The sequence below is a fragment of the Marmota monax genome, unplaced genomic scaffold, assembly GCF_021218885.2.
Source record: "Marmota monax isolate L192 unplaced genomic scaffold, Marmota_monax_Labrador192_F-V1.1 WCK01_AAM20220418_F8-fsc00043, whole genome shotgun sequence".
NCBI lineage: Eukaryota > Metazoa > Chordata > Mammalia > Rodentia > Sciuridae > Marmota > Marmota monax.
The window spans coordinates 3,659,084-3,731,172 of NW_026691982.1; positions in this window are offsets into that span (position 1 = coordinate 3,659,084).

The window sequence follows — 72,089 nt, forward strand, 5'->3', positions numbered from 1 at the left end:
ATTTCATCCATTATAGAATATTTTAATTTTTAATATACTGAAGGAAAAAAAAAGAATTTTGTAATCATTATAATAGGAAATGAAGCAAAAAGTGATGAAGATCAAATATTCAGAAATTAAGAAACATGTTTCAAAACAAAGCATGCATCAAAGAACTAAAATCAAGGGAACTTAAAACAATTTTAAAGTAAATTCCCAAGAAAATACAATGGTGGGGGAAATAATAAAAAACAAAATCTCCTCCCAATCCAAAGAACCCTTACACAAGGACAAAAGAGAAAGAAAACAGTTTTATTATTGAGTAAGCATTAATCCAGAATGATATGTATAACAGGCAGTCTACTAAAAAGATTGCAAAGACAGAGAGGATCTCATACTTTTCCACAGCCAAGCAGACAGAACCCATTGCATGTATGTTCTCAAGCAAAAAACAGCAAAAAACAAAAAAACAAAAAAAAAAGGAAGAGGGTTTGACAGCATGATTTACATATTCATCTTAAATTCACCTGGTGATAGTGGCACTCATCTGTGAATTTACTTTATCCAATGGAAAATAAAATCAGATGAAAAAAGACAGCTTTGTAACTTAAAGCCAGGTATTCATTGAAGTTAGAAGATTGGGGATAGTTGTACCATCTTCCTTAATGTTACATTTGATAAAATGTTTCCCAAAGTTTTGAGAAAGGCACCCCTGGGAAATAAGCTGGCAAGGGGCTTATTCAGATTTTTTAAAGTTTTATGCACATTTCAAAGGGACAGAGGGAGAATATACTAAAGGGACAATCTCTGTCTCTTACTTTCAAATTAATGGATTATGATCTTTTTTGAATTTTTTTCTTCTCTCTCTCTCTCTCTCTCTCTCTCTCTCTCTCTCTCTCTCTCTCTCTCACACACACACACACACACACACACACACACACAAATCAAATTTATGGAAAGCAACTAAAACAAAAGCTTAGAAAAAATTGTAATTTTAAATTATTATGTTTGATACAAAAGTGTGATCTAAAACTTGCACTCTGGATCCTCCATCCTCTAGTAAGATCTTGTCCACTGCTGCATTTTCTGTGGCCACATCTGAATTGGAGCTGCGCAGCTTTCATGGCCTACTTCCTAGAAAATGTGTTTTAAGGTCAAACAGTCTGCTATATTTTCTCAGTGTTATTTCCTGAGTATCTTTAAATTTGAAAAATGCTACCAAAAAGGTCACTGTTCAGGGAGGGAACTGAGTTTATACTGTAAGCAGTATGAGGACAAAGATCTCTTACAGGTGCTTATTTCTCTATAAATCAACTTTTTCTTTTTTTGCTGGGCTGGTGTGCCAGGGAATGAACTCAGGGCACTCTACCACCACTGAGCCACATCCCCAGCCCCATTTCATATTTTATTTAGAAGCAGGGTCCTACTGAGTTGCTTAGCGCCTCACTGTTGCTGAAGCTGGCTTTGAACTCATGATCCTCCTGCCTCAGCCTCCCAAGCCTCTGGGATTACAGGCATGTGCCACCATACCTGGCTAGAAATCATCTTTGTATATAAAGGTTTCTTCTGTCAAGGCATTTGAATAAGACACTTATCCACTCTCACAAAACGTTTAATTTCTCTTTAATAGATCACAGGTTCCTCCATATGTGTATTTTAAATGTAAAATTTAAAAATATGAGATTTTTAACTATATTGGTCAATTCTATGTTTCTCCTTATATAAATAAATCTTTCCACATTATATATATATATATATATATATATATATATATATATATATATCCACAAATATCTAGAAAATGAAATATATTTGTAATATTAAACTATCTAATGGAAGAAAATTTCAGATTTGTGATAATGAGTTTTTTGTCACTGTGACAAGATACCTGAGGAAATCAACTTAGAGGAGGAGAAATTTTGGATAAATGTTTCCAAGGTTTTGCTCTAAGGTCAATCTGTTTTATTGTTTTGGGTTTAATGTGAGCGAAACATCTTGGCAGGAAGAGGGTAATAGACTAAATCTGCTTAACTTTTTGTGGCCAAGAAGCAGAGTGAAAGAGAGGGAGAGAATGAGAACCAGGACAGGATAGAGTCCCCAAGAGTGTGCTGACAAGGACTCACTCCCTTCAACTAGATCTTATATTCCACAATGTCTAACACCTCCCAGTGTGAGACAATACAAGAAAGCTTAGATGTAAATTGATTGGTTTATGAGAGGCTTGACCTATTCATTGCATTAATCCCCTGATAGGAATTAACTACACAGTAACTATAGGCACGTAGGGTGTGGCTGGAGGAGATGGTCCCTAGGGCTTGTTTTTGGAGCATATATTTTGTCTTTGTTGAGCAGAGCTCTCTCTTTGCTATCTGATGTGCTGTCTTAAGCAACTTCCCTCTGCCACACTCTTCCTTCATGATGTTCAGTATCATCTGGAGCCCTGAGGAATGGAGTCGGCTATCTATGGACTGAGACTTCTGAAACTTCAAGTTCCCAAATAAAGTTTTCCTCCTCTAAAATTGTTCTTGGCAGGTCTTTTATTTACAGCAGCAACAAAGCTGACTAAAACAGGGATGAAGCCTTAAGCACATGAACCTTTGCAGGACACTCTATATCTAAACCATAACATGATTCATATAAGCACTCATCTCTGAGCAACTGAATGCACAAATGGGTAGTAGCAGTGGTGAGACCATATATAAAAACAAGGGTCTGACCCACATAACTTTCTCCCACAATCTGTAGCCAAGAATCCAAATCACAACCTTGCAGCATTGTAGTACTTGGTGTCAAATGAGCACAACTTAATAACTGGCAGTTCTAACTTTTGATCCTATTCTCATGCCCACTTCCAATTTAGAACCAGAGAAAATAATATTTGCACTCCTGACCAATCATATAGGTCATACTGCCTAGAGCTTCCCCAAGCTAACAACCTCCAGTCAGAACATACCTAAAGATATTATATATATATATATATATATATATATATATATATATATATATATATAGAGAGAGAGAGAGAGAGAGAGAGAGAGAGAGAGAACTTACTTGCCTTCTTTTGACTCTCTTCCAAACACAATAGTATTTTGTCTCCCATGATAAGTTCTACATGCTAGACATTGCTTATTTTCATTTAGGTGGTTTTCATTTACCTCTACATCTCTAAACTGGAAGAAAATATCTTACCCATTCTAACCTGGCAAATGTATTTTTCAATGAATCATTTAAATTTATTTCTCATAAAAATCAAACACATTAGAAATGATGAAAATAAATTGATATCATTCAGAAATGTTTATGAGATTAGTGCAGGATAAGTAAAGTTATTTATAATGTGTAGATTTATACAAATTGACAGAAAATTTATGTCAACATTAATTATTCACTTACTTAACCATTATTTTATTTATATGGAAAGGAGTTTCATTTTAATATGTATTTCACTCATATTGCTTAAAATATATAATTCTAAAATTTGTTTTCTAGAAATAAGTTTTTAAGTAGCATAATGAGTTTTTAAATTTGTATTTTATTTAAAATGAAGAAACATTTTACTTCTTTATATTAAAAAGTTCTCCCTCACTGGGTCCCAAAGTACTTTTAATTTAGATACTTGTCTCATTATTTTCTATCTTAATATTCATATCAGTCTCGTTGACATTGGAAAGTGTTCTGAGGCTTAGAATATGAATGGAAATATCACTTGAGGAAGTTGATGGACCACAAATCAGAAACCCCATGATGGAGAAGCTGTCATCTGTACAGGGAAACTAAGGGAAGGAGCACACTGGAGGAGAAATTCAGATTCAGGTCAAGAGGGCATGACTTACAGAACAAACCTGAGATATTTTGGTGCTATGTCAGGCTTATGGCAAAATTTAATAGTGAAGCTAGAAATCATTCCTTAGATATGTTGCTTGAGATTCAAGATGTTTAGGCTTCCAGTTGTCTGTGAAATTGGTCCCATCACCAGTTTCCAAAAAGATCCTAAGTTCTGCAACTTCATCATATTTTTTTTAATCTGAATTTGTTTATGCTCTCCTTACAACTGTCTTGTAACAGCAATTCAGGGAGGTTACCTTTGCTAATAAAGGTAACTTTATTGCTGACTCTTCTCTTGGGCTTGCATATGCACAATGCATGAAATCAGGATAGAGCTTGACATCTACCTTCATTCCATCTGCCTATTCTGTTACCTTTTACTTGGGTCAGATTCCTGCTCAGCTCTGCACATAAGCATTCTGATACAAGTCTTAATAGCATTAGTTTAATTAATCCAAGACACAAAGATAAGAGTAACTAAGGGATTTTCAAGATTTACAGGGACAATCAACTGCCAGCTTTTACAACCTCCTACTGTAGACTCCCTTGAGTAATATTTAAAAATCATTGCTTGAATCCACAGTCACCTTGGATTCTGGGAACACCAAATTCCTGTAGAAAGATGACTCCATGATGAGATCACCCACCATTTGGGAGCAGTTACCCCGTGAACTGAACTGAGGCTTCCCCCACCCTAAACAGGAGCAATCATTTCATGGGAAACAGATTGTTCCCTCAGATAATGAGGACTTTTCCACAGACACTTTGCAGAAACAAAACTGAAATAATGATTCAATTAGACAAGTTTGGCCAAGACTTCTTAATTATGCATACCTCTAGCCTCCCTATACAATTCTTCCTCAAAAGTACTGCAGAAGACAGAGATGAGATTCTTGATCTCATTTGCCTTCCCAATATGGCCATATTGATAAAAGCACATACCCTACCTTTCACCATTTCTTTTTCTGTTTCTTCCTTTCTTTTTTTTTTTGGATGAGTGACCATACCTGATTTGTTGGGTCACACCTCTGGACTGGGAATCTGGTAACAGTGTGAGTTGATTTGAGATGCCTGATTTTGGAATTATGTCCTTATTCCAGTTTGCTAAACCATTCTTTTAAACATTTAAACTGTTCATAACTTTTAAATGTTAAAATATAATATTTCTCAAAATTCACATTTAGGAAATGGTATTCTTTATGTTCATTACAGAATAATATAGCACCTTTACATTAACATGAATTTGCACTTCTAGAAAATAACTCTTGCTTCTTATATAGGAAAGGAAAAAAAAACTTTTTTTTTCCTAAAGACTTCAGAGTGTTAATTTGATTTTAAATAAACAGCTACTTTTCCAAAATTAATAAGCTTTTCTGAAGTATAGTCAAAATAAGATGATTAAGAAACTTTGGGGGGATTCAGACTTCATGACTGAGTTCATTAAACAGCCAAAGGCCTTGTCAGGAAACATTGATAGTAGGCAAAAAATGTGTCTTCTAATGTGAATCTGCTTTATCCTGAGATGTGCAGATTTTCTCAAGGGCTCATTTAAGAGTACAGTCAGCTGACTAAATGAAAGTGAAGTTCAGGAACAAAGAAATAGAGTTTTTATAATAAATAATAACTCATTAATTTTTCCCAAATTATTGTCATTTTCCATATGATTTGATTGATACCTATTTATATATAAAAATATTTTGTTATCACACAGGGTGATCATAAAAGAGGATCACCAAAACAATCACAGAGGATATACATAGGATTCCACCTATGGTGTCATGTCCTCCTATTTCTTTGGAAAACTGTGTTGCAATAAAATTCCTGCCTTATTGCTTTTGGAGTGTTTGGGAACTTTTCTGGACCTTTCCTCTTGGTAGTGCATAACTGCAAAATAGCTATTTTTTTAATTGTTCAGGGTTGCTTGGGTAAATTATTGTGTTATTGTCAATGGAAAGAGGATAATGGGGGGGGGTTGTTTGAGAGTCAAGCAAATGGTCTTTATATAGGCTGCAGGTATCAGTACCACTGATGTTGGTGATCAAGCCTCATTCAGTTTGCATGGCTTTAAAAAAATGACCATTTTGGACATTTCCATGTCCTTTCTTTCTGGAGAACTTGCTTAATTTTAAATTGGGTTGTTTAATACTTTACTATTGATTTATAGTAATTCAGGCTACATTATGGATATAAACACCTCATCAGTTATATGTGTAGTAAATAGCTTCACTCCTCTTTATTTTGCTTTGTCATGCTCATGTTTCTGTTTTTAATTTAAAATAAGTTGTTGAGGATGGCTTTGAACTTGTGATCTTCCTGCCTCAGTCTTCTGAGTTTCTGGGATTACAGGTGTGCACCACTGCATCCAACAAACTGCTCCCTTTGATACAGTCTAACTATCAATGTTCTGTGAGTGTTTACAACTTTCTATATATTATTTAAGAATTTTTTCCACTCTAAATTTATGAAGATAATGAATGATCTGGAATATCTGATGGCTTATCTTCCACGTTTAGAAGTACAAGAAGATAAAGAGTTTATATGAATGGTGTGAAGTAGATGTAAATTTTTATATTTTGTTATATGCCTACTTCATTGACCCAACACCATTTACAGTGAGGTGATCTTTCCTCAGCACTATGCAATATTACCTTTGTATTTAAAAAAGTGTGTCTCTATCAGAACTCGAAATTCTGATTGATTGTCTCCTTGCCCCTCATTAAAAAGCTATAATACTTTACTAGTGTTATTTTATAATGATTATGTCTAGAAAGTTTGTATTCTTCTTTGTTCACTTTTAAGTCTCTTTAGTCTTATTGGTCATTTGAATTTTCATATACCTTTTAGAATTAATTTGTCAATTTACTCAGATTAGAAGAAAAAAAAACTTTTGTGATATTTTGATTGGGTTTTTAGATTAATGTATAAAATTGTATATTTTAATCATTCAATGTTCTCCAATTGAAGAAAAATTTTAAGCCTCCATTATTTAAAATTTTCTTCATTCAACAATATAGGTTCTTATGTATGTTTTCATATTCATACATATTTAACATCTTTAATTTTATTCTAAATATTTTATTTCTTTTTTGATTGCTTAACTCCATTTTTTATCAATAAAGTGGATTTTCACATTGCAAATTGTTTTGATTTTTACATATTGATATTAAATCCACACACATTGCTCAATTTACTTATTAATTCTGACAAGTTATTTACTGACTCTTGATATTGGTACATGAAAAATGATATCATCTGTGAATAATAAAAGCTGTTTAATTTTTGTATTGAATGTGAATAGTGATAATTGATTATCTCTTCTCATTTCTGATCTTAGAAAGAATTCAACATTTCAGGTTAAGCATAAGATTATAGATTTTCCATTCTAAATATGTATTTTCTAAAAATTTCAAAGAATTTGTATCCCTAATGAATGTTGAGTACACTATGCCCCTCCTCTTTGGAGGATACTTCCCCAGACTTCCAGTGCATTCCTGATTCTGCAGATAGTACTGAATAATATATACACTATTTTTCACCATCTACATACAAAATTGTAGTACTTTATCCATTTCAGTTAAGCATTTATTGTGCACTGTGACTATGACTTTAAGGTGCAACAGAAAACTGTCACAAATTTCTTTATCCCTCTTCACAATTTCATGGATAGAAGATTTGTTTTTACTGTAGATATTAGCAACCTCAGCATACAAATTTTTCTTTCCCATTAAGTTGATAACTTTGATCTATTCACTTAAAAAAACAAACTTCCAGCTTCTCTTTGACATATTCAAATTGCCAGTGTCACTGCTCTTCTCATTTGTGGCTATTATAAAGTTAAAAAAAAAATGTTGAGAACACACACCGAGCCCGGATCGGCTGAATTCAAGCTCCCGTTCGCCTGCTTCTCGCAGACAAACTGCTGTGACTCAGCACTAAACGATCCCGCTGAAACAACTGGTCGGCCCTTCTGAATCTACGGAGGTTAATGCCAACTGAGCCTTCATAGGCAGTGGCCACAGGATTGAAACGTGGCTTGGGAGAGTCAGTCAGGACCCACCCATTGCATTGGTCACCCAGCAAAGGGAACGAACTGTTGCCATTTGCATGGAATACCACCATGGCAGAGAACTGATGTCACCAGAATACAGTGGAGGAGATAACTCCATTGAAACCAGCAGCAACAGTGACTTCTTCCCTTCGCTTCTAATACCTTTCCTCCCAAGCATCAAATAAATTTATAGGAGTAAACAGTAACTCAGCGGTCAAACAGAACAAGAAGTAACATGAGCAGCATGAAAAAGCAAGGAAGAAAAGGAGTACAAACAATGCAGGACAGCCTAAATATTCAGGAGGACCTAGAGGCATCAGAAAAATGGTCAAATAAAGAACTCAAGGATTACCTTAGACAGATGGAATGGAACCTTAAAGAGGATATGAGACAGCAAATTCAAACAGTGAAAGAACACATTAAAAATGAATTACATAAACAGATAAAAGAAGAAATTAAGCATCTTTACCAGGAGATATAGATTATAAAAAAAATCAAACAATAATACTAGAAATGAAGGAAACTATAAACCAAATTAAAAACTCAAATGAGAGTATCACTAACAGAGTGGAGCAAGTAGAAGCCAGAACGTCAGATAATGAAGACAAAATATATCATCTTGAAAAGAGTCTAGCCAACTCAGAAAGGCTTGTAAAAAATCACAAGAAAAAGATCCAAGAGATATGGGATAACATAAAAAAAACAAACTTAAGAGTCATAGGGATAGAGGAAGGTAAAGAGGTTCAAACCAAGGGAATGAGAAACCTGCTGAATGAGATAATTATAGAAAACTTTCCAGAAATAAAAAAGGAAACAGATATACAAATTGTAGATGCATACAGGACACCTAGCATACAGAATCACAGTAGACCAACGCCAAGACACATTGTTATGAAGATATCCAATATACAGAACAAAGAGAAAATATTAAAAGTTACAAGAGAAAGGAGGCAGATTACATTCAGGGGTAAACCAATAAGGTTAACAACAGATTTTTCATCACAGACTCTGAAAGCTAGAAGATCCTGGAACAATGCATTTCAAACACTGAAAGACAATGGATGCCAACCAAGACTTTTGTATCCAGCAAAATTAAGCTTCAGGTATGACAACAAAATAAAAATTGTTGGTGATAAACAAAAGTTAAAAGAATTTGCAGCCAGAAAACCAGCATTGCAAAGCATCTTGAGCAAAACACTACACGAGGAAGAAATGAAAAACAATAACCAAAACCATCAGTGGGAAGTGCCTCAGTAAAGACAGAGGGCAGGGGGAAAGCTAATCATGGAGAAACAAACTAAATTAAAAAAAAAAGATAAATAATCAAACATGGCTGGAAGTAAAAACCATCTATCAATAGTAACTCTAAATGTTAATGGCCTAAACTCTTTAATAAAGCGACATAGCCTGGTAACATGGATTAAAAAAACAAATCCAACAATATGCTGCCTCCAGGAGACACATCTGATTGGAAAAGACATACACAGGCTGAAGGTGAAAGGTTGGGAAAAAATATACCACGCACACTGTCCTCGTAAGCAAGCAGGGGTGGCCATTCTCATATCAAATAAAATCGACTTCAAGACAAGTTAATCAAAAGGGATAAGGAAGGACATTGTATACTGTTAAAAGGAAACATTCACCAACAAGACATAACAATTATCAATATTTATGCACCAAATAATGGTGCTGCGACATTCATAAAACAAATTCTCCTCAAGTTCCAGAATCAAATAGACCACAACACAATAATTATGGGTGACTTCAACACACCTCTCTCACCATTGGACAGATCCTCCAAACAAAAGTTGAATAAAGAAACTATAGAACTCAATATCACAATCAATAACCTAGACTTAACTGACATATATAGAATATATCAACCATCACCAAGTGGATATACCTTTTTCTCAGCAGCACATGGATCCTTCTCAAAAATAGACCATATATTATGCCATAGGGCAACCCTCAGTAAATATACAGGGGTGGAGATAATACCATGCATTTTATCTGATCATAATGGAATGAAACTGGAAATCAATGATAAAAGAAGGAAGGAAAAATCCTACATCACATGGAAAATGAACAATATGTTACTGAATGGTCAATGGGTTACAGAAGACATAAAGGAGGAAATCAAAAAATTCTTAGAGATAAATGAAAATACAGACACAACATATTGGAATCTATGGGACACAATGAAAGCAGTTTTAAGAGGGAAATTCATCACCTGGAGGTCATTCCTCAAAAGAAAAGAAAAAAAACAACAAATAAATGAGCTCACACTTCATCTCAAAGCCCTAGAAAAGGAAGAGCAAAACAACAGCAAATGTAGCAGAAGGCAAGAAATAATTAAAATCAGAGCGGAAATCAACAAAATGTAAACAAAAGAAACTATTGAAAAAATTGACAAAACTAAAAGTTGGTTCTTTGAAAAATTAAATAAGATCGACAGACCCTTAGCCAGGCTAACGAAGAGAAGAAGAGAGAGAACTCAAATTACTAACATACGGGATGAAAAAGGCAACATCAAAACAGATACTACAGAAATACAGAAGATAATTAGGAATTATTTTAAAAACATATATTCCAATAAAATAGAAGAGAGTGAAGACATCGATAAATTTCTTAAGTCATATGATTTGCCCAGACTGAGTCAGGAGGATACACACAATTTGAACAGACCAATATCAATGGATGAAATAGAAGAAGCAATCAAAAGACTACCAACCAAGAAAAGCCCAGGACCAGATGGGTATACAGCAGAGTTTTACAAAACCTTTAAAGAAAAATTAATACCAATACTTTTCAAGTTATTTCAGGAAATAGAAAAAGAGGGAGCTCTTCCAAATTCATTCTATGAGGCCAACATCACCCTGATTCCGAAACGAGACAAAGACACCTCAAAGAAAGAAAACTACAGACCAATATCTCTAATGAACCTAGATGCAAAAATCCTCAATAAAATTCTGGCGAATCAGATACCAAAACATATCAAAAAAGTTGTGCACCATGATCAAGTAGGATTCATCCCTGGGATGCAAGGATGGTTCAATATACAGAAATCAATAAATGTTATTCACCACATCAATAGACTTAAAGATAAGAACCATATGATCATCTCAATAGGTGCATAAAACACATTCGACAAAGTACAGCATCCCTTTATGTACAAAACATTAGAGAAGCTAGGGATAACAGGAACTTACCTCAACATTGTAAAAACTATCTATGCTAAGCCTCAGGCCAGCATCATTCTGAATGGAGAAAAATTGAAGGCATTCCCTCTAAAATCTGGAACAAGACAGGGATGCCCTCTATCACCACTTCTATTCAATATAGTTCTCGAAACACTGGCCAGAGCAATTAGACAGACAAAAGAAATTAAAGGCATAAAAATAGGAAAAGAAGAACTTAAATTATCACTATTTGTGGACTACATGATTCTATACCTAGAAGACCCAAAAGGGTCTACAAAAAAATTACTAGAACTAATAAATGAATTCAGCAAAGTGGCAGGATATAAAATCAACACTCATAAATCAAAGGCATTTCTGTATATCAGTGACAAAACTTCTGAAACGGAAATGAGGAAAAACACCCCATTCACAATATCCTCAAAAGAAATAAAATACTTGGGAATCAACCTAACAAAAGAGGTTAAAGATTTATACAATGAAAACTACAGAACCCTAAAGAGAAAAATAGAAGAAGATCTTAGAAGATGGAAAAATATACCCTGTTCATGGATAGGCAGACCTAACATAATCAAAATGGAGATATTACCAAAAGTTCTCTATAGGTTTAATGCAACGCCAATCAAAATCCCAATGGCATTTCTTGTAGAAATAGAGAAAGCAATCATGAAATTCATATGGAAAAATAAAAGACCCAGAATAGCAAAAGCAATTCTAAGAAGGAAGTGTGAATCAGGCGGTATAGTGATACCAGATTTCAAACTGTATTACAGAGCAATAGTAACAAAAACAGCATGGTACTGGTACCAAAACAGGCAGGTGGACCAATGGTACAGAATAGAGGACACAGAGACTAATCCACAAAGTTACAACTATCTTATATTTGATAAAGGGGCTAAAAACATGCAATGGAGGAAGGATAGCATCTTCAACAAATGGTTCTGGGAAAACTGGAAATCCATATGCAACAAAATGAAACTGAATCCCCTCCTCTCGCCATGCACAAAAGTTAAATCAAAATGGATCAAGGAGCTTGATATCAAATCAGAGACTCTGCATCTGATAGAAGAAAAAGTTGGCTCCGATATACATATTGTGGGGTCGGGCTCCAAATTCCTTAATAGGACACCCATAGCACAAAGGTTAATAACAAGAATCAACAAATGGGACTTACTTAAACTAAAAAGTTTTTTCTCAGCAAGAGAAACAATAAGAGAGGTAAATAGGGAGCCTACATCATGGGAACAAATTTTTACTCCTCACACTTCAGATAGAGCCCTAATATCCAGAGTATACAAAGAACTCAAAAAATTAAAAAATAAGAAAACGAATAACCCAATCAACAAATGGGCCAAGGACCTGAACAGACACTTTTCGGAGGAGGACATACAATCAATCAACAAGTACATGAAAAAATGCTCACCATCTCTAGCAGTCAGAGAAATGCAAATCAAAACCACCCTAAGATACCATCTCACTCCAGTAAGATTGGCTGCCATTATGAAGTTAAACAACTACAAGTGCTGGCGAGGATGTGGGGAAAAGGGTACTCTTGTACATTGCTGGTGGGACTACAAATTGGTGCGGCCAATTTGGAAAGCAGTATGGAGATTCCTGGGAAAGCTGGGAATGGAACCACCATTTGACCCAGCTATCGCCCTTCTTGGACTATTCCCTGAAGACCTTAAAAGAGCGTACTACAGGGATACTGCCACATCGATGTTCATAGCAGCACAATTCACAATAGCTAGACTGCGGAACCAACCCAGATGTCCTTCAATAGATGAATGGATAAAAAAAATGTGGCATTTATACACAATGGAGTATTACACAGCACTAAAATATGACAAAATCATGGAATTTGCAGGGAAATGGATGGTACTAGAGCAGATTATGCTAAGTGAAGCTAGCCAATCCCTAAAAAAACAAATGCCAAATGTCTTCTTTGATATAATGAGAGCAACTAAGAACAGAGCAGCGAGGAAGAGCAGGAGGAAAAGATTAACATTAAACAGAGACTTGAGGTGGGAGGGAAAGGTAGAGAAAAGAGAAATTGCATGGAAATGGAAGGAGACCCTCATTGTTATACAAAATTACATATAAGAGGTTATGAGGGGAATGGGAAAAAAAAACAAGGAGAGAAATTAATTACAGTAGATGGGGTAGAGAGAGAAGATGGGAGGGGAGGGGGGATAGTAGAGGATAGGAAAGGTAGCAGAATATAACAGTTACTAATATGGCATTATGTAAAAATGTGGATGTGTAACCGATGTGATTCTGCAATCTGTATTTGGGGTAAAAATGGGAGTTCATAACCCACTTGAATGTAATGTATGAAATATGATATGTCAAGAGTTTTGTAATGTTTTGAACAACCAATAAAAAAAATAAACACACACCAAAAAAAAATGTTGAGTTGAACATAAGCATTGTAATACTATCACTGTTGATCTGGTAAGTGACATAGTTGTTGAGTAACAAATGGGTGCATAGCATGCATAGTGTGTACATGCTAGAGAAGTAATGACTCACATCTCAGATTTCATCATACTATTTAGAATGGTGTTGCAATTTAAAACTAATTTCAAACCACATGTAACTGAAATGAATAAATTTCATGTGGAACGCTAGGCAGCAGATAATTGAGAGCTAATGCATTACCACATCTGCATTTCTTAAGGTATTACTATGATTGTTTCTTCTGTTTTCATTTGGTTAATAAAGTAAAATATTGTGTATTTTTGGACCTTTTGTTGAAATGCAGAAATCTTGACCATATAAAGCAATGAAATATTTACACACTGAACAATTGTGTACTTTACTATTGTGCAGATTTAAAATAACTACACTGAACCCTTATATCACCACATTTCCTCCCAGTTACTGATTAACTATGCTAACTTGGATCTCAACCTGTTAATTCTGTCTTTGGACTTCATGAATATATATTGAATCATATAGAATATACTCTTTTATTTGTCTTTTTTGGGAGGGGCGCATTGCTGGGGATTGCTCTACCAATTGAGCTAAATCCATTCATAGCCCATAAAATATACTCTTTCGTATCTGCCTTTTTCACTTGAAATTATTTTATAAGGTTCATCACTATTGGTACACACAGTTGAAATTCATGCAACTAATCACAGTAGTATTCTGTGTATAAATCACATCACAACTTATTATTGTTGTTGATCATTTGAGCAGCTTACAGTTTATAGGTTATTATAAATAGTGCTTTTACTATAAATAATACCAGATAGCTGGGCAAGATAGCACATGTCTATAATCCCAGCAACTTGGGAGACTGAGACAAGAGGATCACAAGTTCAAGGCCAGCCATAACAACTTAGTGAGGCCCTAAGTAATTTAGTGGGATTCTGTCTCAAAATAAAAACTAAATTTAAAAAAGGGCTGGAGATGTATCTCAGTGGTAAAATGTATTTGAATTAAATCCTCAGTACCCCCAAAATAAATAGTACTAGGTGATATAGCTGATTGTCTTTATCCTGATGCTTACAATCTTATTGATGGTAGACTCATTGAATAGCAGTCTTGTCTTTCATATTAATGAGAGTGAAGTTTCATGGGAACATTTTCCAGAAGACATGATGTAGAAATGAAGGTTATGCATTGTTATTGGGTAATTCTCCATTGTGTTTTTACATATTTTAGTGTAGATTTTATTCCAAGCTAAATTTTATTACAGACTATATTTACCTAGGCTTATAGGCAAATAATCTTGGAAGATAGAGATACTGTCTCCCACTGATGCAGAGGTAAGATTTGTTTCTTGACCAAGAAATTAAATATGATAATATATTCCTGTAGATCAAAGGTTGGGCATATTTGCTTTTCAGTGTCCTTGTTCTCATGCGGATTTCTAAATCTGGCATTCCTTAGCTGTGAAGCAAATCCATTGCAAATGCAACATCTACTTGGACCCACATCTGCATCACCCTAAGCAATTCATGGAGGATGAATTAGGTATAAACACGAAACTCACTCACGCTGCCTGCTATCTTATCTAATGAAATCCTTTGCCTCTGACTTAGGAATTGTGTTTCCTGGCAGCATCTATGGAATTGTAGAGTACTATTTTTTTTTAACTTGAAAGCAGTGTATAATCTTAGACCTTTCACAATTTTTGACATGTGTATCTGTGTTTCATTATGGATATTTATTTTTCAGGCTTAGCTTTAAGCTTCATAATCTTCTTTTCACTAGTATCTAATATGTTCTTAAAGGCATTCACTAAGTTCCTACTTTAAATTTCATACATTTAGTTCTAGTTGCTATATTTATTCCAATATTATAAATTCTAGTTCTCTGCCAACACTGTCATTTATTTTTTTCATCATATTAGTCATTGGTTATTTAAAGTCTGTGACTAATAACTTCGTTATCTGTATTCACTATGGTACAGTACCTTTTTTCCAGTTGCTTCTCTTGGTTTTTATTCACATTTGGCTTTCATATGCCTAGTTAATTTTGATTGAGATCTAGTCATATCATATTGCAATGTGTTAAGACAATGTGAAGCTCTGTTTGATGCATTCTGCATCCAGAGAGAGAATTTATCTTTACTTTTGGCATTATAATGAAATTGAGAAGATCTGAAGCATCTTAAGTTTTCATAAAGTCTGTCTCTTTCCAGGTCACTTTTCTTTCACTACAGGTGTTTGAAGCTATGTTCTAAATGCTACAGATTTTTTTCAAATGGCCTCAAACTCCAACTTTGTATCGTTAGGCCTGTTAGAGTCTGTAAACAAGTCAGGATGGCGCCTGGCATTTTGCCAGAGGGAGTGGTTTGTGAAGTAACGCCAGGAGCCATTAAGTGTGGAGATTCCTTATTGGTTGAATGCTGTATCTAGTTTATGTTAATTAGATAAGCTGTGTGGAATGTATAAATACCTCTGTTGTCCTACAATAAATGGCTCCCACTCCTGCTGTATCAATGTACACAAGTTGTTTGTCGCCCCCCGGTTAGTTTGCTGCAACCAGACTACGGCATAGGCCCATAACTAGATAAAAAGCTTTTATTCAGCTATTCTAACTCTCAGGTACTGCATCCAAAATCATTAGTCTTCTAAAGGAGAAATAGGTCCCTATAGTCCATTTTACCTGTTTAGTTTTTTTTCTTCCCCAAACTCTGATTTCACAAGTTTTCACTACTTACTTTTCTCTGATGCACTTTTACTCTGCTTAATAAGTAGTTGTTTTCATGAAAAAACCCTTTTCAAACTTATTACTAGAAGCAGAAATCCTTTACTTTAAAAAACCAACTAATTTAATTTACCTTTCCCTAAAGATAAAATATTCCTAATAGGCTATCAGTCCATTAATTACATTCATTTATTTTTATTATATCTCATATCTTATACTTCAAGCAGAAAATATTGGCATATAAATTATTAAATATTATATATGTGTACATATGACACTTACAAATATCATATATAGAGAGAACTCTAAAATGACCACAGGACAACTATGTTATGCAGCTTACCCAAGGTTATTACAAAGTTTTCTTTGGATATATTACCAAAAAAAATAATAATAATAACCACAAAACAAGAACATGAAAAAGGAAACATGTTAAAAACCAACCTCAGAGATCACAGTATTTCCTAGGGATGCAGAATATCACAGTGGTCAGTTGTTGAAAATATAGTAAGAAATATGTATACATGAAATTTGAGGTAAAGCTAACACCCATTAGACACAATATATTCCCGAATGCATATAATTTTAATATTTCAACATTTTTCATCTAAGATGATAAAATATATCATCACCAATTGTCATAATGACCTATATAGGCCACATTGATTCTCTATTGTTAGGCATGAAGTACAAGTCTCAAGATTTCCTTCTGACTATGAAAAAGTTTCATCAAAAGAAATCATATATTCTTGTTTGAAATCATCAAAATTTAGAGACTTTTAGTGTCTGAGGATAGTGATTGGTATTACAAGCCAAAATAAATCCATTTGATTTGAAATAAATGCCGAGAAGTATTGGAGAGTAATAGTGACTTAACCAATGACTATAGCTACTGTTCTGGATAAGGTCAATTTACCATTGTTGACATGATAATGCTTTTTTCCTAATCTACACCAACCATCACCATCAGTTTTCTTCAACCTTCTAGGAATGGCAATATACCTTTATCAACTTTCTTTAGGGCCAGTTCACTTTGCTAACCTGTATCACTTCTTCATCTCTGGAGATCTTTAATGTCTCCCCATTCCAAGAACATCAACACATGGATCCACTACCTTTATCCTGGTGGAACTATAGAGTACAAATTTAAAAATAATGTAAATGATGTGATAGCACATTTGCAAGTATAGAAAATGTATCCCATAAAATATGTCAGATTACCATCCAGGGAAGGTTATAGGACTCCTTTACATTATAGAAAAATGGCTGCCCTTTTTATTTTCTAGCACTAAGTAGGAAATACAAGTGGTTGGATTTAATCTGTTTACTGATCTGAAAGATAGCCAAGATTAAATGAGAGTCTCAGCAAGAGAAAATGTTCCTTAACCCTTTATACATCAAGTTTGTCATTTTGTTCTTTGACATAGAATATCTCATATCACTCAAATTTTAGTAACATCTCCTAATATTTAATGAATTTAATGAATGCTGTTCTTCACCTCCATTATCAAGTAATCAAAGAAAATTCTTAAGAGAATAGTGGGAGTTGAGAGTACATCTCCTAATATTCAATAAAGCCTATAGCTAAACACATTTGAAAACCCGTTCCGGAGAGATTTAATTTTGAATGGTCACTACATTATAATATGATCTTAAAAGTTATGTATGAATTATTTTTGGATTGACATAATTCTGGGTGTGTGTCATTATTCAGGCCAATAACACTTTAATGATTACTCATACCAAGTAACTGTACTCTCCTCAACTCCCACTATTCTCTTAAGAATTTTCTTTGATTACTTGATAAAGGAGGTGAAGAACAGCATTCATTAAATGCCTGTGGCTTACTTAACCATAAAATAACTATCTATCTATCTATCTATATATATAGATATATATAGATATAGATATAGATATATAGATATAGATATATATAGATTACACTGCTACCACTATATATATATATAGTGGTAGCAGTGTAATCTCTTCAGAAGAAAAGGCCATGGGGAAAGGAAAAATTATGACTTTCCAGGATATATTTCTTAGACTTATACATCCATGGTTTACTTTATTTGAGGAAGATATGGTATGATAAACACTATTCCATAATTCACAGAAAGATGATTAATTTTGTTGAATGGTAAAGGGAATGCAAGATGCAAGTTTGAACCATTAGAAATAACAAGAAGAATTCTTTCAGAAAGATCATGTGTACGTATTTGTGCTATATATGAATGTTTATTAAAGGCCATTATGGCAGAGGAGATTTTAATCCTGAACTGGACAAAATTGCCTAAATTAGATATGTGAGATCCCTTCATCTGCCACTGCATGATTTCCATAAAGACTTCATAAAGGGGTTATTATGTAAATAGGAGGCTGTGCACAAAACCAATGACATAAGCTTCCCATAACTAAAGAGATTTAGCTATCACTACTGAGTGCTCAACTTGCTAGTGAAAGGAAGCAGCCTCAGTCTCCCTAATATTCTGTTATATCCTGAGAGTAGATTTGTAACAAGACAATTTTACTTAGCCCTTTCCCCTCAGAGAGAGCAAGAGTTTGTTATAACTCAGAACCTCATTCAGGTTTTGAAAACACATTCTCTGCCTTCATGCCTCTGCCATTACCACTATCCATGTGCTTACTAAGTGGTGACAAACCACTTTAGTGTTTATAAAACATTGCTTCTGACAAAGAAATACATTATGCAGCAAAACAAGGAAGGCAGTGGGCCAGTGTCAATGGGGATCACTAATTTCAACAGGCATCATATGTGAAAAGCATTATGCAAGGAATAGAATATATTTTGCATAGGTCTGGAAGTCAATAAGTGAAACTAGAAGGTGGTACTTCCCATAGCTATGCAGAAATATCCACACACAAAATATTTGCTTTCTATTTCCATGAGTGTTATATTGTGCAGTTCAGAGATTTCAAATATGCTGAAAGATAGACACTTGTGAGTGAACCAGTCATCCATTGAATCACAAGATGAGACAGCAACTTGACTTCTTTTTTGTGGCTTCTGGCTTCTTCCCTTGGGGAGAAACAGGAATTTTGATGTTGGTTTGAGTAATTTTCAAGAATTGGAAAGCAGGAGAGAGTACAAATGAAGCTTACATTTTCTCTGGGTATACTACATTGCTTTTTATATCTAATGGTAAATGTTAAAGAAAGACTACTGCAACAGTATAAAAGCAGGGACAGCACAGGCTCAGATATTTCAGAAATGAAAGTTTATGTTACAAAAGAAGAGTTAGAACAGACAATTGAGTTTTAGATTGAAATTGCAGAAAACATAGTAGTTAATAGAGGAGATATAGTATGAATTCCATCTGTGATTCAGTGATCAGTTGTAGATGAAGAATTATTCTTGTCTAAAATTATTGCCTTACTTTTATGAAAAACAAACATGTACACACATGTATATGTGTATAAAATATATATTATTTTCTATGTTTTCTTCTCTATTACTTGTTTTCATCTGATTACACATGGTGTATTGATAATAGATAACTATGCAATTTTATCTTTAAGTGAGATACTATTTAGATAGCATTAAATCAGAACTGGAAGAGAAATGGACAGAGCCAAATTCTGGGCCTCAATTTTAGATGTAACAGTATTGTTGCTTACTTCCTTTTGGGTCACATGTTCACATATGCATAAATATTGCACATGAAAAGCATTGAAAAGGGGATAATAGGTTTAGGTTTGGGGGAAGCAACTTTTTGGGGGGTTTGAAAGTTCAAATATGGGAAGAAGTGTTTATATGGATGTCAATGAAATAATCTGTTTATTATTAGAGTCAATAATTTCACTACTTAGTATATGCACATGCTACATATTTTGAGGCACTCTCTCATTATGTGATTCTGAATTCTCCCTACACTTTAGGAGAGGAAAGGAACACACATTTTGAGTTTTCACATCTGGGAGATTTAACAAGAAGTGCATGATCTACAATCATCCATTTAGATGATCTTGCAGCTTTGATTATTGAAAGAAAAGCTGAAAAATAAATGGTCAATCAAGAAAATTTGTTTACTAGCAGGGCTGGTATGGGGATTAGAGAGGTGATATTGGGAGGCAATGGCTTTGAAACATGGGAGGCTTCTAAAAAGATGTGTTTCTGTGATATTATAATTGTTGAATTTCACATTTCCTATTTTATTTTTTCCTGACAATTTTCTTAATCATGTTCTTTAGCCTTTCTGATAATTCTTTAAGCAGATTCTTTCAATAAATTCATTTTCTGTTAAATTTAGCTATAGTTAATCTCTCCTCTTTCCAAACCAGATCCTAAACTGATGTAGAGGGGAAAGCATGTGTGTTGCTAAGAAACTAAAGGTAAATGACAATATGTGAGGAACAAAAACCAAATTTACTAGATTTGATTTCCTATTATGCATCATATGTGAGAAACATTAATTTTACTAGGTAAATTCGATATTATATATCAAAAACAACAAAGGTATGCAGTTCTATTATGGACTAAAAGTTTTTGTCCTTTTAAGTTCCTATATTGAAACCCTAATACTCAATGTGATGGTATTTGGAAATAGGATAAATGGGAGGAAACTTCTTCATGGAGATGAAGCTATAATAGTATTAGTGAACCTGTAAGAATAGACAGGACAGACTTCCTATCTTTTTCAACATGTGAGGACTTAGCAAGAAGATAGTCATTTCCAAACCATGAAGAGTGCCCTCAACAGACATTAGATCCACTGGCCACTTCATCTGGGACTTTCTAGCTCCCAGAATTGTAGAAAATAAAAATTTCAGACACCTAGTATATGGTATTTTGTTACATCATTCTGAACCAAGACAGTCAGGACAATTATAGAAACAAAGGATTTGTGTAAAGGATGCAAGTAGGTATGGACATTGGAGTAGACTGAGGAAAACATTACTCAAAATACACAGGTAATTTGATTACTAATTAGATGTAGGTGATAAAGTGGGAACCGGAGAGATTTGGTCATGACCAAATCAGCATTTCACATACTTTCCTGAGGATAAGAATTGCTTTGAGACCTGATAAAAATCATGAATAGAAGATCCTCCATTGTAGATTCTGATGAATTAAAGCTGGGACACGTCCCAAGGATACCCATACTTTCATCAAAATCCCTAGATAATCTCACAATTATAAATGAAACAATTCTGGGCTAAAAATAATTTTGTGTGAAAAAGAGTACTAATTATCAACAGCTGTTTGAAATTCGGATAATTATGATATAAAGCATACTTTTGCTTATAATACAATATGCTTTTGAAAAAGTTTCAAAAAGGAGATTTGAAAAAAAAAATCACCAAGTTTCAGAATCTTGTTTCTGGCTCAGCAAACTAGAGAGATGCAAGCTATTTTATTATGTTGCTTATAAGTAGATTGGACCTAGAGGTGCAGAAAGGGAGAGCTGCTTGTAGCTCCCTGGAACAGTCAGACATTGCTTTCAAATTCCTGGCAGAGATTCAGTCAGAAACATCTGCAAGAACTTAGCACAGAGCCATGTATTCACTGATCTCTCTACCTGTTACTCTAATTACTACACTATAAAAATTTTATCTTTCTTCTAGCTCCCTCTGATGCTACTGGAAAACCATAGAGCAAACAGAAGAGGGGATGGGAGTCTAATAAAGCAAAGAAATAGAATCAGGCAGGAAAATTTAGAAAATGAACTTGAAATCTAAGGGCTATCATAGATGAAATAATCCAGCCTACACATCCTATGGCAGCTGCAACCCACATACCATCAAAACTTGTGGAAATTACATGGAAGTTGGCAAATATATTTGATAGGACATTGTGAGTGTCCAGTATCTATATCTACAATTTCCAACTATATGTTTGCATATAAAGAGGAAGATGCAATTTTACCATAAAGATACATTTCCTTTACTTCTTGCTCATCTGTTTCTTAAGGCATCCTCTAATCATGACTGCAAGAATACCCAGTGTTAAGCTGTTTTTTTTTTTTTTTTTAGTCTAAATGTGTTTGGATAAGTGTGGGTCATACATTCTTTTCTGCTATAACTAGTTTGATTAAGAAGACTGGGTATTTATACTCACAATTTTGGGGGTCTTGCCATTTAATCCTTGGGAATCAAGGATTGACAAGAGAAAAAAAATAAAAGGAAGAGGGATGGTTGCAGGAGATGCCAATTCTCAAAATATTCTTAAAGACTCATATTTCTATACATTTACCTCTTAGAATCCATGTTGTTTTTTGAATCTAAAGTTTCCTGTTAATTTTATTTTAAAATTTCAAGTAAAGGAAAACCCAATACAAATTGTTTTGCTCAATTCACAATAGTTAAGTTATGAAACCAAACTAGATGTCCTTCAACAGATGGATGGATTAAGAAAATGTTGTACATATACACAATGAAATATTACTTAGCCATAAAGAAAAATGAGATTATGGCATTTGTCAGTAAATGTATGGAACTAGAGACTATTATGCTAAGTTAAATAAGCCAATCTCATAAAAGCAAAGGCCAAATATTCTGATATGCGGCTGCTGACACACAATAAGGAGAGTGGGAGGGAAGAATAGAAGTGCATTGAATTAGAAAAGTGGAATAAAGGGAAGGGGGAGGGATGGGAATAGAAAATAGAATAAATCAGACATAACTTTCCTATATTCATATATCTATGTACCACTAAAAGAATGGGATAGTAATTACAATAAGTTATACTCCATGTATGTATAATATTTCAAAATACACTCTACTGTCATGTATATTTTAAAAAAATAAAATATATAAAATAATTTATGCTGCTTGAAATTCAGAGTTTAGTGAAGCTGGACCTATGGTCTATGTATTCTTACTGTCCTCTCTTAGGTTCTAATGCTGTTGGCATTCTTTTCATATAATGTGTCACCATGAATTGTCAGCATGCAGTGACACTATAATGTCTTTCAGACTCCTTGCTCATGTAGAAAGAATAATTAGCCTCTCTGTATATTTGGAGCAAGGAAAGTCCAGAGATGAGGTCGCATAGACTCTGATTGTGTTACATGACTGTTAGAGTCTGTAAACAAGTCAAAATAACACCTGGCATTTTGCCAGGGGAATGTTAGAGTTCGTAAACAAGTCTGGATGGTGCCTGGCAAAATGCCAGAGGGAGTGGTTTGAGAAGTAACAAAAACAAGCCATTAAGTGTGGAGATTCCTTATTGGTTGACTGATGTATCTAGTTTATGCTAATTAGATAAGCTCTGTGGAATGTATAAATACTGCTCCTGTCCTGCAATAAACGGCTCCTACTCCTGCTGTATCAACGTACACAAGTTATTCGTCACCCCCCGGTTATTTTGCTGCAGCCAGACAGACTGCGGCACATGACCTATTTTCTGGTCAGCTATGCTGGGTTGCTAACACCAGGCCATATCACATCCCTAGAGTCACTAGTGAGACTGTACCTGAGAAAACAGAGAATTTGGGAGCAGTAGTGATTTAAAGTATAGTTGGTATTTCATTATCAGAAGAAACAATAAGGAAAAATTATTGGGCTTATAAGAAAATGCACAAAGTACATTAATTTGTTTACAAATTTATTCCAGTAACTAGATGGGTGAGTAATAATTTCAGTCCCTAAGTTTAGCATCATAGCAATTAGAACATTCTTACATATCCTAAAATACACAAGAATGTTAATTACATATTTTGAGAGGACCCATGCCATACTGTGTTTATTGATAATAATAATTACTTCTCTGTTCTCATTAAAATTCTTCCATACTTGAATATTCCATTTTATTTCCATATGCTTAATGAGTAAATATTTATTTTCAAACATTGCCAAAACTTTGTGATTTTGTTTATCCTACGGCTGACTCACTCATGTTTTCACCCATCCCCAGTAATAAAATGCTGTTATCACAAGTTTTACATGAAACCTTTGGGCAGAATTTAAAAAAAAAAGTAGAAAAAGAAAGTAAAAATTTTTATTGCTATTGTCTTCCTTCTGTTGCCTAGTAGGAACTCCTGTTGAGTATTGTTTTATTTTGTCAATTTGATTTCTAGATATGTTTGCTTTGTTAGAATTATTAATATTTTAAATGTTTATATAAAGGGAATTATTTATGCTTTCAGTACACATTTGCTAGTTTGATAATAAGAAATGCATCTAAAACTAAACTCCAGGTTGTGATTGTGGCTTAGTGGTAGAGTACTTGCCTCGAATTCATGGGACACTGGGTTCTGTCCTCAGCAACACATAAACAAACAAACAAACAAATAAATAAATAAAGGTATTGTGTCCATCTACAACTAAAAAATAAAAATAAAAAACTAAATACCACTTCTTATTTAAACAAAGGAAAAGGAAAATCCTTTTTAATATTAAGCAAATATTTAGCATTTTTAGTTGTAAATGTTAAAAAGTATTCTTCAAGTAGTTTAAGATTAAGGAACATGGGCTGGGTGTGTAGCACAGTGGTGGAGCATATGTCTTCCATGTAAGGGTCCCTGGGTTGGATCCATAGGGACATGTGTTAAACTCAGACATTAAGGAGTAATTTAAGAACTGAGCTGTGGGGAAAGGTGGGGAAGCATCTGAGAAACTATGACTTGTATGTTCCCACAGCTCTTTCCTAAAGGTTTTCTATAGTTTGTTTCTTTTTTTTTTCTTATTTAGATTATAATTTATTTTAACTATGCCAGGGTCTGCTTTATTCTGATGTTAAGAAAAGTACCAGTAATTTCGAGTGGGATTTTTTACCTTCTTTTTCCATGGGAAAAGTGTTACTTTCAATATTAATCTGCTTCCAAGTTCTGAATCCAGTTGAGTTGGATGCTACACTTAGTCCATCAATTTTATTTAAGAGAACCTTTTTCTTATTAACCTTGAAGAAATGAGAACAGTTTAAGGAGAGGTTTCAGGTTTTACATTAATCACTCCAGGTAACATACAATTCCTTTTACCATGGCTATGTTACTCTTACTTATAGCATACATGAAAGGTGAACAGATACCTTCAGGTGTTCATGTTTCTACCCATCTGTTTTCTGAAACCTGCTTGATTAACTGAAATATATATCATTCCAATCAATCAATTAAATTTTAATAAAACTAAATAATATGAAATGCTATACTAAATAGAATTTTAATTAATCTGAAATTCTCATATCACCATCTTAATTTTTTATTATGCTTGTCTACTTTGAATAAGCAAATTAAAAGTAAATCTTTTTGATAAAAGAAAAAATATAAACCTAGGCAAAAATTTCAGACTGGTAAAAGAAAATATTTAAAGTATTCAACACCTAATTGGGCATACTTGGTAGTTTTCCCTTGCAAAGTTATGAAGTAAATGCTTTCTGTTTAGAACTGAAAATCACATCTCCCATGGTTCACATTTATGTTTCATCTAAGAACAGGTGGAAGAAATCTGCATGCCAAGAAGCTTCCCACAGTTTGAGAGCTTAAACTCAAAGGGGATCGCTTGACTTGTAAACAGCTTTACTTTACATATTATTGATGTGAAGTTGGCTCTGCATCATACTGGTGTGTCATAGCATATTACCCTCACACAGTTCCACATTGTAAAATATACTACAAAGCTATTCTTTTATTCTTTAACCAAGAGTTTCTAAAAATAAATAGTACATCATTAATGGTCAAGCATAAAATAAGCATTTTTATGAATCAATAAATACACAGGATCTCACCATAGTCATAGAACAAATTAATGATACTCATAGATATTTTTTTAAACTTTCATAATGCTTTTGAGAACTAAATATACATATGTTTATTGTGAGAAATGTTTAGGGAAAAATATCATTTGGAGAAGCTAGTCATAAGCCAATTATAAACATTCCCATACATAGTTGCAGAAGTTGTTTCTTTCTAGACTAGAATTAGAAACATTTTATGGTCCTTTCTAGAACCTGTCACTGGGCTTCTTATGCAAGGCAGAGACATTAATATAGCTGGAACTATAGTAAAGGAAAATAAAATGATAGTTATATGCTGTTTAAAAATTTAATTCATTTATGTTCCCACCACAAGCTTAAACAAGCTATTTAGAACAAAGGATTGGCAAATGTATCAGATGTTTACTTACTTATGTTAATAATCTCACTATTGTTATTTTTTTTTGATGTGCCCTTATTTATTTCCATTTTAAATACTGTTTTATCACTGTAGTTCCTTAGGACAATTGTTTTTGGCTTAAGATATGTGAATAGGATTATATTATCCATTTCTCAGTATCATTTAACATTCTGCACCATATATATGTATATGTGTGTGTGTATATATACACACACACATATATTCACACATTTATGGTTTTTCATACTAGCCATAAATTAATACATCACAGGGAACTTTATAACAAAATAGTAAATGAACAATACATGGCAAGAAATTTGTGTTTGGTACAATATTAATACACAAAAATCCATAGATTACAAAATACTCCAATAATGAAACTTTTAAGAAAGAAATCAGAAAAGCAGTTCCATTCATAATAGCCTTAACAACAGAACAAAAACTTGGTAATAAATCTAACCAAGAGGGTTGAAACAACTTTACAGTGAAAATTATAGAATACTAAAGAAAGAAATTGAAGATCTTAGAAGATGGAAAGACCTACCATGTTGTTGTATAGGAAGAATTAATATCATCCAAATGGATATATTACCAAAGGTGTAAAGAGATTCAATATGATCTCTGTTGGGAGTCTCCCTGAGAACTCCCTGGGCCTTTCAAACATGGCGGTGGGCAAATTGCCATTGGGCAGCTAGAACTCCCTGGGCCTTTCAGATAAGGAGCCCCTAATGCAACATGGCGACGGGCAAGTTGCCAGTGGGCAGATAACAAGTTGTTTTGAAAACCTTCTAATTGGTCCTCCCGTCTTCCGTACTCGTGGACTGCTCGTGCCCCCCATGAATCTTATGCAGGGCAGACGTGCGTGCACCGTAGGTGATGACCCGACCTTTACTATGATTGGCCTTGGGAGCTTCCTGGTTTAAGATAACTGACTCTCACTTTCTATATAAGCTAACACCAGCTTGCAATAAGGTGCTTCATCTTTGTCACTGCTGTCTGTGTGTGTGCATTTTAATCTCCAACGATGAACCTTGGCCTTTCAATCCCTATCAAAATATCAATAGAATTAAAAAAAATACAACCCTAAAATTCAGATGGAGAAATAGCCAAACCAATAAAAGTGATGCTAATTGCATTACAATATCAGATGTCAAATTATACACTATAGAACTATAGTAACAAAAGCAGCATTGTTTAATTGGCATAAAAGCAAACATGAAAATATAGAGTATGCAGAGACAAATCCATATATATACTTTGCATCTGGTCCTTGATAAAGGTGGCAAAACCTATACTGGAGAAAAGATATCCTTTTCAATAAGTGATGCTGGGATAATTGGATACCCATATGTAGAAAAATGAAATTTTATTACTGTCTCTCATCCTGCCCCCAAATCAAGTCAAAATAAATCAAATAACTGGGATTTAGAACAGAAACACTGCTACTGCTAGAAGAAAACATTAGGTCAACACTCCAATATATTAGCGCACTGACTGACTTCCTTTTTAAGATTCCTAAAGTTCAAGAAATAAAACCAAGGATCAATAAGTGGCATGGCTTCAAATTAAACATCTTCTGCATTGCAAAGGAAATAAGAGTGCGAAGAAAGAACCTACAGAATGAAAGAAAATCTTTGCCAGATATTCTTCTAACAGGAAATTAATATTTAGAATACATATAAAATTTTTAAAAATACCAAAAACAAAAACAAAAAAAAAAACACCCAAAAAACAAAACAAACAAACAAAAAAACAACCCACCAAACAACCCAATCAATAAGTGGACAAATGAACTAAGCATATATGTCTCAAAAGAAGAAATGCAAATTGTTAAAAATATATAAAAAATGTCCTAATATCCTTATCAAGCAGAGAAATGCAAACTAAAGCTTCATTAAGATTTCATTTCAATCCAATTAGAAAGGCAACCATCTAGAATACAAATAACAGTAAATGCTGGCAAGGATGTGGGGAAAAGGTACACTTACTTGTTCATTGTTGATGGAACTGCAAATTAGATAAACCCCTTTGAAAAGCAGTATGGAGATTCCTCAAAAGACCAGGAGTGCAACCACCAAACAACCCAGCTATCCCACTCTTTAGTGTTTATCCAAAAGACCTAATATTGGCAAATTATATTGATACATGCATACCAATTTTTACAGCAGCCAAGTTATAGAACCAATGTTGGTGTCCCTCAAGAGATGAGTGGATAAAGAAAATGTAGCATCTATTCACAATCAGTTTTATCAGCCATAATGAAGAATGAAATTATGTCATTTACTGGTAAAGTGGATGGAACCAGAGAACATCAGGCTAAATGAAATGGGCCAGACTGAAAAAGTCAAGGATTGAATCTTCTCTCATATGCACAAGTTAGAGAGAAATAAGGAATTTTTCGAGGTGGGAGGTGTCATGAAAATAGAGAAGAGAACAGTGTGTAGAGGATGAGGGATGTGAAAGGGGAGGAACAGAGAGATGACATTGACCAAACCATGTTATGTGCATGTATGAATGCATACTAATGAATTCCACGTTTATGTATAACTATAATGTGCCAATTTTAAAAATAAAATAAGAAAAAAATGAATGAGAAAAAATAATTTGTGATTGGGCCAAGGTGCTTATATATTTCTTTTTTCTGAAAGGGTATTTTTATTCTAATTTGTTATCCATGACAGCAGAATGCATTACAATTCATATTACACATGTAGAACACAATTTTTCATATCTCTGGTTGTACACAAAGTATAATCACACCATTCATGTCTTCATACATGTACTTAAGGTAATGTTGTCCATCTCATTCCACCATCTTTTCTACCCACATGCCCCTCCTTTCCCCTCCCACCCCTTTGCCCTATCTAGAGTTCATAAGGTGCTCATACTAATCTCAAATATTGAAAAAAATATTTGAGAAATTCTGCGCTGTTATATATTTACATTTTGTCTCTAATATAATATTTTAATGGATATAAAATGTTTTAACTGAAACAGCTTTTCACCAAGACACTGCTGCTACATTATCTCTCAGGTACAGAATCAGTGGGCTGTGTTAGCAACTGGGACTTTCTACTTAACCACATTTTAGTTAGCATCCTCTTAGTTGAGTCTTCTTTTGGACTAGACCTTGTTTTTGTGCTTTGTTCTCAAGCCATTCCAGCCTGACTATAGTAAGGATCCTGTCAGTTTAGTAAGAATTCCCCTGATGTTGTCTTTAATAATTTTCTATTCACTGCATTTTTCTTGCTTTGCTACAGATTTCCACTTGTATTTTGAACTGAGCAGTGTTTTATGTCAAAGTCTCTGTCCAAAGTTGCAATAGTTCTTCAGTAAAATCTGTCTTTACTACTTTGTCTCATACACAGAAAATTAGACCAAAATAAGGAACAAAACAAGAGAAGTAGTAGGAATCCCATAAAAATCGAAGAGAGGTCAGTGCAGTAGGAGAAGGAGATTGAGGGGGTGGGGGACAGAAAAAAAGAAGGGATAGTGAAATGAAGCTGACCAAACTTTCCTGTGTACAAATGTAAAATATGCCAAGTGAATTTCACTTCTAGGTATATCTATAATGCACTAATTAAAAAATACATAAAGTGAAGAAAAGTCAGTAGAATAGAGGAAGTTAATGGGGGATGGAAGATTGGGAGGAAAAGAGAAATTACTAGGGACTGAATTAGAACAAATTAAATTCCATGCTTGTATAATGAAAATATAATGAACTTCAATATTATGTATAACTATAATTTCCTGATAAAGTTTTTTTTTTTTTTTTTTTAAAAAAAAGGACTTTGGAATTGTTTTAGTCAGCCTTTTCCATTGTTGTGACCAAAGACCTGACAAGAACAACACAGAGGAAGAACAATATATTTGGCTCATGGTTTCAGAGGTCTCTGGGACCAAGGTGGAGCAAAACACCATGGCAGAAGGGTGTGAAACAGGAAAGCAGTTGTTACATTTCCTTCTCTAACTCTGGCATGCTTACTTTTTTCTAATGGTCAGCTGGAGGGTAGCATCTTAAGATATTTGTTTGTGTTGTCACATTTCCTTCTCTGACTCTGGCATTCTACAGTTACTGCTCAGTAAACAAAAAATGATCTGCTCACCAGGGAAAAATAAAAAAGCCAAAGACATGCACCCAGTGACTTACTTCCTCCAGCCACACCCTACCATCCTATAGTTACTGCTCAGTTAATTCATATCAGTGGATTAATTCACTGATTGGGATGAGACTCTCAAAATTGAACTATTTCACCTCTGAACATTCTTGCATTGTCTCACACATTATCATTTGGGAGACATGTCATAGCTAAATCATGACAAGAATTGATGAGATATATTAAGGTTCTTAAAATGGGGAAATGATTGAACCGGTGTAAATACAGGAGTCCTTATTAGAAAAAAGTAGGCATGCCAGAGTCAGAGAAGGAAATGTGACATCAGAAACAAATATTTTAAGATGCTACACTCCAGCTGGCCATAAATCAAGGAATGTAGGCAGCTTTCAAGATGAAAGAATGAAGAAAGTTGTCCTTTCCTTGTGCCTCTAAGAGGATCATAACTTTCCCAACACTTTTGATATTAAACTTTACTTTTGGACTCAAAATAGTATGATAGTAAATGTTATTCTAAGGCAGCAAGTTTGTGATAATTTTTAATGAAAAAAATAGAGACAAACTAGAAAACACAGTCACCTCAGAAAGACCCACAGTATCAAATAAAAAATTAGGTGATCCATATGACATAGGTATGCACTGGCAATGCCAGATTGAGAAAACCAAAGATCATCAGTCACACATATTGGTAGATTCCAACCTTGGGTAGTAAGTAGAATACCCATCCCCATCCCCACCCCATCATATTGAGAAACAATGAGGGTCCATGCTGCTGCAAAGACTCTCTCTTGTTGATATAAGATCTTGCAAGCTATTTTTATATAGTTTTATATTCACCCACTATCTGAGCTGAGAGAGAGGGAGGAAGAGAATTGGTAAAAGTAGGAGAAGGATAGACTCCACCCAGAATGGAACTTAGCCATTAACATATTTAAAATACATATTTAAAGTAGCTGATTTTAAAGTGGCACTTATGTTTTATGTTCTGTAGTTTTAACTCCCTTGATAACCTATTCCTAAGAATCTAATAAGAGTTTCTGAGGATTAAATAAATTACAGAAAATAGAGTTGGTAGGTTTGCTCATTAGAAAATCTTTTTAAAAAGGCATAGAAAAGCCATATGTAGTGGCACATGCTATAATCTCAGCAACTCAGGAGGCTGTGGCAGGAAGATTGCAAGTTTAAGGCTGGCAAGGGCAATTGAATCTCTGTTTTAAAATAACAAATAAAATGGGCTAGTGATATAACTAGTGGTAAAGTGCCCCTGGGTTCACTTGCTTTCAATCCCCAGCATACCCTCCTCTCAAAAAAGAAAAGAAAAATAATTTCTATAGAAGAGTTAAATTATGTCAAGGAAATAGAACATAAAGGGAAAAAGATGAATTTTTATCAAAATGTTGAATCTTTAATTTGTGACAAAAGGAATATATGATAAAAACTTTACTATAAGTTTAATATCTTGATAAAAATATGTTCTAAAAAGATAAAAAGAATAAAACCAAAATTGGAAATATTCCATAAAATAATTTTTGAAAATTCAAAATCTTAAAAAGGTAGTTTATAAGTTAGAATATTTATCAAATGTCAGGATAGAATGCACTATATCTATAAAATGCACTATAACTATAAAAGTCATTGTGAACTACCAGAAGAATAAATAGAAGCTTTGTATACTTACCTAGAAAAATATCGGCAACTACAAAGTTGTATAAATTTAATGATGTTAAATTTCTTATCAATAATGTTAACTCTTAGAGGACAATGGAGATTGATTTTAAAAAATGGTAATAGATATATTTTTTAACATGAAATTGTTTCTCCTACTAAATTGTAAATCAAGTATTGAGAATGGGATGAATAGATGTATATTTTTAGAATTGAAAGGATTTGGGAACAACTTTAGTAAATCTATTATAAAAGAATTAGAGTTAGTGTAGACAGACAACTAAGAAATAAAGAAAAAAAAAAACATGAGTTTTCTGCACAATTAGACTAATAAAATTAAGAACTTCAGGAGAAAAGAGTTTTCACTGTAATTATTTTGCTTTTAAAGAAAAAATAGAGTAGTAAGAATGCCACAGGTGTGATAGGATAAGAGACAGCTTGATAAAATATATATTATATTTAATATCAAATAATATATATACATAAATAATAAAGATGCAGTATGAGATAATAAATAATACATTCATGCATGCATAAAAACATATGGCAATTGGAAATACTGGGGTCAAATGCATGGTCTAAACAAGAAGCGAATATTCCATACTGGAAAAGAAAAAGAGTAGACTTCAAAGGAACAGAATCTATTTTAGGCAATTGAAAAAATAAAGAAAAAGTAGATGATATTAGGAATTAGGCAAACATGTCTATTTCTTCTCTGAATAATGAAACAACAGACAGTAAGAAAAAATTCAGTTATAATCACAAACTGAGTAAGAAAGGATTACTGTAAATATAAGACAAATCAATGTATATTATGATTTAGAAACATTAATAGAGAGTAAGGAAAGCAATCATTTAGAACATAATTCTAAGAATACTCTTATTTGATAGGAATAATACTACTGGAGCTATTGGGAACAAATATGATTGAAGAAATTTACTTAACTGTAAGAAATCATATTTATTTAAGTATAATAAAGTTGATTAATTTCCTTTTAGAAATCACAGATAAAAAATAAAATCATAGTGTTGACATTACAGAACAAATATTATTTTTGTGGATATTTTCACAGGTTGCAATTTCTGGAAATAAAGCTAAGATGACGTTTGGGAGCAATGAATTTATTGTTATGAAAACCTATAAAATTAACGGGAGAAAAAAATCTGCACTTGGAACTTTGCTATCTTTTATAAATTGCAAAAGCTGAACATTAAATCTGAGAATTTAATAAAATGCAGTACTATAAACAGAAATAGGTCTGCAGAGATTATGAGTCATACTTCCTATATATTGACTATTCTTCACAGTTTCCTATTTTGAATGAGACCATGCACAATAAATATTGCTGGATTGGATTTATAATACAGCTACTCTGCAAGGGAATGAGTACTGTGACACTTGTTCCTAGAGTAACTGATATCTCTCAAAGCTGCTCTCTTCTGTGAAAAACTCAGGGTATATTTTAATTTCAATATTATTGGAGATCATAAATAAAAACTGCTGCTATCCACATTTCCCTCTTGGTCTTCATTTTTTTTCTTTCTATGTTCTCTCTGAAAAACAAAAGAGAAAAAATGAGTCAAAGAAAATATTTAAAATGTTATGTATGAACTTTGTCTACATGTTTCTTCTATCATTTCTGCACGCCAGATCCATCTTTCTATTAAAGCTATTTTGTCGAGTTTAATGATTGTGCAATCCAACAGCAATAAGGACCGTGCCTGGTAGGTTGTCCAATTCAACATATGGTTCTTACCCGTCATCGGAAAACTGACCTTTAGGCGTCAGCCTCCTGTCTTAGGTTGATACCACTGCAATTGGATCATACCCGTCACTGACTACCGGTCCAGCATAAGCCATTGACCCCCAAATTTTAGACCATCAGTAGTTTGCTTTAATAAGTATATGTCTGTATCTAATAGTTGTCTTAGCTTTTTGTATTTTTTATCTGAAATACCTTTGCTTAACATTTTTAACCATTTTTTAATCTTGTTTCTATCTTCTAGTTTTCCTTTAAGGTTAGTACATTCACCCTTAGTTGCTTTTTTTTCCTCCTATTTTTTTTTTCTTCCTATTTTGTGGGTTTAAAATTCTTGTCTTCCTTTCTTGTCTTCCTTTTTTTTTTATCTTTCTACATCTTCTTTATCTTTTTTCTTTTTAACTTTCTATACTTCTGTCTTTAAAGTTTTTCACTTTTTGATCTTCTTTATCTAAGTATCTTTTATCCTATTGTCTTCCCATTTTTTTTTTAAGTAATGACTTTAAGATTAACTAGGCTTCCAATGATGCAATAAAGCAATCTTTTTTCCGCCATGAAGGTATCTCGACCACCTTCAATTTAACCTTTTAATTATCATCTATACTGTACTTTTAAATGTACTTTTTCACCACCTACAACTTCACTCTTTTAAACGAGGCTTAGATTTTGTTTAAATCGCTTCAATGTTAGTTTACATGGCTGCCCTTCAACCAAAGGCTTTTTTTTTTAACTCCATTGAGAAGCTTTGTCTCAATCTGCCATGTACAAATACCTTTTTCTTCTTTCTTCCTTTCTCAAGCTTTTAAAGTAAGTCTAGTTTCCTCAAAATCTTTTTAAATGGCATTTTACAACTTTTTACTTTACCACACAGAGATTATCTCATCTAGACACATTTCTTTTTCCTTTAACCTTTTATATTAAAATATATTTCCACATCTTGAATCTTTTTCTATCTCTTTTTTAACCGTTAACCCTTTTTATAAATTCACATTTTGAAACAACTCTTATAAAATTTTTGATTTAGACAAATTACTCCACTTTAATAAGATGAAAGACATTCATGTTTTTTATGATACTATAATACTATAATTGAAACCCAACTGAAACTTCTTATACTCTTTGTATATAAATTACACATAATAGAATCTTAACTCTTAGTAACCTTGTTTCAGCAAAGACACAGACAGGAAGCAATATTAAACATTTTTCCTTTACCAATTTATGAAAACACACATAATGTTTAAATATATTACCTTATGGAACTTAATAAGTAAAGAGTACTTGATTTTATATTTAGTGGTTGATATTTTAACACTTCAGCTTTGTAAATTAATCAGATGTCTGTAAAAACCAAGATCTTAGACAAATGTAGTAAACAGAACTAGCCATCTTTTTCTTGTTGAAGAAAAATCCTTCTACAGGATACCATGATGGTCTCATTAATATACTTAATAACTCATCTTTAAAAAGCCATTGGCTACATTTTTGTATTGTATCAACATATGCCCTAATTGTTCTTGGTCTCACTGGGGTGCCTCCTTCCTCTAACAATTTCTCTTGCTCGGAGGCAAACAACTTCAAACCTTGAGTCAACCATTTTCCCCAGTTTGCCTGAGAAAGTTCTAGGAACAGGCAACTTGAAATAAAAACAAAATAAATCAAAACAGGAACGCATTGTTTTTTGAAATGTTCACCCATTCTTTCTCTCTTCCTCAAGGGTGAGAAATTTCACTTACCTCTAAGCTTCAGAAGTTCCTCGCACGGGCCGCCAAATGCCGCAGTCTGGCTGGGCACACAATTTCACTTTATATTTAGTATTATCACCAACATTTGACTCTGTATTTTCGCCTTCTTTACTTCTTGTTTTTACTTCAAGTACTCATTTTTATATTACTGGCTATTAAGTACAACTCTCTCCTGTAACTACAACCATGAATTGCTCTTGGCTTGGTCCTGAGCCTCATTTATTCCTTATTTTTTCTGACTTATCCTAGTATTCATGCAGTTTTTATTCTTTATTAATATTATTTTAAACTTACAGATCATAATTCTATATGTTTATGGGGTACAATATGGCATTTTGATATTTTTATATCCATCTATATATTAATAACTCCCATGTTTAAATATCTAGGTCTGACCTCACCTTTGAAAGGAAGAAAAAATTTTCTAATACTAGCTCCACTTTCAATTCTATTAACATTCTTAAAATTGTTGTGTTTTAAACAGAATCCCCTCTACAATGCAAATTTGCTTCCACCTAAATATTTTCCATCTCAGTCAATGATATTCTCATTAAGACAATGCTTAAAGGCAAAACTAGAATTCAACATAGAAATCTCCAAACTGACTCTGTCACATAAAACTATTAGTTATTTTTATAACTTTACTTTAAAAACAAAAGAACACATTTCCGTTCACTTTTCTTTATATCCCTTGCAAACTTTTTAGCTAGATCACTGGTATTACCATTTATGTAACCTTCTTGTCTTCATTCTTGCTCTTTAGACATATTGAATTTTACTCAGACAAAAATCATATTGTCTTATTCTCTAGTATAGAACTATTAAATTTCATTGCCTTTAAATAAATACCAAATCCTTATTCTTTACCTACTAGGTCCACTATAATCTCCCATGCTGTCTCCACTGCCTACCCCTGTACACTTTCCTGAACCTCCACCATATGAACATGCTAATTTCTTTGAATACACACACAAAATAAAAACCTATTTCTTTCAGAGGAGTCATCACTGAGGTATAGAAATGAATTTGATTTATGGGTGTTGATTTTATACCCTGTTACTTTGATGAATTCATTTATTAACTCTAGGAGTTTTCAGGTAGAATTTGTTGGAAATTTTAACTATAGACTCATGTCATGGGCAAATGGTGATAGTTTGTGTTCTTCTTTTCCTATTTGTCTACCTTTAATTCTCTCTTCTGTCTAATTGCTTTGGCTAAAGTTTCCAGGACTATGTTGAATAGAAGTGGTGAAAGAGAACATCCTTGTCTTGTTCCAGTTTTTAGAGAGAATGCCTTCAATTTTTCTTCATTTAGAATGATGTTGGCCTTGGGCTTAATGTAGATAGCTTTCAAAATGTTGAGGTATGTTTCTACTCTCCTTAGTTTTTATAGAATTTTGAACATGAAAGGTTGCTGTATTTTGTCAAATGCTTTTTCTGCATCTATTGAGAAGATTATATAATTCTTATCTTTAAGTCTTCTGATGTGATGAATTACGTTTATTGATTTCCTTCCATCCCTGAGATGAACCCCACATGGTGCACTATCTTTTTAATAATATTTTTGTATGCAATTTGTCAGAATTTTATTGAGAATTTTTGCATCTATGTTCATCAGGGATATCAGTCTAAAGTTGTCTTTTCTGGAAGTGTCTTTGTCTGGTTTTGCCATCAGGGTCACAACAGTCTCCTAGAATGAGTTTGGAAGGATTCCCTCTTTTTCTATTTCATGGAATAATTGAGGAGTATTGGTGTTAGTTCTTCTTTGAAGGTCTTGTAGAATTTGGCTGAGAATATGTCTGGTCCTAGGCTTTTCTTGCATGGTAGGCTTTTGGTGTTGACTTGTATTTCTTTGCTTGAAATTGATTTGTATAAATTGTGTATGTCCTCCTGATTCAGTTTGGGTAGATCATATGTCTCTAGAAATTTGTTGATGTCTTCAAGATTTTCTATTTTACTGGAGTATAAATTTTCAAAATAGTTTCTAATTTTCTTTTATATTTCAGTAATGACCATCATGATTCCTTTTTCATCACAAATTTTAGTAATTTGAGTTTTCTCTCTCTTTCCCTTTGTTACTGTGGCAAAGGATTTATCAATTTCATTTATTTTTTCAAAGAACCAACTTTTTGATTTGTCAATTTCATTGTTTTGGTTTTTTTTTTGTTTCAATTTTATTAATTTCAGCTTTGATTTTTATTTCCCACATTCTACTACATTTGGTATTGATTTGTTCTTCTTTTTCTAGAACTTTGATATATAATGTTAGGTCATTTATTTGTTGATTTTTTATTCTTTTAATAAATAAGCTCAATACAATGAGCTTTCCTCTTAGTACTGCTTTCATAGTGTCCCAGAGATTTGGATATGATATACTGGTGTTCTCATTTACCTGTAAGAATTATTAATTTTCTCCCTGATTTCTTCTGCTTCCCATTCATCATTCAATAGTGTCTTATTTCATCCCCACATATTGGAGTAATTTTTATTTTATCATTGATTTCTAATTTCATTCTTTTATGATCTGATAGAATTCAGGGTAGTATATCTTTTTTTTTTGTATTTTCTAAGAGTTGCTTTGTGGCATAACAAATGGTTTATTTTAGAGATGGATCCATGTGCTGCTAAGAAAAAAGTGTATTCACTTGTTGATAGATTAAATATTCTATATGTGTCTGTTAAGTCTAAATTATTGATTGTATTTTTTATTTCTATAGTTTCTTTGTTTAGTTTTTGTTTAGAAGATCTATCAGTGGTGAGAGAGTTGTGTTAAAGTCACCCAGTGGTAATGTGTTATTGTCTATTTGATACTTGAAATTGAGTAGAGTTTGAAGTACTTAGATGCTCCATTGTTTGGGGAATAAATATTTGCTATTGTAAATTTTATCATTTACAATTGCTATGGTGTGGAGTTATTGTATTTATGGGGGTGAAGCTGGGACAAGGGAGAAGGGCCACATTAGAGAAGACAAAGCATCACAAGGACCTGGGCTTGTGGCCATCAATGGTCAGAGAGATCATGCCCCGAGAGAACCATATAAAGAGTGAAGTGAGAGAGATCCCAAGGCATAGTTTGTCAAATCCAAAACATTGAAATACAAATTTAATTAAAAACTCTTTTGAAATAATTCCTGCATTAGCTCTGAAGAAGAACAGCTTTTCTTTATCATTCTTCTCTTTTCTTCTCTGCCTGGTTGGTTCTGGTCTCAGGACATAGATCTTAAGCCACATTTCAACTATATTAATAATTGGGTCAATTTTGTGCAATTCAGAAACATAATTACTATGTATAAATAGCAGTCAGTTGTACTAATTGTCTTTGGGATTTTAGGAATAAAGGGCATTTTTAAGCTGAGGATTCCCTACTAATATTTTAGAGTTGGTTTCTTGTTGTTCTCAGAAGACAGTGGAAGGGGGTTTCTACCAGGTGAAACTTGCCTGCCATCTGTTCAACAGGACAGAGGTGCATTAAAGGTCTTAGCAAAAGTAGCCTCGAACTTCTTCTTGTTCTCTAAACTCGATATGATGGCAGTCTTGGATCATGAAAACGTGATTCAGCTCTTCCATGTCATTGACACCATCAACTATATGTACATTATCATGTAGCATGCAGGTGGAGGATGGCTATGGGATTTTATCCCATCTGATGGCATGGTAGGAGGAGGAGGTCTGCAGACTGTTCAGGCAGGTCATGCATGCCATGCAGTATTGCCACCAGTGGGGTATCTTACACATGGACCTGAAGCCAGAGAACATCATGGTGGATGACAGTGTCAATCTCAAACTCATCGACTTTGGCCTGAGCACCAGGTTCACAGCTGAGGAGAAGCATCTGGGGCACTTGCCTATACTTTGCCCCTGAACTCACACAGGGAAATGAAATAGAGCCCCCCAGCAGATGTATGGAGCCTGGGCATCATTCTCTATTTTATGCTCACAGGGAGATGCCCATTTAGGGCAGCCAGCAGAGAGCAGCTGAAGAAGCTCATTACACAGGGAGCCTATGATATCCCCCCGCATATGTCTGAGGGAGCACAGAATGTCATCAATGAGATCCTGATGGTGGACCCCATGCAGAGGCCCACCATAGAGCAAGTAATGGGGCACCCATGGCTGAGCCAGGGCAAGGGAGCTGCTTCACCCAGTCCTTCCAGTGACCCACTCCCCAAACTCCCAGATCCCACAATTATGAAAACCATTATCAACATGGGTCACCACCCCTATAATACCTGGGTGTCCTTGGCCAGTCAAAGATTTGACGATGCGATGGCCACCTACCTCATCCTCAAGCACCAGAGAACTCAGGGTGAGCCCTGTGGGTCCTCCCAGGGTCCCCCCCAAGAAATGTTCCAGTGAGCCTGCCCTCTCTTTTCCTGTGGCAGCAGCCCCCTGAGGAGGCCAAGCAGTCCCAGAAGAAGAGTGCTGCAAGTGCCAGTGTGCCTACCCTCCCTCTCCACTTCCTCCATGTGGACACCTCTGCTCCTGGCCTAGCCTCTCAGCATGACCCTGTACCCAGCAGCTCATCTTCCCAAGGTACCTCCACAGGGCAATCCCACCACAGCAGCAGAGGTTGGAAGAGGCTGAGGAGGAGGATCATCAAATGCATGTGACAACTGTGCTGCATACTCTGCTCCCATATGGCAGTGCCCCAAAAGAGAGTGGCTGCAATAGAAATATCCAGCCCAGACAGAACTGATGGACAGCCCGAAGACCCTGAGCCTGTGGAGGCCAGCATCATGGTGTGGGAGTGAGGTGTGCTGACTGTCTCAGGCTTCTCTGCAGGAATTCCAGGCAGTAGCACATCTGTATCCACCAGGAGCCTCTTCTGCCCTCACCTGCGAAGCACATCATACAGGTCTCCCTGCCCTGCTCTTTGTTCTTTCTCCCATGCTCTGGGAGAAATTCATTCTTAATTTTATAATAAACTTGATGTTGCAAAGATTTTGAAAAGGCAGTTTTGTTTTTTGGTTTTTTTTAGAGAGGCCTCAGGGTGAGGGCCAGAGCCAGAAGCCATCCTCTTCAAGGCCTGAACCACTGTGCCCCCTCTCTTGCTCACTGTGTATATTTGCTTACCTTGAGCCAGTGTAGATGGAGACTCACTTGTCTTAAGCCAATGTAGACGGGGATTTGCTCCCCTTGATGTAGTATAGTTGGAGGAGATGCTCCCTTTAAGCCAGTGTAGACTTGATTCACTTTGAGCTAGTTGCTTTGGCCAGAAGGAATCCTTTTTCCAGTCTTGAAGGCCCCTCCTTGAAGTGTGTGGGAGGGAGGATGGCAGCTGTTGGAACAGATTCCTCTGGCAAGGCATTGGAGTTTCCTATGGCTTTATCTCCATAATCCCACGTGCAGAGGAGAAAGATCTGGGCCAGTGAGCAAGGGCAAGCCTGCCTGCAGCAGGGGCTGGGTGCTTCATCACATGCCATGCAGCCTCCCCACCCAATAGCTCCTCCTGGTCACAGCTAAGGGGAGTGGACAATGAACACATCGAATTTGGGGAGTAGCAATATGAAATCTCAAGGATGCTACTTACATAAAAGCATAGTACACTCATGTGGGATTGCTCTTATCTTTGGGTTCTGTTGATACGGAATTTTGTAAAGTGAAGTGCACACAAAAAGTAAAAAACACTCAGATTAAGACAGCAGGTTATGTGTACCCTCCAGCCCTTGCATGTGAAGAAAATAGAAGAAAATTCTAATTAACATATAGCAAAATGATTCCAAGGATCTTCTGAAAAGTTCCTGGTAAGAAGGCAGCCCAATAATGGGCCATGTGCTATTTCAGTTGAAAATTCTGTGTGGTTATTGAGTCCATGGTCTTAGAAGAGGGAATTAAACTCTAAAAATAGTAAAAGGGTTTGTTGAGAACTCCTAGTTAACACACGATAGACTCTTGGAGATTCCTCAGAAAACTTGGAATGGAACCACCATTTGACCCAGCTATGTCATTCTTAGGTTTATATTCAAACGACTTAATATCAGCATACTATAGTGATGCAGCCAGATCAAGCATTATAGCAGCTTAATCATAATAGCGAAATTATGGAACCTACCTGGATGCCTTTCAACAGATGAATGGATAAAGAAAATGTGGTATATCTAAACAATGGAATATTATTCAGCCTTAAACAAGAATGAAATTATGGCATTTGCACCTAAATGGATAGAGCTGGAGAATATCATGCTAAGTGCAATAATCCAGTTCCAAAAAACCAAAGTCCAAATGCAGATGCCAATCCATAATTGGGGGAGGGGATAAGGAAGAGGGATGGAAATATGGATTGGGCAGAGGGGAGTGAGGGAAGGGAAGGGGTGTAGGGGTGAGAAGAATAGTAGAATGAGAGGACATTATTACTCTATGTACATGTATGATTGAACAAATGATGTGACTCTGCCTTGTGTGAAGCCAGAGAAAGGAGAAAATTTTCTCCATTTGTGTACAATGAGTTGAAATGTATTCTTCTGTCATGTATAACTAATTAGAATAAATAAACATTTTAAAAAGAAAAAACAACAACAAACCTAATTCTTATTGACTCTTTGGAATGTTCTTTCAATCTTAACCCAGTTGTTGTGTTCTGAGAACACATACCTTTAAAGAGTCTCCTTCTTTTTGTGGTTTCCAGTGCTTCCTTCTAGAATGCGGAGTCGGCAGGTCCTCGTCTTTACTAATATATACAAGTTTGAATCTCCATCGTTAAGAATAGTTTGAGGAGAAGGAAGATGGCGGCGAGGGGAGTGCGTTACCCCCGTGTGCTGCTTCACTGTGTGGGAGTATGACAAGTCAGGACGGCTAAAGGATATCTTGTTAGGAATTTCCAGCAATAGTGGGGTGCGCCGGAACCTGGAGGAAGGATTTCCATCGCACGAGGATCGGCTACGGGGACTCAAACGCGAGAGGTTTGTCACACGGAGGGTAAAACTGCTTATTCAGCAAATTGCCCCTCGGCTAGAGTCTGCAACGCGCGCTGGGATAGAGACGCAGGGTTACAGTGCTGCAGTTTCTGCCAGCCGCGCAAGCACCGCAATCAGGGCTGAATTCTGGGTTAGAGACGGGGGAAGGAAGCGGTCCATCTCGGTTCTCCACACCGGTCAGACCACAGAGGAGGCCAGCAGCCACCATGTTGGTAAACTGACGTCACCATACCTGTTTTTGACTGACCGCAGCTCATTCAGCCATAGAACAGGTAATTTCAGGCTGCAATTCGCCTGTGGCTTGCAGACAGATTGCTAGGGTTCAGCGCCTGTGTGCTTCTTAAAATCTGATCTTATCGGAGTGAACACCGAGCGCGGGGCGGCCGAGTTCCGGCTCCAGGAACCGTCCCGGAACCGCCCTGGCTCAGGGCTGCGGAGCCTGCGGAGGCTGCTTCTTGGACCCTGCTACTATCAGAGCAAACACCAAGCACTAAGAAGCCGAATTCCGGCTCCCGGAACTGAGCCTGCGGGGACTGCTTCTTGGAGCTTACACTTATAGGAGCTTACACCGAGCACGGAGCGGCCGAGTTCCGGCTCCCGGAACCGTCCCGGAACCGCCCTGGCTCAGGGCTGCGGAGTCTGCAGAGGCTGCTTCTTGGACCCTGCTACTATCTGAGCAAACACCAAGCACTAAGAAGCCGAATTCCAGCTCCCGGAACTGAGCCCGCGGGGAATGCTTCTTGGAGCTTACACTTATAGGAGCTTACACCAAGCACAGAGCGGCCGGAACCGTGAACTTCCCTGGACCGGGGCTAGGAGCCCGCGGAAACTGCGTCTCGGTCCGGGTCCTGCTGAGGGCCGGTCAGGACTCACCCGTTGCTTGGGTTGCCTGGAAAGGGGAACGAAATGCTGCCATTCGCATAGGATACGAACATGGCAGAGATCTGATGTCAGCAGAAAGCGGTGGAGCAGAGATCTTCATCAATACCAGCGGTGACATAAGCAGTTGGTCTCCTGGTAAGGGGGGTGAGGCTCAGTCACCCGAGTCTCCTCAATTTGTCCTCGAGCCAGAGGGAAGGAGCCGGGCCGCCGCCAGCCCCCGGAGCAGGCCCAGCGGCTCGCCAGCGTGGTGACCGCGTGACCCCAATTGGAGAGGGGGCGGAGCGGAGCAGCCACCCACACCCGCCAGGTGGGCAGACCCACGACCCAGTAGTACATGGGCGTGGTAGGAGGGGCAGGGCAGAGCCGCCCTTTGCGCTTGCAAGGTAAACAGACCTGTGACAGCCTGGCAGGTCAGGCCCAGTGGCCTGCCAGTGTGGTACACACGTCACCCCAACTCGAGTAGGGGCAGAGCAGATCCTTCTCCCACGCCCGGATCAGGCCCTGCCGGTGTGGTGGTCACGTGACCCCAATTGGAGTGGGGGCGGAGCGGAACCGCCACCCGTGCCCGCAGGGTGAGCAGACCAGTGATCAACCTGCAGATCAGGCCCAGGGGTCCGCAGGCGTGGTAGGAGGGGCAGGGCAGATCCGCCGCCCGCGCCTTCAAGGTAGGCAGACCTACAACAGACCGGCGGATCAGGCCCAGGAGCCTGCCGCGTGGTACAAACACCACCCTAATTGGAGTAGTGACAGAGCAGAGTCGCCTCCCTTGCCAGGAACAGGCCCAGTGTCCTGCAGGCGGGGTAGTCACGACACCCCAATTGGAGTAGGGGCAGAGCAGAGCCTCCACCCGTGCCCGAAAGGTGGGCAGATCTGCGACCGACCAGCGGGACAGGCCCAGTGGCCTGCTGGTACGACAGACACGTAACCCCATTTGGAGTAGGGGCAGAGTAGAGCTGCCGCCCGCGCCTGCAGGGTAGGCAAACCTGCAACCGACCAGCGGATCAGGCCCGGTGGCCTGCCGGCGTGGTACACTCGTCACCCCAATTGGAGCAGGGGCAGAACAGAGCCGCCACCAGCTCCCAGAACAGGCCCAGTGACCTGCTGGTGTGGTACCCATGACACCCCAATTGGAATAAGGAGAGAGCAGAGCCGCCGCCCGCACCTGCAGGAAAGATACGCAAGCAGTATGAAAAGACAAGGAAAGAAAGGACCACAAGCAATGCAGGTCAACGCAACTTTAGAAGAGGTAACAGCTGCAGCAGATGGAATGTCAGATAAAGAATTCAGGATATACATGCTTCAGATGATCTGGAGTATCAAGGAAGACATTAATCAGCAAAATCAGACAATGAAAGATCACTTCGACAAAGAATTACGCAAACAAATCCAGGAAGCAAAGGATCAACTATACAGGGAGATAGAGGTTATAAAAAACAAGCAATCAGAAATCCTAGAAATGCAGGAAGCAATAAACCAACTTAAAAACTCAATGGAGAATACTACCAGCAGAGTAGAACACTTAGAAGATAGAACATCAGACAATGAAGACAAAGTATTTCAACTGGAAAAGAACATAGACAGCTCAGCAAGACTGTTAAGAAACCATGAGCAGAACATCCAAGAAATATGGGATAACATTAAGAGACCAAACTTAAGAGTCATTGGGATACAGGAAGGTACAGAGCTCCAAACCAAAGGAATGAGCAGTCTATTCAATGAAATAATACAAGAAAACTTCCCAGACTTGAAGAATGAGACAGAATCCCAAATCCTAGAAGCCTACAGGACGCCGAATGTGCAAAATCATAAGAGATCCACACGTAGACACATTATAATGAAGATGCCCAGCATACAGAATAAGGAGAGAATTTTAAAAGCTACAAGAAAAAGGAAGCAGATTACATTTAGGGGTAAGCCAATCAGGATAACAGCTGATCTTTCAACACAGACTCTGAAAGCTAGAAGATCCTGGAATAACATATTTCAAACACTGAAAGAAAATGGGTTCCAACCAAGAATTGTGTATCCAGCGAAATTAAGCTTCAGGATGGAGAATGAAATTAAAACCTTCCACGATAAACAAAAGTTTAAAGAATTTGCAGCTAGAAAACCATATCTTCAAAACATCCTCGCCAAAGCATTACAGGAAGAGGAAATGGAAAATAACAATGAAAACCAACAGTGGGAGGTAGGACAGTAAAGGGGGGGGAAATAATCAAAGAGGAAAACAAACAATGTTTAGTAACAGAAATAAACAAATATGGCTGGAAGAACAACCCATATCTCAATAATAACCCTAAATGTTAATGGCTTCAACTCACCAATTAAGAGACACAGGCTAGTAGAATGGATCACAAAACAAGACCCAACAATATGCTGCCTACAGGAGACGCATTTGATAGGAAAAGACATACATAGGCTGAAGGTGAAAGGTTGGGAAAAATCATATCACTCATATGGACTTCGGAAACAAGCAGGCGTGTCCATACTCATATCAAATAAAATAGATTTCAAGCCAAAGTTAATCAAAAGAGATAAAGAGGGACACTACATACTGCTTAAGGGAACCATACACCAACAAGACATAACAATCATAAATATTTATGCCCCAAACAATGGTGCAGCTATGTTCGTCAAACAAACTCTTCTCAAGTTCAAGAGTCTAATAGACCACCATACCATAATCATGGGAGACTTCAACACACCTCTCTCGCCACTGGACAGATCTTCCAAACAAAAGTTGAATAAGGAAACTATAGAACTCAATAACACTATTAATAACCTAGACCTAATTGACATATATAGAGTATACCACCCAACATCAAGCAGTTACACTTTTTTCTCAGCAGCACATGGATCCTTCTCAAAAATAGATCATATATTATGTCACAGGGCAACTCTTAGACAATATAAAGGAGTAGAGATAATACCATGCATCTTATCTGATCATAATGGAATGAAACTGAAAATCAACGATAAAAGAAGGAAGGAAAAAGCATACATCAATTGGAGAATGAACAATAGGTTACTGAATGATCAATGGGTTATAGAAGACATCAAGGAGGAAATTAAAAAATTCTTAGAGATTAATGAAAACACTGACACAACATATCGGAATCTATGGGACACATTGAAAGCAGTTCTAAGAGGAAAATTCATTGCTTGGAGTTCATTCCTTAAAAAAAGAAAAAACCAACAAATAAATGATCTCATACTTCATCTCAAAATCCTTGAAAAAGAAGAGCAAAACAACAGCAAAAGAAGTAGAAGGCAAGAAATAATTAAAATCAGAGCTGAAATGAATGAAATCGAAACAAAAGAAACAATTGAAAAAATTGACAAAACTAAAAGTTGGTTCTTTGAAAAAATAAACAAAATCGACAGACCCTTAGCGATGCTAGCGAAGAGAAGAAGAGAGAGAACTCAAATTACTAGCATACGGGATGAAAAAGGCAATATCACAACAGACACTTCAGAAATACAGAAGATAATCAAAAACTATTTTGAATCCTTATACTCCAATAAATTAGAAGATAGTGAAGGCATAGATAAATTTCTTAAGTCATATGATCTGCCCAGATTGAGTCAGGAGGATATAGAAAACCTAAACAGACCAATATCAGTTGAGGAAATAGAAGAAACCATAAAAACACTACCAACTAAGAAAAGCCCAGGTCCGGATGGGTATACAGCAGAATTTTACAAAACCTTTAAAGAAGAACTAATACCAATACTTTTCAAGCTACTTCAGGAAATAGAAAAGGAGGGAGAACTTCCAAATTCATTCTATGAGGCCAACATCACCCTGATACCTAAACCAGACAAAGACACTTCAAAGAAAGAAAACTACAGACCAATATCTCTAATGAACCTAGATGCAAAAATCCTCAATAAAATTCTGGCGAATCGGATACAAAAACATATCAAAAAAATTGTACACCATGATCAAGTAGGATTCATCCCTGGGATGCAAGGCTGGTTCAATATACGGAAATCAATAAATGTTATTCACCACATCAATAGACTTAAAAATAAGAACCATATGATCATCTCGATAGATGCGGAAAAAGCATTCGACAAAGTACAGCATCCCTTTATGTTCAAAACTCTAGAAAAACTAGGGATAACAGGAACATACCTCAATATTGTAAAAGCAATCTATCCTAAGCCTCAGGCTAGCATCATTCTGAATGGAGAGAAACTGAAGGCATTCCCTCTAAAATCTGGAACAAGACAGGGATGCCCTCTCTCTCCACTTCTGTTCAACATAGTTCTCGAAACACTGGCCAGAGCAATTAGACAGACGAAAGAAATTAAAGGCATAAAAATAGGAAAAGAAGAAATTAAATTATCACTATTTGCAGATGATATGATTCTATATCTAGCAGACCCAAAAGGCTCTACAAAGAAACTATTAGAGCTAATAAATGAATTCAGCAAAGTGGCAGGATTTAAAATCAACACACATAAATCAAAGGCATTCCTGTATATCAGCGACAAATCCTCTGAAATGGAAATGAGGACAACCACTCCATTCACAATATCTTCAAAAAAAATAAAATACTTGGGAATCAACCTAACAAAAGAGGTGAAAGACTTATACAATGAAAACTACAGAACCCTAAAGAGAGAAATAGAAGAAGATCTTAGAAGATGGAAAAATATACCCTGTTCATGGATAGGCAGAACTAACATCATCAAAATGGCGATATTACCAAAAGTTCTCTATAGGTTTAATGCAATGCCAATCAAAATCCCAACGGCATTTCTTGTAGAAATAGAGAAAGCAATCATGAAATTCATATGGAAAAATAAAAGACCCAGAATAGCAAAAACAATGCTAAGCAAGAAGTGTGAATCAGGCGGTATAGCGATACCAGACTTCAAACTATACTACAGAGCAATAGTAACAAAAACAGCATGGTACTGGTACCAAAACAGGCGGGTGGACCAATGGTACAGAATAGAGGACACAGAAACCAATCCACAAAACTACAACTATCTTATATTTGATAAAGGGGCTAAAAGCATGCAATGGAGGAAGGATAGCATCTTCAACAAATGGTGATGGGAAAACTGGAAATCCATATGCAACAAAATGAAACTGAATCCCTTTCTCTCGCCATGCACAAAAGTTAATTCAAAATGGATCAAGGAGCTTGATATCAAATCAGAGACATGCCGTCTGATAGAAGAAAAAGTTGGCTACGATCTACATTCGGTGGGGTCGGGCTCCAAATTCCTCAATAGGACACCCATAGCACAAAAGTTAATAACTAGAATCAACAAATGGGACTTACTCAAACTAAAAAGTTTTTTCTCAGCAAAAGAAACAATAAGAGAGGTAAATAGGGAGCCTACATCCTGGGAACAAATCTTTACTCCTCACACTTCAGATAGAGCCCTAATATCCAGAGTATACAAAGAACTCAAAAAATTAGACAATAAGAGAACAAACAACCCAATCAACAAATGGGCCAAGGACCTGAACAGACACTTCTCAGAGGAGGACATACAGTCAATCAACAAGTACATGAAAAAATGCTCAACATCTCTAGCTGTCAGAGAAATGCAAATCAAAACCACCCTAAGATACCATCTCACTCCAGTAAGATTGGCAGCCATTAGGAAGTCAAACAACAACAAGTGCCGGCGAGGATGTGGGGAAAAGGGTACACTTGTACATTGCTGGTGGGACTGCAGATTGGTGCAGCCAATTTGGAAAGCAGTATGGAGATTTCTTGGAAAGCTGGGAATGGAGCCACCATTTGACCCAGCTATTCCCCTTCTTGGTCTATTCCCTAAAGACCTAAAAAGAGCATGCTACAGGGACACTGCTACATCGATGTTCATAACAGCACAGTTCACAATAGCAAGACTGTGGAACCAACCTAGATGCCCTTCAATAGACGAATGGATAAAAAAATGTGGCATTTATACACAATGGAGTATTACTCTGCATTAAAAAATGACAAAATCATAGAATTTACAGGGAAATGGATGGCATTAGAGCAGATTATGCTAAGTGAAGCTAGCCAATCCCTAAAAAACAAATGCCAAATGTCTTGTTTGATATAAGGAAAGTAACTAAGAACAGAGTAGGGACGAAGAACAGGAGAAGAAGATTAACATTTAACAGGGATGAGAGGTGGGAGGGAAAGGGAGAGAAAAGGGAAATTGCACGGTAATGGAAGGAGACCCTCAGGGTTATACAGTGGAGGGGGTAGAGAGAGAGGAGGGGAGGGGAGGGGAGAGGTGGGGAGGGGGGAGGGTGGATGATGGGAAAGGCAGCGGAGCACAACAGACACTAGTATGGCAATTTGTAAATCAATGGATGTGTAACTGATGTGAATCTGCAATCTGTGTATGGGGTGAAGGTGGGAGTTCATAACCCACTTGAATCAAAGTGTGGAATATGATATGTCAAGAAATTTGTAATGTTTTGAACAACCCACAATAAAAAATTAAAAAAAAAAAAAACTGTTGGGCATGGTGGCGCATGCCCGTAATCCCAGCAGCTCAGGAGGCTGAGGCAGGAGGATCTCGAGTTCAAAATCGGCCACAGCAAAAGTGAGGCACTAAGCAACTCAGTGAGACCTTGTCTCTAAATAAAATACAAAAGAGGGCTGGGGACATGGCTCAGTGGTCGAGTGCTCCTGAGTTCAATCCAGAGAATCAAAAAAAAAAAAAAAAAAAAAACTACCTGTGAAACTTGTCTCCTTTGCTCCCAATCATCAATGTGTAGCATCTACTGAGTTCCCTTGCTAAATAAGGTAATAAATTTGTGTTGTTAGTCACTATAAAAAAAAAAAAAGAAAACATTCACATAATGAGGATGCCTCTGCTGTCTTCCAAAGTGCCACTCTGCGGTGCTCCAGTGAAATTCTAGTGATCATGTTTCAAGGTTTGCAGCAAATCCATTTTTGTCCAAGGCATACAATTTTCATTCTTCTCTTAATAAGGAAATAACTTCAAGTAGGGAACTGAGACTTTTGATCAAATGTAATGGTTACTGCTCTTTCAGACTTCAAATGTAAAGAATTGTTTCACAAATTTATCTGTGAATAAGAATTTCCAGGATACATATTCTCAGGTTCTACTTCTATAGATTTTGATTCAGTAAGTCAGATTTGAGGTTCAGGAATCTGAATATTATCCGAAGAGAACTTATCATGGGTAAAGTGGGAAATAATGAGGCATTTTTAAAATTATATTTGTGTAAATATTTTTTTTTCTTTTTTTTTTAATTTTTTTTATTGGTTGTTCAAAACATTATAAAGCTCTTGACACCTCATTGTTATACAAAATTACATATAAGAGGTTGTGAGGGGAATGGGAAAATAAACAAGGAGAGATATGAATTACAGTGGATGGGGTAGAGAGAGAAGATGGGAGGGGAGGGAGGGGGGATGGTAGAGGATAGGAAAGGTAGCAGAATACAACAGTTACTAATAGGGGATTATGTAAAAATGTGGATGTGTAACCGATGTGATTCTGCAAGCTGTATTTGGGGTAAAATTTTCATTGTGCTATTTTTTCAGATATGCTTTGATACTTTTTTACAACTTTTTTGATCTCTGTAGATATTTTAAAATTGTCTTAAAATTATTTAAAACCTAACTAAAACAAACTGTATTTGTATTTTTGCATGAATTTTGCTAAGGCTGTATGAAACTTCAAAACTAAATTATACTCTCTGATTATAACAAACAATAAACAAAGATTTTGAAAAAAAAAAAAGAATAGTTTGAGGCTGAAGGTTACCATTATATAACTTAAATATTATTAAAGAGAAAAAAATGGCTTCTTTTTGAGAGAGATTTCTTTAAAATACAGTCAAAAAATGCATAAAAAGTAGCAGAGGTGGATGCTGACCATAATGACATTTCTTTTGTAACAGAAAAGAATTGCAAAGTTTTTTCAACAGTATGATTTGGGAAGTAACCAATAGATACTGCTTGACTCTCTTCTATGATCATGGTACCAGTGGATGTTAAAGCCTCTCTGGCAAAATTGGTTCTTTTTTTCCTAATTCTGAGATGGAAAACACTGTTTTGAAGCACTTTCCTGTTCAGGTTGGCTAGCTTGGTTGTTAAAAAGGAGGTCTGTTTCCAGCCTACTGGATTATCTAGGGAATTTATTTCCCAGCATTCAACAAGAGGCTAAAGGCACTAGAAATGTTACAACACTGAAATGTAACTCAGCCCTTCATGACAGAAATAACTCAGACTCAAAAGTACTCTTTTCTAGAATAGGTCTTACACTTTTCTATAGGTTTATGCCATTTGACATTGAATCTTTAAAATTCTACCAGGGAGAGATCTCAGACCTGCTGATTTAATTACCAGGCTTTGCCTGTCCTTTCTCTTTTATCTTTTTCTTGAAATTGTGCCTAAAATTATTCAATAGTATTGAAAGAGAAAAAATGATGATGCTTGCTGACAATTTCAGTAATAATAAAAATAGCAGAAAAAGGGAACTGTAAAACTAAGAAAATAGATTGTATTGGGGAGACTGTTTTTTCTTAATTCCCAGATGCTAGCCTGGTCATCCAACTCAAATGAAGAGAATTGTTGGTAATTAAAAACTAATTCACTGAAGAGAATGCAGCTGGAACTATGGGCTTTACTGTCAGACTCAGATGATGTATAGAAGAAAATTCTAATTGTTTCAAGTAAAATAAAAATGTTGATTCCTACATATTAGTCTGAAATGTGGATTTCATTTACAAAATCTTTAGTGAATTATAGCAATTAAAAGTGTACAAAGAAAAATTTTGTCAGCATAACAAATATTAGCCTTCTAATAAGTGTACCTGAATAATTTTATGGACATATAAATACACTTTTATACACACACACACATATGTATATGTACTCCTTTAAAATAAGAATGTGACTGTTTGAAAGGTGATATTATTCCCTTATTTATAATTTTTTGAGTTTAAATAACTCGAAAATAAAGAATGTGAAAAATAAAGAAAAAAGAACATTTAAATGATTTATTTGTTCTATTAATACATACTTTAAAACTCTATATTCATTTATTAATTATTTTTAAAAATTTATATTTTAGTTGTAGCTGGACACAATACAATTATTTTATTTATTTATTTTAATGGGGTGCTGAGGATCAAACCCAGGACCTCTCACATGCTAGGAAAGCGTTCTACCGCTGAGCCACAACCCCAGCCCCAAAACTCTGTATTTAAATATCACTGAAGCTATGAGTATTTCAGTTGCATATTTTTTGCCATTTTGTTTTCCAGGAATTGTTTCAATTCTTACATGGAAATTGTCTACATGATGAATACCTTGCACATTAATTGAGAATAAATGTCACTGTTAAGTGGCACCTCAAGATTTCTTTGGGCTGTTGATTGCTATGTCCTTTCAGCACTTTGAACATTTTTTTTGGTCTCTTTTGGTACTTACTATAATTTTGAAACTATTTGCTTCCATTTCTGTCTCTTATAAGGTACTTCTGTTTTTTGAAGGACACAGCAGGAAACATATTCAACTTTAGTATACAGCTCCAACTTCATACATAACATGCAGTACATAGCAGGGTCCTGACACCCAGTGGAACATTAGGAAAAGTTAACTGAATGAAGAAACAGTACAATAATGAGGACAAATCTCAGTACATACATATATATATATATATATATATATATATATATATATATAATTTATTTTTATTTCTATTATCAGAGATTTTACTTAAGTATATAAATACTACTTTTAATTCATAAGAAAAATTATTACATGGATTATATTTAGTCATGAAATAAATTAACAATACAGGTGCTTTGTTACTATAACAAGTTTATTAAATAGATAAAGAGACTTTTCCATCAGAATTAGTTCAAATTATATAATAGGATGTGCTGGGAAAACTTAACCACAATTTAAAGAAAAATTTATTATAATTCAAAATATTCCAGGAACTGAAAGATAAATTCTATTATATGTGCACATAAGGAAAATTTATGAATCTTGATTAAAAAAGAACTGAATTGTTCATAAGTTTCATGTTGGATCCATAAGTTATAAAATCATGTTTTTAAATTTTTAAAAATAAGCCTTCAACTTTAAAATATTAAATACTTAGAGTAGAATTTAAGACAGTTGAAAGGTTTTAAAATCTATTATAGTTTTAAAAGTTATTAAAACGGAGAAATACAAAACTGCACATGGAAATATTAATAGGCTGCTTAGCTATAAAGGGATTACAAAGACACACATGGATAATCCTCAATTAAAAATAAAACACACTTTTCTATTCTGTAAATTTATTTTGGGAGATTTTATGTGCTAATTACTGAGAATGCAGACTCGAATTAAACATATGTAGTCTTTATATTCACAGTTTATTGTCTAGAGTAGGTGGGAGCAGATCCTATAAACATGAGTGAATGAATACAAGAAAGTGATGAGAGAAGGAAGAGAAGAAAATAAAGTTTGAGAAAATGACCCCTGGAAGAGAGCTGATAAGCAGTGTCGGAGTGTATTCTTAGAAGAGTAGAGGGCAGAGTATTTCAGGGAGAGGAAACAGTTCGAGAAATTCCTTCTGAAACTACTTTCCTGGGTTGTTTCAGAAACACAAGGAGTTGAGTGCCAGAAATAAAAAGAGTGAAGGACAAAGTGATATAATTTCATATACACCATGGCTTAGCATAAGACCAGACAGAGTCATGTGGCTTAAGGAAAGTCATTTGAGTAAATTATGAATCCACTGGATGATGTGGAGTCAAGGAATATGTTTGACTATTTTTAAAGTAATATTATCATTAAGAAATAGCATTCTTATTAAGGATAAATCATAAGAAGAACAAAAATAAAAGCAGTTAGAAAGGTTAGGGAGCTTTTGTGAGCAGGACTGATATTTGGCTGGAATGCCCTTGTGGGTTTGTGACAATTGTCCATTCCAATAAGTCATTGTTTAGATTAGTCAATCAATGTTTTACATATTTCACCATTTTAAAAAGGCAAAAAAAAAAACAGTCTTGGATTTAGGGAATAGTGGTGGGGATGGTGATCAGTGTGAAGATTTTGCATTTGTTTTGAATGAATTGTCGATGATGTTTTTCATTAAATTGACGGTAGGACATGAGAAATAGAGTAATGGATGTCTCCAAGTATTTTGACCTGAACATCTAAAAGAACAGAAAACTTCTAAAAATAAGGATAAATGTAAAATGAGTAGAGAAGAAGGAGTCTAGATTTCAGTTTCAGAATATAATTTTCTATATTAGTTTTTCATAAATAATTGCTTCTATGAAGAAAATCTTAATTTCAGGAGAAAGATTGGGAGAAACGACATACATGTTGGAATTTTCAAGAAATATGTGATTCAATTTAGTTGTGGTGGCAGATGAAAAATTCATCCTGAGTCTAGATATCAACTTTAGGATTCTGGAAGATTCAGTAAGGGAGTGTTGAGATAGAATAGTCAGAGACAGGATTAGAAGTGGAAGCAAATGAAACAAAAGTTTTAAAAAATATTTAAAGAAGTAGTGAAACATTAACTATCATTTCCAATAGATCCAGTAACATGATAACTAAGAATTGGCCTTTTTTTTTTCAATATGGAAGTCACTAAGAATTCTGGTTTGGAATGGTATGAGGATCATTAGGTGGGAGACTCAAAGGTGAAAATACTTAAAGCTATGTTAAATAATTCTGCCATAAAGAAGACACAGAAATGGAGAGATGCCCTGAGTGAATAAAATGAAGCCCTCTGCTGTATGAGCTGTATAAAAGAGACAATGGTGTGAGTGAAGTGAGGGTTATGAAAGAAAGTGACAATATAATAGTCAGATACCTACATTCTTTAAGGATAAAATGGAGACATAGTTTTGTTGATGGACAGTGAAAAAATGATATGTCTAAGGACTGAAATTCTGATTGAGACAAATGAATGTAAGACTTGCGGTTCTAATGGGAGCAAGAAGAAAAAAAAATGAAATGAGGCATTAACCAAGAATGCATGAACATTTTTAAAGTGTGATTCTGGAAAGTACAATTATTGTCGTTGGTGTGTTCCACGTATGAGGAGACACTGAAGGAAAGAAAAGCATAAGATCTTTAGAAGATCTATGTGGATGTTAATGCTAACATTTGTGACAGAGTACTAGTGGAATGACAGTGAAGTAAAAGAAATGTTTAATAATGAAAATAAGTGTTGTAAAACTTTGTATATAACTACAACAAGAAAGGGTAGAGGGTGGTTGCTGTTATGTTTTAAGAAGTTAAGAGAAAAATAAGTGTCCAGAAAATAACAATAACAATGATAATGAAAATAATATTTCTAGCTATAGACTGAATGTTTGTGTCCCCTAATCCCCCATCAAATTAATATGCTGAGATCCTAGCCCCTAGGGAGCTTGCCTTAGAAAGCATGGCATGCAGTAAGTGAATGAGTTATTAGCTCTAGCTTCAAGAATGGTATTACCGCCCTTGTAAAATATTCACAGAAGTTTCTTGCCCCTTCTGCCATGTGATGATACAGCAAGACAACAGGCAATATGAACCAGAAAGTGGACCCTCACCAGACAATGATTATGTTGATGCCTATCTTGGACTTTCCAGGCTTCAGAAGTAAAGAAATATATTTTTGCAATTTATAAGCCACCAAAATCTATAGTATTTGTTTTATAGCAGCCCAAGTGGACTAAGATATCACTGAACAAGAATATCATCACTATCAAATAAGCAATGTTTTCTATGTATTTTGCATGAAATCACCTTTACTTTTTCCTTCAATTTTTGATACTCTTTCTGAACCACCATCTTTTCATCCAATCTACATGATGATTCATACAAATACACGTAGTTTTCAATTAATACTCCTACACTCAATGGCAGGTGCTTTAAATAGACCAAAATATTCTGCAGGAGTTATTACCCCCAACATAATGATGAATATTGAAGCACAAGGCTTTAATCAATTGAACTAACTTTGTATCAGATGCTAGATGTGATGTTCAGAGCCATGTCTGTCTGCTCTTACTGCCATTTTTCCTCTGATCTAGATAGGTTTCTAGCTACTGGGATGTATTAACTATAGCAGGAACAAAACAAAAGATTTGTAGTAATTTGAAAGATAAAAAAAAATTTCCAAAACAGAAAGATTTGAGAACTCAAAAGTTACACCTTTGACTCAAAATATATTTGATGAGAATCCAGATCTATTATTTTCTGGCAAAATGATATCTATAAAACAAATGGAAATTTGAGAAAATATAGTATACTCCACAAATTTTAGATCAGTAAAGTTGATAAAATATTTAATAAAACTACTGATTTTTACATGTCAACTTGGTGGCATATTTCATGTACAAATTTCTCTAAAATAAAGTGTTACTTATTTTTCTTTCTCAATTAGACATTTATAAAAGATTGTGCACAGGAAAAAAACTTTTTCAAGACAGTACAATGTGTCAACCTTTTTATTATACAAAAGGAATCCTGATTGTTGCTACTCAAAATCACTTTTGAGATAGTGCAGTCTTTCTTTTATAAGACCAATAAATATATCCAGTTTCTGACATTTGGAATAGAAATTTAAGACTAACAAAGTATTTGCATAAACACTTTATTTCTGTAAAGAATAGGTAGAGTGTGAAACCTTGTAAATTCACAAAAATAAAGAAATACTGGTAATTTATCCAGTTATTTTTATATTCTTGATACACTTCAGAGGATTGATACATTTGAATGAACAAAAGATATATCCTTTTCAATTTATTTTTGTAAAATGTCGATGGATTTCTAATTGAAACATCCACTGTTTTTCAAGGATTTTATAAATGAGAAATAAAGAATGATGCAATTGCAATAAAAATACTTAATTTTCTCTAAGGAAAAATATAACTTTTTAATATTAACAGAGCAGGCTGGAATTAATATACACATAAAATACTTCAAAAAATAAGTGGTCTCTTCAGGGAAGCTTAAATAATATGATTTTGTAACTACTGTTGATATTTACCTTGAAATTTTACTTTAGCTTTTTTTTATTTGACACTTAAAAAACACTTTTATACTCTGTGACTGCAGATAATGTATTTATAAATTCTGAGAATTATTAAGGAATTCTCCTTTATAGACTATAATTCTGAGGACTTAATCAAAATATGTGCTCAAGAGTATCTTTCCAAGGGAACAACAAGTTCATGGTAAGATGCTTAAAACATTCACTTTGTCTTAGAAAAGGAAATAAACGTTTAATGAATTACTGCAACTGACACCATTCCTAAATAAAGCCTTCCCAAATTGTAACCTGAGCTTGATAGATAAAATACTCATTAACTTGTCAAATCTGTAAACTTTCAAGTGTTTTAGTGTATCCATGGGGATATATAGAACAAAAGTATTCCAGACAGGGAAAGGAAGTGAATATTTTGACAGGACTTCCATTGCATAAAAGAGTAGTATATTTCCATCCCATTAAGAAAGAGACAGGAGAGCAGGCCCAGCGGCCTGCTGAGGGGCAGAGCAACCCACCACCCCCCGCCCCTGCCAGGTGACCACCGACAGAAAAGGCCCAGTGGCCCGCGGCGGGACAGAGCTTCCAATCACTCCTGCAAGGTAGGCGGGCCTGCGACCCACCGGCAGAAGAGGAGCAGCGGCCTGCTGAGAGGCAGAGCCGCCCCCCACCCGCCGCGCCTGCCAGGTAGGGGAACTGTGACCACGGACAGAAAAGGCCCAGCGGCCCGCGGCGGGACAGAGCTTCCAATCACTCCTGCAAGGTAGGCGGGCCTGCGACCCACCGGCAGAGGAGGAGCAGCGACCTGCTGAGAGGCAGAGTCGCCCCCTCCCCCTGCGCCGGCAAAGTAGAGGGAACTGTGACCACGCACAGAGCAGGCCCAGCGGCCTGCTGAGGGGCAGAGCCACCCCCCATCCCCCGCCCCTGCCAGGTGACCACCGACAGAAAAGGCCCAGTGGCCCTCGGTGGGACAGAGCTTCCAATCACTCCTGCAAGGTAGGCGGGCCTGCGACCCACCGGCAGAGGAGGAGCAGCAACCTGCTGAGAGGCAGAGCCGCCCCCTCCCCCTGCACCGGCAAGGTAGAGGGAACTGTGACCACACACAGAGCAGGCCCAGCGGCCTGCTGAGGGGCAGAGCCGCCCCCCACCCCCCGCGCCTGCCAGGTAGGGGAACTGTGACCACGGACAGAAAAGGCCCAGTGGCCCGTGGCGGGACAGAGCTTCCAATCACTCCTGCAAGGTAGGCGGGCCTGCGACCCACCTGCAGAAGAGGAGCAGCGACCTGCTGAAAGGCAGAGCCGCCCCCTCCCCCTGCACCTGCAAGGTAGAAGGAACTGTGACCACGCACAGAGCAGGCCCAGCGGCCTGCTGAGGGGCAGAGCCACCCACCACCCCCCGCCCCTGCCAGGTGACCACCGACAGAAAAGGCCCAGTGGCCCGCGGCGGGACAGAGCTTCCAATCACTCCTGCAAGGTAGGCGGGCCTGCGACCCACCGGCAGAAGAGGAGCAGCGGCCTGCTGAGAGGCAGAGCCGCCCCCTCCCCCTGCACCGGCAAGGTAGAGGGAACTGTGACCACGCACAGAGCAGGCCCAGGGGCCTGCTGGGGGGCAGAGCCGCCCCCCACCCCCCGCGCCTGCCAGGTAGGTGGAACTGTGACCACCATCAGAACAAGCCAGACCTGCAACCGAGAGACAGAACAGGCCCAGTGGCCTGCGGAAGGGTAGAGCCCCCCCCCCCCCCCGCACCTGCAAGGTAGGCGGACCTGCGACCCACTGTCAGTACAGCCCCAGAGGCCTGCAGAGGGGCAGTGCCGCTGCCTGCACCTGCAAAGTAGACAGAACTGTGACCACCCACAGAATAAGCCTAGCGGCCCGCAGAGGTACAGAACCGCCGCCCGCGCCTGCGAGGGAGACTTTGCAACTATACAAGACCAATATAAATATATAGGGGGAAAATTCAATAGCACAACAGTTTCACTAAGTAGAAAGGAACGCGAACAGTATGAAGAGACAAGGAAAGAAAGGACCACAAGCAATGCAGGTGAACTCAACGTTAGAAGAGGTAATAGCTGCAGCAGATGGAATGTCAGATAAAGAATTCAGGATATACATGCTTCAGATGATCTGGAGTCTCAAGGAAGACATCAGACAGCAAAAGCAGACAATGAAAGATCACTTCAACAATGAATTACATAAACAAATCCAAGAAGCAAAAGATCAACTACACAGGGAAATAGAGGTTATAAAAAACAAACAAACAGAAATCCTAGAAATGCAGGAAGCAATAAGCCAACTTAAAAACTCAATTGAGAATACTACCAGCAGAGTAGAACACTTAGAAGACAGAACATCAGACAATGAAGATAAAGTATTTCAACTTGAAAAGAACATAGAGAGCTCAGCAAGACTGTTAAGAAACCATGAGCAGAACATCCAAGAAATATGGGATAACATCAAGAGACCAAATTTAAGAGTCATTGGGATACAGGAAGGGACAGAGTTTCAAACCAAAGGATTGAGCAATCTATTCAATGAAATAACACGAGAAAACTTCCCAGACTTGAAGAATGAGACAGAACCCCAAATCCTAGAAGCCTACAGGACGCCGAATGTGCAAAATCATAAGAGACCCACACCTAGACACATTATAATGAAGATGCCCAACATACAGAATAAGGAGAGAATTTTAAAAGCTACAAGAGAAAGGAAGCAGATCACATTTAGGGGTAAGCCAATCAGGATAACAGCTGATCTTTCAACACAGACTCTGAAAGCTAGAAGATCCTGGAATAACATATTTCAAACACTGAAAGAAAATGGGTTCCAACCAAGAATTGTGTTTCCAGCGAAATTAAGCTTCAGGATGGAAGATGAAATTAAAACCTTCCACGACAAACAAAAGTTAAAAGAATTTGCAGCTAGAAAACCATCTCTTCAAAACATCCTTGGCAAAACATTACAGGAAGAGGAAATGGAAAATAACAATGAAAACCAACAGTGGGAGGTAGGACACTAAAGGGGGGAAAATAATCAAAGAGGAAAACAAACCATGTTTAGTAACATAAATAAACAAATATGGCTGGAAGAACAACCCATATCTCAATAATAACCCTAAATGTTAATGGCTTAAACTCACCAATCAAGAGACACAGGCTAGTAGAATGGATCACAAAACAAGACCCAACAATATGCTGCCTACAGGAGACGCATTTGATAGGAAAAGACATACATAGGCTGAAGGTGAAAGGTTGGGAAAAATCATATCACTCATATGGACTTCGGAAACAAGCAGGAGTATCCATACTCATATCAAATAAAATAGATTTCAAGCCAAAGTTAATCAAAAGGGATAAAGAGGGATACTACATACTGCTCAAGGGAACCATACACCAACAAGACATAACAATCATAAATATATATGCCCCAAACAATGGTGCAGCTATGTTCATCAAACAAACTCTTCTCAAGTTCAAGAGTCTAATAGACCACCATACAATAATCATGGGAGACTTCAACACACCTCTATCACCACTGGACAGATCTTCCAAACAAAAGTTGAATAAGGAAACTATAGAACTCAATAACATAATTAATAACCTAGACTTAATTGACATATATAGAGTATACCACCCAACATCAAGCAGTTACACTTTTTTCTCAGCAGCACATGGATCCTTCTCAAAAATAGATCATATATTATGTCACAGGGAAACTCTTAGACAATACAAAGGAGTAGAGATAATACCATGCATCCTATCTGATCATAATGGAATGGAACTGAAAATCAACGATAAAAGAAGGAAGGAAAAAGAATACATCACTTGGAGAATGAACAATAGGTTACTGAATGATCAATGGGTTATAGAAGACATCAAGGAGGAAATTAAAAAATTCTTAGAGATTAATGAAAACACTGACACAACATATCGGAATCTATGGGACACATTGAAAGCAGTTCTAAGAGGAAAATTCATTGCTTGGAGTTCATTCCTTAAAAAAAGAAAAAACCAACAAATAAATGATCTCATACTTCATCTCAAAATCCTAGAAAAAGAAGAGCAAAACAACAGCAAAAGAAGTAGAAGGCAAGAAATAATTAAAATCAGAGCTGAAATTAATGAAATCGAAACAAAAGAAACAATTGAAAAAATTGACAAAACTAAAAGTTGGTTCTTTGAAAAAATAAACAAAATCGACAGACCCTTAGCCATGCTAGCGAAGAGAAGAAGAGAGAGAACTCAAATTACTAACATACGGGATGAAAGAGGCAATATCACCACAGACACTTCAGAAATACAGAAGATAATCAAAAATTATTTTGAACCCTTATACTCCAATAAATTAGAAGATAGTGAAGGCATAGATAAATTTCTTAAGTCATATGATCTGCCCAGATTGAGTCAGGAGGATATAGACAACCTAAACAGACCAATATCAATTGAGGAAATAGAAGAAACCATCAAAAGACTACCAACTAAGAAAAGCCCAGGACCAGATGGGTATACAGCAGAGTTTTACAAAACCTTTAAAGAAGAACTAATACCAATACTTTTCAAGCTACTTCGGGAAATAGAAAAAGAGGGAGAACTTCCAAATTCATTCTACGAGGCCAACATCACCCTGATACCTAAACCAGACAAAGACACTTCAAAGAAAGAAAACTACAGACCAATATCTCTAATGAACCTAGATGCAAAAATCCTCAATAAAATTCTGGCCACTCGGATACAAAAACTTATCAAAAAAATTGTGCACCATGATCAAGTAGGATTCATCCCTGGGATGCAAGGCTGGTTCAATATACGGAAATCAATAAATGTTATTCACCACATCAATAGACTTAAAAATAAGAATCATATGATCATCTCGATAGATGCGGAAAAAGCATTTGACAAAGTACAGCATCCCTTTATGTTCAAAACTCTAGAAAAACTAGGGATAACAGGAACATACCTCAATATTGTAAAAGCAATCTATGCTAAGCCTCAGGCTAGCATCATTCTGAATGGAGAAAAATTGAAGGCATTCCCTCTAAAATCTGGAACAAGACAGGGATGCCCTCTCTCTCCACTTCTGTTCAACATAGTTCTCGAAACACTGGCCAGAGCAATTAGACAGACAAAAGAAATTAAAGGCATCAAAATAGGAAAAGAAGAACTTAAATTATCACTATTTGCAGATGACATGATTCTATACCTAGCAGACCCAAAAGGGTCTACAAAGAAACTATTAGAGCTAATAAATGAATTCAGCAAAGTGGCAGGATATAAAATCAACACGCATAAATCAAAGGCATTCCTGTATATCAGCGACAAATCCTCTGAAATGGAAATGAGGACAACCACTCCATTCACAATATCTTCAAAAAAAATAAAATACTTGGGAATCAACCTAACAAAAGAGGTGAAAGACTTATACAATGAAAACTACAGAACCCTAAAGAGAGAAATAGAAGAAGATCTTAGAAGATGGAAAAATATACCCTGTTCATGGATAGGCAGAACTAACATCATCAAAATGGCGATATTACCAAAAGTTCTCTACAGGTTTAATGCAATGCCAATCAAAATCCCAACGGCATTTCTTGTAGAAATAGAGAAAGCAATCATGAAATTCATATGGAAAAACAAAAGACCCAGAATAGCAAGAACAATGCTAAGCAGGAAGGGTGAATCAGGCGGTATAGCGATACCAGACTTCAAACTATACTACAGAGCAATAGTAACAAAAACAGCATGGTACTGGTACCAAAACAGGCGGGTGGACCAATGGTACAGAATAGAGGACACAGAAACCAATCCACAAAACTACAACTACCTTATATTTGATAAAGGGGCTAAAAGCATGCAATGGAGGAAGGATAGCATCTTCAACAAATGGTGCTGGGAAAACTGGAAATCCATATGCAACAAAATGAAACTGAATCCCTTTCTCTCGCCATGCACAAAAGTTAATTCAAAATGGATCAAGGAGCTTGATATCAAATCAGAGACACGCCGTCTGATAGAAGAAAAAGTTGGCTACGATCTACATACTGTGGGGTCGGGCTCCAAATTCCTCAATAGGACACCCATAGCACAAAAGTTAATAACTAGAATCAACAAATGGGACTTACTCAAACTAAAAAGTTTTTTCTCAGCAAAAGATACAATAAGAGAGGTAAATAGAGAGCCTACATCCTGGGAACAAATCTTTACTCCTCACACTTCAGATAGAGCCCTAATATCCAGAGTATACAAAGAACTCAAAAAATTAGACAATAAGAGATCAAACAACCCAATCAACAAATGGGCCAAGGACCTGAACAGACACTTCTCAGAGGAGGACATACAATCAATCAACAAGTACATGAAAAAATGCTCACCATCTCTAGCAGTCAGAGAAATGCAAATCAAAACCACCCTAAGATACCATCTCATTCCAGTTAGATTGGCAGCCATTATGAAGTCAAACAACAACAAGTGCTGGCGAGGATGTGGGGAAAAGGGTACACTTGTACATTGCTGGTGGGACTGCAAATTGGTGCAGCCAATTTGGAAAGCAGTATGGAGATTTCTTGGAAAGCTGGGAATGGAGCCACCATTTGACCCAGCTATTCCCCTTCTTGGTCTATTCCCTAAAGACCTAAAAAGAGCATGCTACAGGGACACTGCTACATCTATGTTCATAGCAGCACAATTCACAATAGCAAGACTGTGGAACCAACCTAGATGCCCTTCAATGGATGAATGGATAAAAAAAATGTGGCATTTATACACAATGGAGTATTACTCTGCATTAAAAAATGACAAAATCATAGAATTTACAGGGAAATGGATGGCATTAGAGCAGATTATGCTAAGTGAAGCTAGCCAATCCCTAAAAAACAAATGCCAAATGTCTTCTTTGATATAAGGAGAGTAACTAAGAACAGAGTAGGGTCGAAGAGCAGGAGAAGAAGATTAACATTAAACAGGGATGAGAGGTGGGAGGGAAAGGGAGAGAGAAGGGAAAATGCATGGAAATGGAAGGAGACCCTCAGAGTTATACAAAAGTACATACAAGAGGAAGTGAGGGGAAGGGGAAAAATAATATAAGGGGGACAAACGAATGTCAGTAGAGGGAGCAGAGAGAGAAGAGGGGAGGGGAGGGGAGGGGAGGGGAGGGGAGGGGAGGGGGGATAGTAGAGGATAGGAAAGGCAGCAGAATCCAACAGACACTAGTATGGCAATATGTAAATCAATGGATGTGTAACTGATGTGATTCTGCAATCTGTATATGGGGTAAAAATGGGAGCTCATAACCCACTTGAATCAAATTGTGAAATATGATATATCAAGAACTATGTAATGTTTTGAACAGCCAACAATAAAAAATTAAAAAAAAAAAAAAAAGAAAGAGACAGACTGGTGGGAGATGAGGTCAGAGAGGATAGAAAATATACAAGGCATTGCAGCATCTTGTATTATATACACAGGTACTGGGATCTCTTCTAATGGAGATGGGAAGCACTGAAGAGTTTGAGCAGACCTGTGATATGATATTAATTGTATTTAAATAAAAGTGCTCTGTTGGTCACTGGAGTGAAATAAAGAATGTAAAATGTTCTAAATTAGTAAGAAACTTGTCCCTTTAAAAAGTGGAGTTGAAAAGATAAAACATTATTCAGACATTTCTAGAGATAAATCTGATCTTTATAACTTTTTTCAACATCTGACCTACAAAGCATAAATCAACCATGCCAACAAATCCTTTCCCATTGCCTCCACCTCAAACCTCTCTCAGCTCTATCTTTATTGTGACAAATCAGATGAAAATAAGAAATTAACAAAAACATTCCAATAAATGTGTTCATTGGTTTTTCTTACTGAAAATTGCCAAAAGAAATTCATTTGAAATTAAAAACAACATGCTAAACAGATTCATTGACTTTTTTATTTCATTGCTTGATAAGCCAGAGAAACCTGATGAATGTGAGGACCTCAGTCAATTCATAATTTAATATATAAGATGATTGATGATTGGAAAATAGGCAGGTTTTGTCTTCTAGCTGCTTTAGACATTATATCTTCTTCTGGGTTGGTAATAATGGATTATGAATGGAATATTGAGTTATTCACACTTAGAACTTTATTGAATACAATATGTAAATCATTTACAGTAGTAAACCTTTAATCCAAGTTCCCTTTATGTATGTATTACTGTCTTTATTCTTAGTTAACTACTATTCTAGGTACTTTTTATACAGAATATCTATCTCTAGTTTATTTATTTCGAAGTCATGTATTCATTGCTTGCAAGTGGTAGGCATATCTAGTTATTCTCTAAAGAGAGACAATTTATTTCTAAAAGATATCAGTTGACAAAGTTTATAAAATAGATATTGGATATAGCATATTTATTATATCCCATTTTATTTCTGTGGCAAGGAAAATGTGATATTATTGAATTGGGTAGTTTAAAGAGAATTCAGCAACATCTTCATGCTTTCGAAGTGTCCATTCTTGAAGAAAAGTTTTGTGTGCATTGAAAATTTTATGTTTGTGGTGTTCCAAGATTGCTAACATAGTTATTATGTTTGTTTTACATAAACATAGTGTAAGATAGAGAAAGAATTCATTATATTTGGCATACTATTAAGCAATGGATTTCATTAAAACTATAAAGTCACAAGTCCAATAACTAATTAAATCCTAAATAAATTCCCTGACTTTGCCATCTTCGATATTTCCTCATTATAACACCCAGTTGCCAAAGAAACATGAAAATCTCACTTCTTTTATAAAATTATTGAATTTCATTTTGTTTCTATTATATATTTAATTACTACTTATTTTTAACATGCATTTTGAGTTCATGTTTTAATATTTTTCTTATTTCAGTCCTAAGTAAAATCAATATTGCTTAAGAAAATAGTGTGGTTAATATTGCAAGATGCAATGCCAGTGAAAACAGAAGGCCTGTTTATATTTATCTTTAGGTTTGTGGACAGACTTTAGTGGCCTCAAAGGTTTGATGTATCATATAAAACCTAGTTTGAACTTGTTTCCATTTAGTAATTAAATAGATATAAAATAAATTAATTTACAAAAAAAACTATACATAAATTTTCAGAGGTTGAGTTTTTTTTTGTTGTTGTTGTTTGGTTTTTTAACCTACAGTAAAAGAAATGTTCTAACCAAAGACTTCATCTCATCAGTTTACAATTTAACATGTCAATAGGTTCCTCTTCAATTCCTCAGTGTTCCTCATAGGTTGTTGTATTATAATGTACTTTCCAGCACATTAACTTTGTTATTCTGCCTTACAGTATGAGACTGAAGAATCAGTCACATCAACACATCAATACATTTGGTCAATTAATTGAACTATCATACATCTAAAGTAATTTCTGCTTTCCAATGTGCACAAAATAAAAAGGCTTTTATATCTCTGAGTTATCTGACTAATCCTAATCCCAGAGAAGAGGAGATGTATGTTTTTATATAGAATGGAAGGCAAATCAAGAAGATTTCCATGTCATTAATTCATTTATTCATTCATTTTAATAACTATTTATTAAGACTTGGAATATAGTAAGTAGTAATATTAAGGTGTTTTGGTTATATTAGTGAATGATGCATTCATGTGCTCTTGATGTTTATGGCCTACTGAATAGAATTTGTTGCATATTTATTCCAATGTGGAAGACTGGTAAGAGAGTGGCTATGAAAAAGGACTAATAGACATTGAACACTTCTAAGTAGGAAAAGAGAGGTTATGGATAGAGATAATTTTGAAAGCAATCAGCATAACGGAGGTAATTGAATTTACAGGTATGATAAGACCACTGGAGTAATTAAATAAATTTTAAGTGGTTATGCAAATGTTAGGTAGTGTTTTTTCTTAATTTCTGTGTGTGTAATTTTCCATATGAGAAAGGGTAATTTTATAAAATAGGATTCAATTTAGATTATGTTTAATTAGTAATAGCTCCTGTGATTTACATATATATATATATATATATATATATATATATATATATATATATATAAATAATACATTTTCAAAGTGTTAGAATAGGATTGACAAAGAGGCATGATGATGACTGTTATCCAGGGAGATGTTGATAATTCAGTTATCACTAGATTTTTCTAAGTTTGGGGAGAAAATAAATCAGTTACTATCCTACTTTAAGTTTTCTAAATACCTAGTAATCTCGAATAATCTCAAGAATCTTAGAAGGTGGGTTTCTCAACTTCATCACTGTGAACATTTTGGACTGGATAGTTCACTGCTTTATGGGAATCTGTCCTGTGCATTGTTGATGCATCAGTAACATCTCTTGCCTTCAACACTAAATTCATATAGCTTCCCAAACATCTTTGCCCAATTTCTAGAAAGCAAAAATAGAGCTAGGAAGTTACCTTTGGTTGATAACCAATGGTATAGAAAAACTGTTACAGCATAGTATGGTTTTGATAAAAGTTATTTTTCCTAAATATTTTATTGTTGCATTGTAGTTATATCATAATGATAGGATTTGTTGTTACATATTTATACAACCGTACAATTTTCCTAATTTTCTTTTGCTTTCATGCTCTAAATAAAATTTGCATTAATATTTTCACAAGTTTAATTACTGTGTATGTTATATGCATAAATAAGTTGAAAAACAGGCATATTATTATGACTCTGTTATCTTAATTAATATTAAATATAATTAACTATTTAACATTAACTTATATATAATATAAATTAAAAGCTCTATTTTTAACTTTGCTAAGTAGGTAAAATTGAGTGAATTTACATGAAAAGCATGATGTCTTAGATAAATTTGAAGAAGGCACATTAAGAGGAAAATAGAAAAAAGTCAGTCAAGACTAAGATGTACAGAAGTATACTCACCATGAAGTTATGATTTTCTTGTAAATATAGTAATGACATTTTGCTTCTTTTATATTGGGGGGTGGGGAGAAAGCCCTATGGAAATCCTGGAAACAGAATGAGATCATGAAAATGGTTAGTAAAAAGTTTGCAGAATCTCATCAAAACAGGTAGATAGCTCTTAAAGAGTTATAACATATGACAATTTTCAAACATATCAAAGTGTGGTAGCATAAAAAGCTATGATCTCCATATATTAATAATCATCACTATGTCTCTAATTCTTTCTTGCTTATAAAAGAACTTAGACAAATGTTTTCACAACTTCTGATTCTGTGATTGGTATGAGAATATATTTTGCTCCTGTAGTAGTCCTGGCTTAATATATGTCATGTTAAAAAATGAGAAAAAACAGGATCTGCATAGCAAAGAAAATGCTGATCTCTGTATGTTTTAATTATTTCATCTGCTATATAAATATGTTTCTTTAAAAAAAATTCATGGGAATGTGTTTTATAGTTTATATTGTTTTAAAAACTAAAAAATATATTGTAAATATCAAAACTTTATTGATATACATTATTAACCTTTGTTCATAACTTGAGTATCCTCTCACCCTGGTGTTTTTATGTTAGTGAAACGTAGTACTACAGACTTCTACATAGCTGTAAAATGTCCAACAAATGCTTTGCTTTCATATATGTATATCCATCTATGGTTTCTTATATTTTTGATGTTTCACATATGTCACATGGAAGAATATTTGTATTAATGGAGCTACTTTAATTGAGAAAAATACTAGGTGTCTGGTTAGTATTAATTATAGTTGCTTACTACATTGTAGCTAATGATTGGCCATTTGGCTCCTATCTGAGGAAGTATCTAGAAAACAATAGTTTTCCATGCAAAATTTATGGAAATAGTCTGTACATCTAAGCATTATTTAAAAGGACAAAAATGTGTTCTTGAAGATCTTTTTATAATAAATACAGGTTATAAGTCAGCTTCCCATTGCTGTGACCCAAATACCTGATGTTAAGGTTTGAAGGTGAGTGAGGTGTCCTCCCAAAAAATTCATGTGTGAGACAATGCAAGAAGGTTTAGAGGGTAATGATTGTGTTATGAGATCCTTAACCCAATCATGGATTAATCACCTGATTGGATTAGCTGAGTAGTAACTGAATTTGGGTAGGATGTGCCTGGAGGAGGTAGCCCATAGGGGGCATACCTTTGGGATATATATTTTGTATCTGGTGAGTGGAGCTCTCTGTTTTGTGACCATCATGTGAGCTGCTACCTTCCACCGTAGTTTTCTGCCTTGATATTCTGCCTCATCTCAAGTCCCAAGCAATGAAATTGGCCATCTATGAACTTACTCTCAAACCATGAGCCCCAAATAAATTTTCCTCCTCTAAAATTGTTCTTGTTAGGTCTTTTAGTCACAACAGCAGAAGAGCTGACTAAAATAACTGACAAGGACAACTTAGAGCACTACTAGTTTATTTGGGCTCACAGTTTCAGAGATCAGTCCATGGATGCTCTGAGTATAAGATGAGGCAAAACATCATGATAGAAAGGCATGGCAGAGGAAAGCTCTTCAGCTCATTTATCCAGGAAACAGAAAGAGAAAAAAATGGAGCTCCTGTGATTATAAGTACTCCCCAAGGGCACACCCTCAGTGACCCGCCTCTCCAGCCATGCCCTACCTGCCTATACTTACCATTCAGTAATCCATTCAAATTATCAGTCCATCAAAAGAATCAATCAGTGGTTTAGTCTGAAGTCTATAATCTAATCATTGCACCTCTGAACAATCCTGCATTGACTAGCATGAACTTTTCAGGAAAATTTTACATCCAAACCACATCACAGACATTTTTGTCATGAATCCCTCAGTATTTTATTATTTTCATTTTGTTTACCTTACTTCTCTCATTTCACCAATACTGTCTCTTGGTTATTCAGATTACAAATAAGACACTTCAAAACTGAAGCATAGTTTTGTTCTTCTTTTGAAAAGTGACTAGTCAAATTTTATATTTGTGATATATCTATTTCCTTTTAACAAGGTATCATCATCCGTAGTCTTTTAAAATTGTTTTTGGTTTTCTTACATTTAACAGATTGTTAAAATTTCAAGGTAAGCACAATATTCTGTGCATAGCTCACTAGTCCTTCGGAATTTATGTATCTATTTATTGTTGCTAGAAACCTTATATTATGGTAGTAGCTATTTTATGTACCATGTTATCATGTTTTATGTTCTTCTCTTAACTAATAACACTCAATAAACCTTGTGTAGTCCACTCACATATCAGAGGTAGATAGGTTACCAGATTAGCATTATATGTACTTTTATCTGAAGCATTCCTAAATTCACTTAAGCTACAAATACTTAATACTAGTCTCTGGTTGTCAATGGTTATGTGAAAGTAGGAAAACTGAAGAGGTTAACACATTTGGAAATATTATTTTTAGCTTTATTCTTTAAGGCATTTAGCAACAAATTTTATTAATATGTTGCAAATCCTTTTTTAGGCTAGAAATTATTTCCATAGTAAATGCTTGTTTTCCCAAGTTTTACATCATTTTTATAATTATCTCAACATTACATTTTGAATAGGATAATACATAAACAGGACTAAAGGTTTTGTCTTTTGTTTTGTTTTTGTTTGTTATTTTTCCAAATGACAGCTGTAGGTACCAAGGTATTGAAAGAAAATGATTACAGTATGTGGAAATAGAGGTGACATACTTGGAAAGGTGCCATTTATGGGGCAGAGGGGTTGAAAACAAAGAGACATTCCTTAGAATCTCCATGGTGAAAAGATGAAGGAAACATGTATAATTCAAGCATCATGAAAAAGTAATGGATTTTGAGGTAGGAAAAAACAGCATCCTCTTGCCAACATACACAAAGATACCTTCTAGGAAAGACACTGCAATCTAGAAGAAACAAACCTATTAAATCAATAAAATCCTGTAAAAAAAATACGTATGATTGGAGGTCCAGAGCTTCCATTTCTTACCCGTCAATTAGGCAAACAGATATAAAGAGGTCAAATCACTAAGGGAATCTATCTGCAAGGATACATTCCTCAACCTCATAGTTAGCGTGAGATATACATATGTTAGTTGAATGAATCTTAAATATTTATTGAGAACCTCTTGACCTGGTTTGTCAGAAAGAAAGCTGGAATATAATATCAAGCAAAATATATCTCATCTCTTCTTTTATGGAATTAAATATTTAGCTGACATCAGAAAGGTTAGAGAGGGTGGGCACAGTATTCTCTATGTGGTAGGTATGTATTTATTTAGAAGAAAAGAAAGTAAATCAGAAATTTAAGGTTATAAGAAAATGGTTCATCATGATTATGGCCAAATAGCTTTAAACAATGAATCCCAGATAATTGTTTAGAACTCTGGGCAAAAATGAAAAGGAAAAAAAAATGCTTTATTGTCGTCTTGCTCTTTGAACCCAAAAGCTTGTTTGTACATCACCCCTTAGGATAAATGTACCTTAAAATGAAGAGAATGCTAGTAAATCCTCTTGAACACAGGATTGTGCTGGAAATGTGCCAATATTACAATTTGTTCAAGTTGAGACATTCATTCATGTGGAGCACAAGGAAAAACTGAAATGTGAAGGAACCAAAGTATGATAATTTTTTGTAGTCTTATCTCATGACTAGGTCTTGGTCTCTTTATACTGTGTCTTTCCCATCATCTGAATCATATGTGCTCCCAGTTACCTTCACAGGTCATCGTATTCAACAAAGCTGTTAATTATAATTCATAAAACTGCTCTGCAATGCTTCCACAATTAAAGTTTATTAACCTTAAGAATTAAAATACTATAGAGAGTAAGACTTTCATAACCTGAA